Below are 72,089 nucleotides of genomic sequence, written 5' to 3'. Positions count from 1 at the left end.
CCATATAAATTGCCAATAAATGTCAATGTGTTAGTTTGAAGGGGTGCTTATGGTGCCAGAACAAAAATTTCTCTGCAGTGAGGTGACTGGATATATTCGATCAAGAAACTTCCCCCTCTCAAAAGCCTACAGGCAAACTTTCCCCAAGCTAATCAATCAATAGGATTTATTGAACATTTTGTGCAGAGCGTTGGACTAAGTACTTGGGAGAGTACAATAGAATTAGTAGACACTAGTCCTACCCTCTAGGAGCAGGGGAGACAGACAGCAAAATGAATTACATGTAGGCAGAAGTAGCAGTTTCAATATGTGTACATAAGTGATATGGGGGTGAGTGAGGGAGGGGGATTTCTTTCATTTGGAGTTGCTCAGCATCTGGAGACACCCCTTCTCTTCTTTGGAAGCCCCCAACCTAGGGAAGACCCCCACAGCTCCACCCCACTGTTCAGTAACTTTGATAAGGTTAAAAATCCACTGGAAAAGAGAAGCAGTGTGGTCTAGTGGATAGAGCACGGGCCTGGTGGTCAGAAGGACCTGGGTTCTAATCCCAGTTCTGCTACTTGCCTGCTGTGTCACCTTTGGCAGGTCACAACTTTTTTCTGCCTCAGTTACTTCATCTGTAAAATGGGGATGAAGACAGGGACCCCTGTGGGGAAGAAAGGACTCTGTCCCCCCTGATGAGCTACTGATCTACCCCAGCACTAACTACAGTGCCTGGCACAAAGTACAGGCTTAACAAATACCATAAAAAAAAGAAAAAGAAAATAATGTAGACTGTAAGTTCCTTGTGGGCTGGGAATGTGTTTACCAACTCTCCTTATATTATACTCTCTCAAGCACTTAGAGTGCATTACATACAGAAAGTGTTCAATAAATGCTATTGATTGATTGACAACAGGATAAAGGCAAGAACAAGCACCAAGGGAGTTAAGATTCCACGCCCCTCACCAACAGTTGGGGCTATTCAGAGTCCAAAATCATTCGTTCATTGAATCGTATTTATTGAGCGCTTACTGTGTGCAGAGCACTGTACTAAGCACTTGAAAAGGACAATTCGGCAACAGAGACAATCCATTCATTCATTCATTCAATAGTATTTATTGAGCGCTTACTATGTGCAGAGCACTGTACTAAGCGCTTGGGATGAACAAGTCGGCAACAGATAGAGACAGTCCCTGCCGTTTGACGGGCTTACAGTCTAATCGGGGGAGACGGACAGACAAGAACAATGGCACTAAACAGCGTCAAGGGGAAGAACATCTCGTAAAAACAATGGCAACTAAATAGAATCAAGGCGATGTACAATTCATTAACAAAATAAATAGGGTAACGAAAATATATACAGTTGAGCGGACGGGTACAGTGCTGTGGGGATGGGAAGGGAGAGGTGGAGGAGCAGAGGGAAAAGGGGAAAATGAGGCTTTAGCTGCGGAGAGGTAAAGGGGGGACGGCAGAGGGAGTAGAGGGGGAAGAGGAGCTCAGTCTGGGAAGGCCTCTTGGAGGAGGTGATTTTTAAGTAAGGTTTTGAAGAGGGAAAGAGAATCAGTTTGGCGGAGGTGAGGAGGGAGGGCGTTCCAGGACCGCGGGAGGACGTGACCCAGGGGTCGACGGCGGGATAGGCGAGACCGAGGGACGGCGAGGAGGTGGGCGGCAGAGGAGCGGAGCGTGCGGGGTGGGCGGTAGAAAGAGAGAAGGGAGGAGAGGTAGGAAGGGGCAAGGTGATGGAGAGCCTTGAAGCCTAGAGTGAGGAGTTTTTGTTTGGAGCGGAGGTCGATAGGCAACCACTGGAGTTGTTTAAGAAGGGGAGTGACATGCCCAGATCGTTTCTGCAGGAAGATGAGCCGGGCAGCGGAGTGAAGAATAGACCGGAGCGGGGCGAGAGAGGAGGAAGGGAGGTCAGAGAGAAGGCTGACACAGTAGTCTAGCCGGGATATAACGAGAGCCCGTAATAGTAAGGTAGCCGTTTGGGTGGAGAGGAAAGGGCGGATCTTGGCGATATTGTAGAGGTGAAACCGGCAGGTCTTGGTAACGGATAGGATGTGTGGGGTGAACGAGAGGGACGAGTCAAGGATGACACCGAGATTGCGGGCCTGCGGGACGGGAAGGATGGTCGTGCCATCCACGGTGATGGAGAAGTCTGGGAGCGGACCGGGCTTGGGAGGGAAGATGAGGAGCTCAGTCTTGCTCATGTTGAGTTTTAGGTGGCGGGCCGACATCCAGGTGGAGACGTCCCGGAGGCAGGAGGAGATGCGAGCCTGAAGGGAGGGGGAGAGGACAGGGGCGGAGATGTAAATCTGCGTGTCATCTGCGTAGAGATGGTAGTCAAAGCCGTGAGAGCGGATGAGTTCACCGAGGGAGTGAGTGTAAATGGAGAACAGAAGAGGGCCAAGAACTGACCCTTGAGGAACTCCAACAGTTAAAGGATGGGAGGGGGAGGAGGCTCCAGCGTAGGAGACCGAGAATGATCGGCCAGAGAGGTAAGAGGAGAACCAGGAGAGGACAGAGTCCATGAAGCCAAGGTGAGATAAGGTATGGAGGAGGAGGGGATGGTCGACAGTGTCAAAGGCAGCAGAGAGGTCAAGGAGGATCAGAATGGAGTAGGAGCCATTGGATTTGGCAAGAAGGAGGTCATGGGTGACCTTAGAGAGAGCAGTCTCGGTAGAGTGGAGGGGACGGAAGCCAGATTGGAGGGGGTCTAGGAGAGAATGGGAGTTAAGGAATTCTAGGCATCGATTGTAGACGACTCGTTCTAAGATTTTGGAAAGGAAGGGTAGTAGGGAGATAGGACGATAACTGGAGGGGGAAGTGGGGTCAAGAGCGGGTTTTTTTAGGATGGGGGAGACGTGGGCGTGTTTGAAGGCAGAGGGGAAGGAGCCCTTGCAGATTGAGTGGTTAAAAATAGAAGTTAAGGAAGGGAGGAGGGCAGGGGCGATGGTTTTAAGAAGGTGAGAGGGAATGGGGTCCGAGGCTCAGGTGGAGGGGGTGGCACTTGCGAGGAGGGAGGAGATCTCCTCTGAGGATACTGCAGGGAAGGATGGGAAAGTAGGGGAGGGGGTTGTTGGGGGGGAGGGGAGAGGCGGAGGGGTGACTTTGGGGAGCTCAGACCTGATCGTGTTGATTTTCGTGAGGAAATAGGTGGTCAGATCATTGGGGGTGAGAGATGGGGGAGGGGGAGGAACAGGGGGCCTAAGGAGAGAGTTAAAGGTCCGGAACAATCGGCGGGGGTGACGGGCATGGGTGTCGATGAGGGAGGAGAAGAAGCTTTGCCTGGCAGAGGAGAGGGCAGAGTTAAGGCAGGAAAGGATAAATTTGAAGTGTGTGAGGTCGGCTTGGTGCTTGGACTTTCGCCAGCAGCGCTCAGCAGCTCGAGCATAGGAGCGTAGGAGGCGGACGGAGGAGGTGATCCAGGGCTGTGGGTTAGTGGCGCGAGAGCGGCGGAGGGAAAGGGGGGCGAGAGAGTCGAGATGAGTAGAGAGGGTGGAGTTGAGAGCGGAGACCTGATCGTCGAGAGTGGGAAGAGAGGACAGGGCGGCAAGGTGAGGCGAGATGCTATTGGAAAGACAGATGGGATCGAGAGAGCGGAGGTCTCTGTGGGGCAGGAGCGAAGATTTGCAGGGGGAGGGAGTGTGAGAGATGAGGCAGGTGAGAAGGTTATGGTCCGAGAGAGGGATTTCAGAGTTGGTGAGTGAGGAGATAGTGCAGCGGTAGGAGATGACAAGATCGAGGGTGTGACCAAGTCGGTGAGTGGGCGCGGTATGGTGGAGGAGGAGGTCGGCAGAGTCGAGGAGGGATAGCAGGCGGGCGGCAGAGGAGTCGTCGGGTACATCCGTATGGATGTTGAAGTCTCCAAGGATCAGAGTGGGCAGAGAGAAGGAGAGAAGGAAGGTGAGAAAGGGGTCAAGGTGGTTGAAGAAGTCGGAGGTGGGACCGGGAGGGCGGTAGATGACGGCGACAAGTAACTGGAGTGGGTGGTAGAGGCGAATGATATGGGCTTCGAAGGAGGGGAAGGAGAGGGAGGGGGGAGGAGGGATAGTGCGGAAGCGGCATCGGGGCGAGAGGAGGAAGCCGACGCCTCCTCCCTTACCGGTGAGTCTGGGGGAGTGGGAGAAGGAGAGGCCTCCGCTGGAGAGAGCGGCGGCGGAGACTGTGTCTTCGGGAGAGAGCCACGTTTCCGAAAGGGCGAGGAGGAGGAGAGAGCGGTAATCCCTACCCAAGAGGAGAGAGGGTAATCCCTACCCAACAAGGAGGAGGAGGAGAGAGGGTAATCCCTACCCAACAACAGGCTCACAGTCTAGAAGTGGGAGACAGACAACAAAACAGAACAAGTGGACAGGCATCACTACCATCAAAATAGATAAATAGAACCATAGATAAATGCACATCATTAATAAAATAAATGGAGCAATAAATATGTACAGATATATACAAGTGCTGTGGGGAGGGGAAGGGAGTAGAGCAGAGGGAGGGAGGAGGAGCAATGGGGAGGGGAGGAGGAGCAGAGCGAAAGGGAGGGCTCAGTCTGGGAAGTGAGGAAGTGAGCTCTCAGTAGGGCTTTGAAGAGGGGAAGAGAGTTAGTTTGGCGGATGTGAGGAGGGAGGGCATTCCAGGTCAGAGGTAGGACAAGGGCTAGGGGTTGAACGGCGGGATAGGAGGAAACAAGGCCCAGTGAGGAGGTTAGCGGCAGAGGAGCAGGGTGTGCGGGTTGGGCTGTAGGAGGAGAGAAGGGAGGTGAGGTAGGAGGGGGCAAGGTGATGGAGAGCTTTGAATCCTAACTACTGGTAACAATGTGACTCCAAATCAATCAATGAGTGGTATTTATTAAGCACTTACTGGGAACAGAACATGGTACTAAGAGCTTGGGAACACGATCTATACTCAAGGACTTTACAATCTAGTGGAATCTTAGAGTTTTAAAACTTTCAGAAGGTCTCGGGATGCTGCTTCCTCCATGCTGTACATCATGGAGAGAGCCCGGTGGAGCTGCTTTGAGAAGAATGGTGATTACAGGGGGTTCCAGGTGTGGGGAGGAGGTCTGCCCTCTGATAATGGAAGAAGAAGCAGGATGAACTCAGGCTGCCGCTTGTCCTTAATGGGCTAAGGTGGTGGAGACCCCAGTACAATTTTTGGGCAGACTGGGAGAGCCAAAGCACGGTGCAGACCGGTTCCCTGCATTACCCTTTTCCCTCCCATGGACATGTGACTCTGAATCCCTGACTGATTCTGACATATCTGTTGCTGCATCTTTCTTCTGTACTGGAGGCAGGATGGTTGGAAGCAGGGAGAGGTAAGCAGTCTGGACCCAGGCTTCCAGCTCCAGGAAAACTGGCAGTAAATGGGCGGTCTCTGGGCAGCTGGCCCTGTGGTGGAGGGAGTCTCCTGCCCCTCCTCATCTTCATTAACGATGTCAAAAATGAATCTTAGGTCACTTGAGAAAGGGAATAGTCATCAAGGAGCCCCACGAGACTCCTTCCCCGGTTCCCCATCCGAGCAGTCATCCAACATCGAGCGGCTCTGGTTATGTGGACAGAGTTAAGTTTATTGCCTGGGTCCCACATGGACTGTTGTCCCCTGGCAGAGGGCCACTCTCCATCAAAAGATCCAAATAACAAGAGACCCAGGTCCCCAGTACCCAGACCAGAGCACACAAGAGGCCAAGTGCAAGTGGCAAAAGGCAAAAGAGGCAAAAGGCACAAGAGTTTGAAAAAGAGCCCTAGGACAAAAGGAACCTGTCCCATTCTCAGGCTCACATTTTGTATCTCCTGTAGTTCATGTAAATGCCCTCTGGAGGGCAGAGATATGTTGCTCACCTCCTCCATCCACACTGTCCACTAAGCTGGTTTAGTATGCACTGGCATGTTACATGCACTTGACATTACCATTCATGTCTACATAAAAATCATCACCTTTTCCATTGAACATGCCCAGTTGCTACAAGAGCACAAGTCAGGTATCTTAGGCTTCTGGTCAATTTCTCACTGATGCCTGCAAGTTTATTTCTCTTGTCTCCTAGTGTCCCCATATCTTAACACACAATCCTACTGATATCTGGGGGAGACATTCCTCCCTAGAAATGCACCCCCCACACACACATACACCAATTAGGTACTTGTAAACATTAACCCATTTCCTCTCCATGAGGGGATAGTTGCTTTGATGAGCCTCCTCAAAAATGAACAGTCTTTGGGTAATTTGCCAAACCGGGGATTCTCTGTCCGTAAAGTAGGATTAGTTTCATGGTACCCGATAGAATTAGTAGATATAATCCTGATCTTCAAGGCTGAGCAGGGAAGGAAGATGCTAAAGTAAATTACAACTAGGAGGAGGATCAGGAAGATCATGGCTAGTTGGTTGGGAAATCTTCCCCAAGAATGTGGTCCAATAGAAACGCAACCAAGCTTATGAAGGTAGGTGTTCTTCCCCCACTTAACTCAAAGTTATAAAAGGGTAGATAACAGAGAGTATCTATCACCGCAGTAAGAAAAATCAGACTCAGTGGTTACCACTTGAGAGAAAATCCATATAATGCTAGAGTTAGCTGGTTCATATGATTATGAAATTATTATCATCAACTAATATTAAGCAACTATTAATGTTGTGATTTAGTAGAGGGAGTTTTATAATGTAGGGTGGTTATGTTCTTGAAAAGCCCTGTGTTATGGGAAAATCATATTATAATAACCACTAGCTCAATTGGAATTTAATGTGTTAGAGAGTAGTGTTTCAAAGATACAACTATGACTGAAATGCTTCCAGGCATATTTGTATATTATGGTACACCCTTACCACACATGGTTATTTTACAGTGTTAAATACTGTAGAGTCACAAAATCACCAAGTACTATGGGGTACTGTAAGGCTGAAGCAGAGGCTGGGAAGCATAACAGATTCCAGGTAAGCTTTTACATGCCTATACTGATAATAATAATAATGGTATTTGTTAAGCGCTTACTATGTGCTAAGCACTGTTCTAAGCGCTGGAGGAGATACAAGGTTAACAGGTTGTCCCAGGTGGGGCTCACGGTCTTAATCCCCATTTTACATATAAGGTAACTGAGGAGGAGATCTGATTTTAGGGGAGATATGAAGATGGGGAGAGTGATGGTCTGTGGCTACGAAGAGAGGTGGGGAGGGTGGCATCCCAGGCCATAGGGAGGATGTGGGCAAGGCGGCGACAGCGAAATAGAGAGCATGGCAAGTAGTGAGTTCAGTAATATGCTTCCTTATTCTGCACTTCCCAAACATTTAGTACAATGCACTGCACCAAGTGGATATGCAATAAATGTTATTATTACTACTACCCTATATTGGGAGCAGAAGGTAAGGTAATAGACCATATGAGCTTAGATGTGGAGCTGAGCACTCTCCCTCTGCCTTTGACCTCTCTCCCCACACCCTGCTCAGGCCATCTGAGCATAGCTGCTGGCCTCCATGTAGCAGACAGGAGAGAGACGAGAGCTGGCCTCATTACTCATATTAATAGTAGTAATTATAGTATTTTTTAGATGCTTACTGGGTGCAGAGCACTATACTAAGCACCAGGAAAGGATACATGGTTTCTGCCCCTCGGGGGCTCACAGTCTAAAAACTGGCTAAACAAGGAGTAATAAAATGAAATATTGGACCTCAGGCCAGGTAGAGCAGAAATTGGGCTGAGGGAAAGGGAAAAGGAGCACTGTTCTCTCCCTGACCTTCCTGAATTGCCAACTACAGACACACCAAGCAGTGTGGTTTAGTGGAAAGAGCACAGGCTTGGGAGTCAGAGATCATGGGTTCTAATCCCGGCTCTGCCACTTATCAGCTGTGTGACTTTGGGCAAGTCACTTAACTTCTCTATGCCTCAGGTACCTCATCTGAAAAATGGGGATTAAGACTGAGCCCCACATGGGACAACCTGATTACCTTGTATCTACCCCAGTGCTTAGAACAGTGCTTGACACACAGTAAGCACTTAACAAATACCATCATTTTTACTATCATTATTACAATCAGACTGTTGTGGTTTCCACCTCCATAGAGGCACTGGATCACTTAAGTACTTTGATCCTCACCCCACCCCCAGTCCCACTCTATATCCCCTATCCATAATGGATTTTAAGCTCCTGCAGACTGTAAACTCCTTGTGGGAAGGGATCATGTCTACCATGTCTGTTGTATTGTCCTTTCCTAAGCACTCATACAGTGCTTTGCACACATTAAGAACTTATTAGATACCATTCAATAATCGATTCCTAGAGTAGGCTCCCCCTATACTAATAAGCCAATATAACTCATTTGTTTTGCTAAACCAACCCCTCCCCACACAGTTTTGACAAAGAGAATTAACCCCTCACAAAAGTTTTCCATTTTTGAAGTATAGATTAGCATACCACAGTGATAAAGCAAGTAATTGCAATGCAAAACAAATCAAATCTTTGGACGTTATCCCATTTTTAATTAAAAACCATTTCTACACCTGGATGTGCAATATACACTGTTTAGTTTGTTAATTATGTTGTGCACAAAGTACAACCTTGCACTCATACTGAATGATTTATTGACTCAAACAATGTAAATGTTGTGTTTTTTAAACAGTTTTGGCATTCTGGAGACAAAAGTGATAATTACTCTGCCCAAAGCATTTTAGCTTCATTTATACCCCAATCATGAAAAAAGGGAATGAATCAGTTTATTTTGTTTATAGTGATAGACCCTTTGCTAAGTTATATTCTTAATGTATTCACATATCCAGGTAATTGCTTCTGGAAAAGGAAATCTCATTCAGTATAAGCTCTCAAGATCAGAAACCATATCTCCTCCAGTAAGCACCTAATACATCCAATTCTGCTATAACACATGTTTTCATTACACAATTTGACTCAAACATGATGGAAGAATTAGGGAACTTTCTTCCGACAATACAAATCTACTTGGATAAAACACAACTCGCAAGTTGACAGAAATAGATTCAAAGCAGAAACACCTGTGTGCAGGCACATGGCATCATACCCTCTTGGTGCAGTGCATTGTACTAAATGCTTGGGAAGTGCAGAATGAGGAACTGTATTACTGTATGCACTACTCGCTGTGCCTTGATCTCCTCTATTCCGCTGTTGATGCCTTGACCACATCCTCCCTCTGGCCTGGGACCCCACCCCTCTTCATACCCACAGATCGTCACTCTCCCCACTTTCAAATCCTCCCTTTAAATCACATCTCCTCCAGGAGCCCTTCCCTGAGTAGGCCCTTATTTTTCCTACCCACCCTCCTCTCTGCATCATCTATGCACTTGGGTCTGTACCCCTTAACCACTTGATATTCACTCCACCCCCAGCCCCATAGTACTTTCATACATCTCCTTATACTCTCCCACTTCCCCTTAATTTTGATGTCTGTCTCCCCCTCTAGACTGCAAGATCCCAATAGGCGGCATATGTACCTACCACCTGCATTGTACTGTACTCTCCTAAGCACTTAATACAGTGCTCTGCACACAGTAAGCACTCAGTGAATTCTATTGATTAATAATGTGACATGTTCCCTGCCCACAAGGAGCTTACACTCTGAGAGTGATAAATATAAAAATACAGAGTGGTGAAAATAAATTATAATAATGAGATGATATTAGTATACAAATGTATACATTTTCCAAATGGGAGGAAAAATCATCTTCAATCATGAGAAAGTGCAGCTGCTGCCTCTGTATTACAGATGATGGAATGTATTAATCAGAGAAGATGAGAAATCACAGGAATTTCTCAGCCTCCCTGGCCAAGTCTTCCCTGCCATGATTACCTGAATAATTAAGAGAAAATCTCTGTCTTCATCAGTGTTATCCAAATAGAAAAAGTGAATTGGGGGGGGCACCCAGAAATATTTGGGCAGTTACTTTAAACTGCATTTCATTTTTGGCTGTGTAAACATGGCTTAATAGCCATCTGTTAGAGATGGTTTATGAGTAGGGGGACTGCACTGTCTCTAAGATTTCTTTCATGTCTCCTATAGCTGTATGAGAATACTGACTAATGAAACAGAAGAAACAGAAACTAATGGAAATGTAAGAAATTGAAACACTGACCTCTCATGATTTACCCAAGAAAGTATTGACACTCTCTTCCATTCTCTGCCATCTGGAGTGTATTTATCAGCCCCTTCTTAACCTGTTGACCGCAAAAAAAAAATCATTATAAGGTTTGAGATTCTCTGAGATAATATCCAATTTTAACCCAAGAACTCAGCTATCAGTGATAACATCTTAAAGTACTTTTGAGGGAAGAGTCAGAGATTAAGAATTAAGGAGTAAAATCCCCCTGTCTGGTAAATCTCTCTAATCCCACAAGGAGTCTGAGTCATCAGAAAACAGGCTGATGAACCCAAACCTCAGAAAAACTATATTGCTGCCCTCTGAATTTTCATATCCTGTAATCTATATATTATCAATCCAGAGGCTTTCAGGGAGATGATCTAAAGATTTCTTAAAGCTATTCCAAAAGTGTAGTATAATCCAAAGAATGTCATCATGTCAGCAGTAGGAGCTAACTAGTAATAGACAAAAAAGTTAATAACTATTGTCCCATGAATAAAACGTCTTTGTGCCCCTGGAGATATTATAAAATGAGATTGTTTCTTTGTTTACTCAAGATTGAAGTCTAATCTTAACTTGCCCACATGCCCGTGATCATTTCTACAATAGATGTGGGCATCATGAACTGAATTTACTAACCATGGTACTAACTGTTTGGGGGACACTCAGAAATAGTAGAGTAAATGGTTCCTTCCCTTGAGGAGTTTACAATCTAATGTGGAAAGCAAACAGACCTAAAGTGACATTATGCAATGATTAAAACAGCTTGAGTGATGATATAGATAATAAACACAAGCCAATGAAAAATAGACAGATAAATGTATGATGCATAGATACAAAAAATTCTGAGGAGAATCAATCCATGGTAATTATTGAGTGCTTACCGTGTGCAAAACACTGTACTAAGAGCTTGGAAGAGTACAATGCAATAAAGTTGATAAACATGATCCCTCCCCACAAGGAGCTTATAGTTTACCCGGGGAGATGTATTAAAATAAAATACAGATATGAGAAATGGCAGTGTAAGGTTATCTACCTAAGTGCTTTGTGGCTGGGACTGGGGCAAATATCAAGTGATTAGGGGCTACAAATCCGAGTCTTAGGCAACAGAGGGGAGGGTGGATAGGGGAAATGAGAGCTTAGTCAGGAAGGCCTCTTGGAGGAGATGTGATTTTAATAAGACTTTGAAGGCGGGGAGATTGGTGGCCTGTCAGACATGAAGAGGGAGGACATGGGCAAGGCATCATTGGTGGGATAGATGAGACTGAGGTCAATGAGTAGGTCGGGGTTAGAGGAGTGAAATGTGTGGGTTTGGTTGTATTAGGATATTGGCGAGGTAAGTTAGGAGGTGGCAGCTGACTGAATGCCCTAAAGCCGATGGTAAGGAATTTTTGTTTTATTAGGAGGTTTTTGAGAAGGGGGTGGATATGAACTGACTTTTTTTGAGAAAAATGATTTAGGTACCCTAGTGAAGTAAAGACTGGAGTTGGGAGAAAGAGGAGGCAGGGGGGTCAGCAAGGAGGCTGATGTAGTAAAGGCAGAATATTACAAGTCCTTGGATCAGCATGGTAGCAGTTTGGATGGAGAGGAAAGGGCAGATTCTAGAAATGTCAAGGTAAAATGAGTTGGCTGAGAGAGTGCATGTATGTGGTTCAGAAGAGATTTTGGGAGATATTACTGATGATGAGCACCTACCCATGAGTGCAAGTGTGACTGAGTAGGTTGAGGCATTAATGACTCTCTGTTTCACTTTATGTTCACATAAACAGGGCAGCAATTTCAAGAGCCCTGCTATGTTGATGGAGTCTCGATCCCTGCATTTTGGTTTGAAGCCAAATTGCACTTTGGGTAATTCAGGAGGACTGTGATCTTCAAGATTCTGTTCTAAATGATTCTTTTTAGAATATTGCCATCAATGGCAGTATCCCTATAGACTGTGAGCTGTGAGCTCATTGCAGGGAGGGAATGTGTCTACCAACTCTATTGTATTATACTCTCCCAAATGTTTAGTACGGTCCTCTGCACACAGTAAACACTCAATAAATATGATTGAATGTAAAGCAGGGTGATTTCCTGGTAATCTCCATAGTCAGCTTTCACTCCTTTCTTCTTAAATAAGATGATATATGGTGGAATGTTTGTAATCATGTGGCGTTTCATTAAGCAGCATGGCCTCATGGGTAAAGCACATGAGCCTGGGAGTCAGAAGGACCTGGGTCCTAATACTAGCTCTGCCACTTGTCTGCCATGTGACCTTGGGCAAGTCACTTATTTTCTCTGTGTCTCAGTTACCTCTTCTGTTAAATGGGGATTAAGACTGTGAGCCCCATGTGGGACATGGACTGTATCTAACCAGATTAGATTGTGACTACCCCAGTGCTTACTACAGTGCCTGACTCAAAGTAAACGCTTAACAAATACCATAAAAAAAAGTTCCATTCACTGAGGTGGAGCTCATGTGAAACATCCAAAAATGAATGCCATCAGATCCGGATGCTTTAACCCTTTTCATGCCTTTGAATACAGATCACTACTTTCTCAAAATTGTACTGAAAACCATGACTTTGTGGTTGAGAGAGTTTTCTAGGCTTTAAAGAATTGCCTCCTCTGAAAACACAGGCCATTTTGAAAACTTACAGCTTTCACTATAAACTGACCATAATGCAATATGTTCCAACAGGTGAGTAGCATATTCTTGGATCTCTACAGTTTTGATCTCTCACCACTGGTCACAGATGTTCCTTAGCTTGATCTGCATAGTTCATTTCAGATTTTTGAAGACCCATTTTGCTATAGTAATGAAAACTATGATGTAATGTAAGAAACATTTAACTGCTAATATTGAAATCTTAACTGAAGCTGCTCAACAAGGGAAAACCAATTCACGGCACACATCAAAAAAGAAAACCCAAGGAGACATTGAGTAATGATTCTCAAACTTATCCATTACTCCTTCCACCCCTGCTTCTTCCTCTGTGTAAAGCACACCAGGATAAAAGCAGTGTGCTTTGAAAATGGCTGCTGTGCAGCATATATACTATTGTATAACTGAAAGACAAGGAGATATAATTATCTATAAGACAGTATCTCATTATCCTTAGTAACCCCAATTAAAGAATTCAATCTCAACATTTTATGCAGAAATAAAATGGCCTTTTGAAATGTGTGAATTGCAACCAGAAAAAAAGATGCTTACTTGTCTTTAATTGTTAGGGAATACCAGGGCAATGGGATACTTATTACTGTGAGATTGTATAACTGGAATTTCTGACTCCAGATTTAATAACTTTCAGAATAACACATATTGAAAATGCCAATTTTGATTGTTGCTAACATCCCTCTTTCTATGTCCTTATGCTGTCTAAAGATGAGAATTGCCAGTGGGTCTTTTTCAAAAAAAACTCCCACCACTATGAGCTTCTGTAACTAGACTTCCTACGTCACTGACTGCTCCTTCTCAGGCTCATTCACTGATGCCTCTCATCACTTAATTGTGTGTAGCCCACAGGTCTCTGTCTGAGCCCTCTACTTTTCTCATGGTGCTCTCTTTCTCCTGAGGAGCTCATCCAATAGCATAGTTTCAGCTGCCACCTTTATGTGGATTTCTCCCAAATCTATCTCACTGGCCCTACCCTCTCACCTAATCAATAATCCCACATTTTCTCTTCTTCCAAGGACATCTCACATCTACCGCCCATATTTAGCCCATCTGTAATTCCTACTAGCCCTTCCGTTATAATATTTCATAGATCGGTCCCTTTCTCTTCAACCTGTTGGCTGCCATTTGGGGGCATGGGGCCCAGAGCCAGCCTGATCAATCAATTGTATTTATTGAGCAATTGCTGTGTGCAGAGCACCGTACTAAGTGTTTGGGAGAGTACAATTCAACAGAGTTGTTAGACACGTTCCTTGCCCACATTGAGCTTACAGTCTAGATGGGGAGACAGAGATTAATATAAACAAATTATGGCTATGTACATAAGTCCTGTGGGATTGTGGGAGGGGTGAATAAGGGGTGCAAATCCAAGTGCAAGGGTGACACAGAAGGGAGTGGTAGAAGCGGAAATGAGGGCTTAGTCAAGAAGGCCTCTTGAAGGAAATATGGTTTTATTAAGGCTTTGGAGGTGGGGAGAGTGATCGTCTCTTCAGTGTGAAGAGGGAGGGCATTCCAGGCCAGAGGCAGGATATGGGCAAGAAGTCTGTGGCACAATAACTGACATAGAGGTATATTAGAGGAGTGAAATGTTCAGGCCAGACTGTAGTAGGAAATTAGGGGGATAAGGTAAGAGGGGCAAACTGAGTGTTAAAGCTGATGGTAAGAAATTTCTGTTTGATGAGGAGGTGAATGAATGGGCAGCTACTGGAGGTTCTTGAGGAGTGGGAAAAGATGGTCTGAATGGTTTTGTAGAAAAATGATATGGCAGGAGAGAGAAATATGGGCTGTAAGTGGGAGAGACAGGAGGCAGGGACGTCAGGAAGGAGGCCAATGCAGTAATCAAGGCGGGATAGAATAAATTGGATTAACATGGTAACAGTTGGGATGGAGAGGAAAGTGTGGATTGTAGCACTGTTGTGATGGTTGAACCAAAAGGATTTGGTGACAGATTGAATATGTAGGTTGAATGAGAGAGATAATTGAAGATAATGCCAAAGTTATGGACTTGTGAGACAGGGAGGATGGTGATGCTGTCTACAGTGATGGGAAAGACAGAGGGAGGACCGGGTGTTGGAGAAGCAGGTGCTGTTGACCCATGAGGATGGAGGTTGAAAAGCTTAAAGGAGGGTAGGGGGAGTAGGAATTGTGGAGGGTATGAAGGAAGAAACAGGAGACATACAAGGGACCAGTGTGCAAAACCTTTTGGCCTGTCTTAGAAATGCACTATCTGCTGCCAGCTTTCTCAGTTGTTCCAGAGGGAACATGGCTATCCTTATCGCCAAATACCTTCTCACAGATTCTCGGGCCTGGTTTCTGAGCCAAGGGTCATCCATCTTTCTCAAAAGGAGACTCTATCATCATACACTCTCATTTCCCAGCTGTAAGACTCCTTCTCATCTTCATGACTCTAGCCACTCTTTTCCTACTCTTTACCCACAAATCCTTCTGCCCAGAACACCTTCTCCCTTTAAACCTTCCAGACCATAGCTTTCCCCATTTTCAACATCCTCCTAGATAAAAATCCACTTCCTCCAGGAGGCCTGCTGCAACTTAGCTCTGCCTTCTCAGATATATCCATTTAACAAGCTGTCCTTAGCACTTGGGCTTATGCATTTCAGCACTTAAGTGTATCCTCAACTTAGAATAACATATTTATTTAGCCTTTCATACTTTTTTCTATCAACAGGTGTAGTATTTATGATTGGCTTCAATCTGCCAGCCTCCCCTGCCCCATTACAACCTCGCCTCCATTAGAGTGTACAATCCTTGAAGGAGGGGACATTATCATTTTACTCAATTGCATTTCCCCAGTGCTTTGTACAGTGCTCTGCACACTGCATACTGTAATCACTCAGTAAATGCTGTTGATATATCTTTTCAAAATGCCTATTTCTCCCCTCCTCAAAATCTCCAGTGACTCCCCATTGCTTCTCAAACTAAAGCAAAAGTCCCTAATCATCAGTTTCAAGACTATCACTTGACTCCTTGTTATTTATGTGCTCTCTTCTACTACACCCCAGCTCATGTTCTTCACTCCTAACTGTCCCTTACTCTTAATTCTCCTGCCTCCAATTCATCGCTCATGCCTTCCCATCACCTGGTATTCCCTTCCCCCTTCAAAGTACTTCCCCTCCCCTTCAAAAGCCTCCTATAAAGTTACCTATCAATCAGTCTACTACACAGAGCACCATATTCTTCTGACCCATTCCTGAATAAATCTCTATAATAATAATAATAATAATGTTGGTATTTGTTAAGCACTTACTATGTGCAGAGCACTGTTCTAAGCACTGGGGTAGATACAGGGTAATCAGGTTGTCCCACATGAGGCTCACAGTCTTAATCCCCTCTATACCTTCTTGATCATGCCATCTCATCAATTCAGGTATATTATTTGTTCAGAGTTCATTTATTTATTTCAACACTCTTAACCGTGATGTGTTAGGCAATTTATATCTTCCTTCTCTATCATTAGAAGCAAGTTCCTTGAGGAAAGGGATTAAACCTCTTTACTTCATATCCCACAGTCCACCACTCTACCCACCTTCAAAGCCCTTCTAAAATCACATCTCCCCCTAGAATCCTTCCGTGATTAAGACCCCACCTCTCATCTGCCTTCCCCTCTGCATAGGCTTTGCACTTGGCTGTGTACTCCTTAAATGCTTTGATACTCACCCCAGTCCCACAACACTTATGTTCATATCCTTATACTCTACTATGTCCCCTATCTGTAATTTATCTACCAACTCTGTGGTACTGTACTTTCCCAAGTGCTTTAGTCCAGTGATATGCACACAGCAAGTGCTCAGTAAGTACCACTGATTGATTTTACTTCTTGTTATGCTACCGGAGCAGAGTACATTACTTTGCAGACAGTGGGCACTAAGTAAATGCAGTTGCTATTGATACTGATCAGTGATAACTGAAAAATTGAGGTTGATGACCAGGTAATGCTATGCAAAATTAGTGTACACAGAAAGATGGCCAACATAGTAAAACAAACAAATAGGAAAACAAGGACACATGCCTGAGCAAAGATAGAGAACAACTGCTTTTGGACTGAGTGAAAAGAGAGGAGGACACTCTTGGATAATTAAGAAACATCAGGGTCTGGTTTTTGCAGGGAAATTAATGTTTGTTTTTGTTTCCAAAAATCAATTACTGTCAAGAACGGGGGCCCTGAACAGCATCCCAGCATACTTACCACCCAAAAAACGAGCCAGCAGACTAGGAGATCTAAAGTAACCAGCACTATGCAGATGATTCCCAAATCTCCATCTCCAGCCTGACTTTTCTCAGATTCTGCAGATTTGTATTTCCTCCTGTCTTCAGGGAAATTTTACTTGGATGTCCGGCTGATACCTCAAACTTAACATGTCCAAAACAGACCTCCTCATCTTTCCACCCAAACTCTGTCATGCCTCCCCTTGACTTTCCCATCTCTGTAGACAGCATCACCAACCTCTCTGTCTCACAAGACCATAATCTTGGCATTGTCCTTGAATCATTTCTCTCATTCAACCCACATATTCAATCTGTCACCAAATCCTGCAGTTCTACCTTCACAACATCTCCAAAATCCATCCTTTGCTCTCCATCCAAACTGCAACCACATTGGTTCAAACACTTATCCTATCCCCCTTGACTACTGCATCAGCTGACTTGCTGACCTCCCTGCCTCTTGTCTCTCCCCATTCCGGTCGATACTTCACTCTGCTGCTCAGGTCATTTTTCTAAAGAAAATTCAGTCCATGTTTCCCCATTCCTCAAGAACAAATTCCAGTTGCTGCCCATCCACATCTACATGAAATAGCAACTCCTTACAATTGGCTTTAAAGCACTCAATCACCTCACCCCTTGCTATGTTCTTCTCTTGTCTTATGCCATTGAGTCGTCTCCTACCCATAGCGACACCATGGACACATCTCTCCCAGAACACCCCTCCTCCATCAGCAATCATTCTGGTAGTGGATCCATAGAGTTTTCTTGGTAAAAATACGGAAGTGGTTTACCATTGCCTCCTTCTGCACAGTCAACTTGAGTCTCCACCCTCGACTCTCTCCCATGCCACTGCTGGCCAACACAGGTGAACTTTGACTTATAGCAGATTTCCTTCCACTCTCTAGCCACTGTCCAAGCTAGGAATGGAATAGACAAGCCTCTGCTTGACTCTCCATCCCATAGTCAAGACTGGTAGTGTACTGGAAACTCTCCAGGTGCAACTCTGAGAGGGGGCCTTCCTATGTTACTTAACTGATTTCCTACTACAATGCAGGACACTCACTTTGCTCCTCTAACACCATCCTACTCATTGCTCCTTGATCTTGACTATCTTGCCACTGACCTCTTGCCCATGTCCTGCCTCTGGCCTGAAACTCCCTCCCCTTTCGTATCTGACAGATCGAAACTCTCATCTCCTTCAAAGCCTTATTATATCTCCTCCATACAATCACATCTCCTCCAAGAGGCCTTCCCCAACTAAGGCCTCATTTCCCCTATCTCCTCTCCCTTCTGCATCACCCTTGCACTTGGATTTGTACCCTTTATTCATCCCACCGTCAGCCACACAGCACTTATGTATATATCTGAAATTTATATTTATATTAATGTCTAGCTCCCCCTCTAGACTGTGAGTTCCTTGTGGCCAGGGAACATGTCTTCCAGCTCTGTTGTATTGTACCCTTCCAAATGCTTAGTTCAGTGTTCTGCAAAGAGTAAGCACTCAATAAATATGATTATTACTTTGTTATAGGTGTACATAGTAAACTTCTACACCAGCATTCTGGCTGGTGGCCCCCAACCACCAGGCCATTTTTTTCTCCATGCAACATCTCATGCTCCTCTCTGGTTCTGCCCCAGGGTGGATTTTCTCACTTCTCATGTTGGTTTAGACTGTGATCCCCCTGAGGGCTAAGGACAGTGCCTAATTCCTACCTGCATATTCTTTGCCAGTGCTTAAAACAGTGCTCTGCACACAGTAAGTGCTTAATACTATGATTACTACTGCCAGTATTACATGCGCCCTGGGCATTTCAGGCTTGTGGATCACATGTGGAGGAGGCTGGTATGATTTCATTTGCCTCATGAATTCTGAGTGTCTTCTTAAAGGTTTCCTTTGGGTCGTTTGAACTTTGTAAATGGAAAGCCCTTCTTATCCCTCAGTCCATGGAAGGTAAGGGTTCCCTTATCCAGCTTTTTTCCTCTATGTGTTTGTTGTATTTTGTAGTCATTATCCTTCTAGTTCCTGTATTCCTGTCTTCCTGTTTGCAGAAGATAATCTTCCTTTGCAGTGTTTTAGGGCCATCTCCTCAGTATTGTAATTGAGGAGCAACCTGGCTTAATGGAGAGAGCACAGGGCTGGGAGTCAGATGATCTGGTTTCTCATCCGCTCTCACGGCTTTGACTACCATCTCTACGCAGATGACATGCAGATCTACATCTCCGCCCCTGTCCTCTCCCCCTCCCTTCGGGCTCGCATCTCCTCCTGCCTCCGGGACGTCTCCACCTGGATGTCGGCCCGCCACCTAAAACTCAACATGAGCAAGACTGAGCTCCTCATCTTCCCTCCCAAACCCGGTCCTCTCCCAGACTTCTATATCACCGTGGATGGCACGACCATCCTTCCCGTCTCTCAGGCCCGCAATCTCGGTGTCATCCTTGACTCGTCCCTCTCGTTCACCCCACACATCCTATCCGTTACCAAGACCTGCCGGTTTCACCTCTACAATATCGCCAAGATCCGCCCTTTCCTCTCCACCCAAACGGCTACCTTACTGTTACGGGCTCTCATTATATCCCGGCTAGACTACTGTGTCAGCCTTCTCTCTGACCTCCCTTCCTCCTCTCTCGCCCCGCTCCGGTCTATTCTTCACTCCGCTGCCCGGCTCATCTTCCTGCAGAAACGATCTGGGCATGTCACTCCCCTTCTTAAACAACTCCAGTGGTTGCCTATCGACCTCCGCTCCAAACAAAAACTCCTCACTCTAGGCTTCAAGGCTCTCCATCACCTTGCCCCTTCCTACCTCTCCTCCCTTCTCTCTTTCTACCGCCCACCCCGCACGCTCCGCTCCTCTGCCGCCCACCTCCTCACCGTCCCTCGGTCTCGCCTATCCCGCCGTCGACCCCTGGGTCACGTCCTCCCGCGGTCCTGGAACGCCCTCCATCCTCACCTCCGCCAAACTGATTCTCTTTCCCTCTTCAAAACCTTACTTAAAAATCACCTCCTCCAAGAGGCCTTCCCAGACTGAGCTCCTCTTCCCCCTCTACTCCCTCTGCCATCCCCCCTTTACCTCTCCGCAGCTAAAGCCTCATTTTCCCCTTTTCCCTCTGCTCCTCCACCTCTCCCTTCCCATCCCCACAGCACTGTACCCGTCCGCTCAACTGTATATATTTTCGTTACCCTATTTATTTTGTTAATGAATTGTACATCGCCTTGATTCTATTTAGTTGCCATTGTTTTTATGAGATGTTCTTCCCCTTGACGCTGTTTAGTGCCATTGTTCTTGTCTGTCCATCTCCCCCGATTAGACTGTAAGCCCGTCAAACGGCAGGGACTGTCTCTATCTGTTGCCGACTTGTTCATCCCAAGCGCTTAGTACAGTGCTCTGCACATAGTAAGCGCTCAATAAATACTAAATACTACTACTACTACTCATCCCAGCTCTGCCATTTGCCTGCTGGGTAACCAATGACAAGTCACTTTTCTGTACCTCAGTTACCTCATCTGTAAAATGTGGATTAAATACCTATTTTCCATCCCGCTTTGACTGTGAGCCCCATGTGGGACAGGGCCTGCATCCTCTTTGATGGTCTTGCATCTACCCCCAGCACTTAGCACAGTGTTTGCCATGTAGTGCTTAACAAGTGCAACAATGATATTTATTTGGCTTTGGGTCATGATATATTGGCCCCTCACACCCCAGTAGTTTTGCCTAAGCAGATACTTCTCCAATTTGTTTTTCACCATCCCTATTAACAGAAACACCAGATCTCCATACCAGTATGCTCTTAGAGGAAAACAAATCCTATGAATTGCTGTTGAAAAGTACTTTCAAGACCTTTCAGAAAAAAGTCAGGAGCTTATAAGAAAGAAATACAACAAAGATATAGGAAATATACTATCAGGTTTCATCAATCCTAACTTTTGAGACCACAAGCATGAAGAAGAATAGCACCCTAGAAAATACATGATTATCTATGGAAAGCAAGCTGAATCCACTACTAACCCTTTATTCTTTCCTAATCCATTCCAAAAGTATTAGGTATGGTGGTTTCTGTAAGATTTCAGAACTTCATTCATTCAGTCATATTTATTGAGCACTTACTATGTGTGGAGCACTGTACTAAGCGCTTGGGAAGTACAAATCAGCAACAAATAGAGACAATCCCTGTCCATAATGGACTCACAGTCTAGAAGGGGGGAGACAGACATCAAAACAATTAAACAGGCATCGGTAGCATCATTATAAATAGAATTATAGATATATGTACATCATTAATAAAAGTAAATAGAATTATGATTATAAATATGTATATATACACAAGTGTTGTGGGGCAGGGAGGGAGGTAGAACAAAATGAGTGAGTGGGGGCAATGGTGGGGGCAGAGGAAAAGAAGGGATTAGTCTGCGAAGGCCTCCTGGAGGGGGTGAGCTCTCAGGGCTTTGAAGAGGGGAAGAGAACTAGTTTGGCAGATTTGAGGAGGGAGGGCATTCCAGGCCAGAGGTAGGATGTGAGCTAGAGGTTGATGGTGGGACAGGTGAGAACGAGGCACAGTGAGAATAATTCACAAATGACTGACATAATCTATCAATGGTATTTATTGAGGGCTTACTGTGGGCAGAGCACTGTACTAAACACTTATTAATGTCTTTGAAAAAAATATCCTTTTACACTGCCAAAATTTCTTAGAAAACTGGAATTCAAGGGTTCAGCTGAGAGGCTCAGATTACTAAGAGAACTGCATTGTCATCTACATATGCTTCCATTAGCATATGCACATGCTTTCTCCTACTTTTCTTGTGCACATGTCTGTGTGTAGGAGGGATGAATGTTTCTTCATTCGCCATGGAACAGATGCTTTGCACAAATGCTCCTCATCAGTATTTTCCCACAATAGCCAAGTTTAATTTGATACTTTATTTTACATTTGGATTTTAAATGACTGAAAAACATCTTAGATGTTAAAACTTAATTTTTGCTATTCGTAGAGTGATTCATTTTGCTTTTGATATTGGCAAGCAATGTCTTTAGCAGGAAATTATCATCATCATCAACAACAATATTTAGTCAGCCCTTACTCTACAGAACATTTTATTAAGCAATGTGACAAATCACAGAAACAGAATAAGACATGATCCCTGACCATCAGAAGTTAACATTTTCCACTTTTCTCTTCATTAAATGCTATCTATCGAGGTGACCTGTCTGTCCTTCATTTCTCATTCAGTCCACATATTCAGTCTGTCATCAAATCCTGTAGGTTCTTCCTTCACAGAATCTCTAGATACTGCCCTTTCTTCTCCATCTAAATTGTGACCATTCTGATCCAAGCATTTGTTTCCTGACTTCATTAGCCTCCTTACTGACCTCTGTGACTCCAGCCTCTTCCCTCTCTAGTCCATATTTCACTCTGCTGCCCAGATCACCTTTCTAAAAAATCATTCGTTCATATCTTCTCATTCCTCAAAAACTTCCAGTCGTTGCCCATCCTCTTCACATCAAAGAGAAACTCCTTACCATTAGCTGTAAGACAGGTTCCTCCTGCTTAATTTCGCTTATCTCCCACTAACAACTCAGCCTGCACACTTTGCTACTGTAAGACCAACCTACTCACTGTACCTCCATCTCATCTCTCTCGGTGTCGACTCCTCTCTCACCTCCTTCCTCCGGCCTGGAACTCCCTCCCCCTTCACATCCTACAGATTTTAAAGCCCTGCTAAGATCATATCACCTCCAGGACACCTTCCCTGACTTGCCTGCCACTTCTCCACCTTATCCTCCCTCCCTTCGGTTTAACCTATGCCCTTGAGTTCATAGCCGCTAAGCATTTTGATGCTCACCTCATCCACACAGTAATTGCATATACATATCCTTATATGCTGGTGCTTCCCCTATCTGTAATTTATTTTAATGTCTGTCTCCCGCACTAGACTGTAAGGTCCTTGAGGGCGAGGATAGTGTAAACCAACTCTATTGTACTCTCCCAAGTGCTTAGTACAGTGTTCCTCACAAAGTAAGTATTCAATAAATACCACTGATTGATTATTTCATCCAATCCTTCTCACCCCAACAAATACACTGTTTCTGTAATGCCATCGTGAATATCAAAACAAACTAATCAGAATACTAAACATTTCTGAAAATTTCTTTGGGTATAAATCAACAGATATAGTTTGAAGAGAAGGAAAATATTGGAAGAATTTATTCTAATTTCTTACCAAGTGGATTTATAATTTAAAACCTTAAAAAAAATGTTATTTCTCTGGCAGCTTGGCCTAGTGAAAAGAGGATGGGCCTGTGAGTAGAGGACCTGCATTCTAATCCTGGCCCTGTCACTTGCCTAATGTGTGAACCTTTGGCAAATCACTTAACTTCTCTGAGCCTCACTTTTCTCATCAGTAAAATGGGGATTAAATACCTATTCTCCATCCCACTTAGTCCCTGTTCCATGAGGGGCTCAAAGTCTTTGACCGGTTGTCTTGTGTCTACCCCAGGGCTTAGTACAACACTTGGCACATAGTAAGCTATTAACAGATATAATTATTATTACTACCACTATTCTGCATTTCTTTAAGAAAATAGGAAAAACATTTTTCCAGACTTGGCTGCATGTCCTTAGGTTTCTGCACCCTTAGATGGGGAGAACACCGGCCTTTAGGGATCTTAGATTATGTATACATATGGAAGTTATCCCAGTAACTCAGCCTCATAAAGTACACTTTGTCTTCAACAATAGTAATACTTCTATTACTAACATTATTAATTTGAACATCATATTACTTTGCACAAACCATGCTTAATAGTACTGGTGTTTATGAGTTGTATAGTGAGATCTCTTCTGGACAGGTAGGAAATACAGTTTGGGGTGGTATTTCTTTATTGCCATTTTGGGGTCCAAAAACATGGATTCTCTGACACGCCACTCTATGTTGCTTCTATATTTTTGACTGTATGATGTGAACAGAAATCAAGGGTAAGATGCAAATAGTACACATGACAATTTGGGTAAATTTCATTTCGAAGTGAGTCTGCCTCAACATGTTTTTTGCTACCAACTTGGGGATATTTTTGAAGAAAAGCCTTACATGTCTGCTTTTATTTGATTCCTGAGAAACATTGGCTGAAAAATTACCTTTTCTCACAGAGGAAAATTTAGAAGCATACTACATACAGGTCTGTAGTGTGATTCAAGAAAGCCTTAGAGAGATTCATAGATGCTAGGTCCATAATGGGTTATGATACATATAAGGGTAGGAACATTAGAAGGTGCCTCCATTAACTATGAGGATGGATGTCAACTTTCACTCTAAATATCTCTTGGTGCTGCTGGTGGTGACAGTGTTACTGTGCTGGATGGTCCCAGGTCAGACCTAACGTGACATTTATTATGTCCTCCTGTCAGCTGCACAGCCAGACAGTGATCGTGAGCAGCAACTAGCTAGGGACTTACATTTTGTTTGACACAAGATGAGCCCAACTGGTCAATAGGTGAGGCTGGCCAAAGAGAAGCTCTCCTCCCCTAAAACCTTCCCATATATGAAAAGAATTGAACCCATGCAACTTTGGCCAGTGATCAAATTTTAACTAGTAACCTCATGATCCCTGAATTCAATTTGTGTCAAACTGTAAACTTCCAAAGAATCCATACCATGCAACTCCTGCTAATTTGGCTAAATGTGAAAGAGGTAAGATTTTTATCTGTGTTTTATTAGTACATTACATTGTTCTCTGTGGGTGCACAATAAATGCTATCATTACTACTATTGAAAGAACAGGATGGGCAGAGCAGGAAGACTGTTCCTGCTATGAGGAAAAAGAAAGATAATAACTGTGTACCTGTGGAATTATTTTTGGAACTTTCAAGATTGAATATTGCATGCAGGAAAATGTAAATAATATATTTTCATATTTCGATGGACATTCATTTTGTCTCAGTAACGTGATTATCACTAGGCTCAGCTGTTCGTTATTTTCAAGTGCCTTCTTCAGCTGCAGAAGAGAGTGAGATTTCTCCCCACTCTCTCCTAATGTTCTCCACTCCCATCAGACTACAAGTGGAAAATCACTGAAGAACAACTGAGGACCTCGTAGGCCATCCACTGCATAGCTCCCATATAGATCTTACACAGAGGCACTCATGTTATGAAGTGAAGGGTGCTGCCTCTGTATTGCTGACACAGTTAATGGGAGCAAGTCTGCTGCTCCTCTCCTGGCTCAGTTGACTGAAAAATGTTGCATTCCATGAGTCAATAACTGCCCAAAGACCAGGATGCAACACAGAGATTTGGGTTCAACGTGTCTTTCATAGCAACTGGCCCAGAGCTTCTGCATCTGCTTAAAGAGACTAAAGGATGTTGCTGTCTTTAGAGCAGTGGAACATTCGGAGACTTCTTTTAAATCAACATATTTGATGCTCTTGATTCTACAGTGGCTTAGTAGAAAGAGCATGGGGTTGGGAGTCAGAGGCCGTGGGTTCTAATGCCGCCTCTGCCACTAGTCCCCCTCCCATCCTTTAACTGTTGGAGTTCCTCAAGTGTCAGTTCTTGTCCCTCTTCTGTTCTCCATTTACACTCACTCCCTTGGTGAACTCATTCGTTCTCACGGCATTGACTACCATCTCTACGCAGATGACACGCAGATCTACATCTCCACCCCTGTCCTCTCCCCCTCCCTTCAGGCTCGCATCTCCTCCTACCTCCAGGATGTCTCCACCTGGATGTCGGCCCGCCACCTAAAACTCAACATGAGCAAGACTGAGCTCCTCATCTTCCCTCCCAAACCCGGTCCTCTCCCAGACTTCCCTATCACCGTGGATGGCACGACCATCCTTCCCGTCTCTCGGGCCCGCAATCTCGGTGTCATCCTTGAATCGTCTCTCTCGTTCACCCCACACATCCTATCTGTTACCGAGACCTGCCGGTTTCACCTTTACAATATCGCCAAGATCCACCCTTTCCTCTCCACCCAAATGGCTACTTTACTGCTACGGGCTCTCGTTATATCCCGGCTAGACTACTGTGTCAGCCTTCTCTCTGATCTCCCTTCCTCCTCTCTCGCCTCGCTCCAGTCTATTCTTCACTCTGCTGCCCGGCTCATCTTCCTGCAGAAACGATCTGGGCATGTCACTCCCCTTCTTAAACAACTCCAGTGGTTGCCTATCAACCTCCTCTCCAAACAAAAACTCCTCACTCTAGGCTTCAAGGCTCTACATCACCTTGCCCCTTCCTACCTCTCCTCCCTTCTCTCTTTCTACCGCCCACCCTGCACGCTCCGCTCCTCTGCCGCCCACCTCCTCACCGTCCCTCGGTCTCACCTATCCCGCCGTCGACCCCTGGGCCACGTCCTCCCGTGGTCCTGGAATGCCCTCCCTCCTCACCTCCGCCAAACTGATTTTCTTCCCCTCTTCAAAACCCTAATTAAAACTCACCTCCTCCAAGAGGCCTTCCCAGACTGAGCTCCCCTTCTCCCTCTACTCCCCCTACCACCCCCCCTTCACCTCTCCGCAGCTTAACCCTCTTTTCCCCCCATCCCCCTCTGCTCCTCCCCCTCTCCCTTCCCATCCCCTCAGCACTATACTCGTCTGCTCAACTGTATATATTTTCATTACCCTATTTATTTTGTTAATGAAATGTACATTGCCTTGATTCTATTTATTTGCCATTGTTTTTACAAGATGTTCTTCCCCTTGACTCTATTTATTGCCATTGTTCTTGTCTGTCTCCCCCGATTAGACTGTAAGCCTGTCAAACGGCAGGGACTGTCTCTATCTGTTGCCGACTTGTTCATTCCAAGCGCTTAGTACAGTGCTCTGCACATAGTAAACACTCAATAAATACTATTCAATGAATGAATGAATGAATGGTCAGCTGTGTGACTTTAGGCAAGTCACAACTTCTCTGTGCCTCAGTTACCTCATCTGTAAAATGGGGATGAAGCCTGTGAGCCCCACATGGGACAACTTGATTACATTGTATCTACCCCAGTGCTTAGAACAGAGTTTGGCACATAGCACTTAACAAATGCCATCATTATCTTCCAGACTGTGAGCCGGTTGGGTGGGGATTGTCTCTGTTGCCGAATTTTACTTTCCAAGTGCTTAGTACAGTGCTCTGCACATAGTAAGTGCTTAATTAATACGATTGAATGAATTAATTAACTGATTATATGAGATGAATGTGGATGGATGCTGTCCATTGGAGTGTATATATAAAGCAAATCGATTTCTGTATGGTTCTTAATCTTTTGTGATTTAGGTCATTGGTAAAGTAGCACTAAATCAAATATACAATTTAGTATCTGTTTTGCACATATTGATCTTACAGAAGTAAAATTATTATGTTTTATATTTTTCTTTAGACTAAAATTCATTTATTTTTCAGTACATTATGCAAAGTGAAGTATATTCATCTAAAACATGGGCTTGTATGTGATTACCCAACCAAATAAAATTAATACTGGCAGGCAAGAAATAATGACTTAGAGATAATAGCAGTACTGAATCATATGACTTATGCAAATTTCTTATCATTGGTAACAATTTGATTCCTGTTCTGATTCTTTTCATTTCCAGCACTGCATTATAATGAAAGGAATTAATGTGTCATAGGTCTAATCTTCCATTTTTAGGCATACAGCTCTAACTCCAAATCTGACTGATTGCTTATACACATCCATCAGGAAAATGTATTGTACAATCCAGTATCCTACACAAGCACACTCTGCATGTGGAAAACAAGTATGTGTTTGAACAAAAATCCTCCAAACTGTCTTTTGTACTGGTGCAAATCTTCCCAGCCTATTTTGAATCAAAGGGAGCAAAATTGGCAACTAGGTGTTTTTGTTGTAGTTCATACAGATTGCCTGAAAATTAGTTGATGTACAGATAGAGTCTTTTGGCTAATTGATTGGGCCCTGCTCCTGGTCTTCTAATTGGCCCAGAAGAATGCCGTATGGATTGCAACTGTCCCAGCATACTTGTGCTTCTGTTTGATCCCCTCCCCACAACTCTTCTGTCAATTTGTCTGCTAGGGACCCACGATACACTCCCCCCCACACACACACACATACACTATAGGATAGTAGTGAGGAGAATAAGGGACTTGAAGTTTTCGGAAATTATTTCAGTCCATCAGGAAGGATTTTGTTGTGGGGCATCCTGGGGTGGGCTCTAACTTTGGACTGCTAGGATGTGTCCCCAAAGACATTACCTTAAATGGTACTTTTCTTTCTCAGCAAATGCTCATTTAGGCTAAAAAAAATGGATAGTCCCAACAAGAAATTTTGGGTGCAACTATGACCAAAATTAAATCAAATTGAATCAGCGTCCTTCTTTGAGCTTCATCAGTTTTTCTCTGTCTTTGGGTACACTGAAAACTTAGTTCCCTAAAATGTTTGTTATTCTCCTACATCTCAGCTTCATACATTCTACAGGAAGACCGTGTCTAAGGGCTCGCTTCTCGACTTTTCCTAAAATTTGAAAGTACATGCTAAATTGGGCTAGAATGTTCATATTGGATTTGAGATCTGTAAAATCATTAATCTTAGCATCACATCACATTTATTAAGTACCTAAGTGTATATGGTAATGTGCTTGTGTAATGAAATAAAATAGACCTGTCACTGACTTCCAAGATATAAAATCCTAAAGCAGACAGTTTCAGTGGAGACAAGCTACAGGGGTCAGATTCACTGGAAGCAAAGTATGGCAATATGACTTCCAGGGGTCATGGCCAGAAAAAAGGTCATGTGGGTGTGATAAACTATGCTGTGTATTACAGTTAGTCTTTAGTGAAACCTGTGGTTATCAAGCCATCCAGTTAGAGATCCAGTTGAATTCTTTCAAGAGAATTGTGGAGAAAGAAAGAAGTAACTAAATTTCCCAGGGAGCAAAAGAGTTGTCACACTACATTTCGTGTCAGTAAGGGGCTGGTCTGGACAGAGGCAAGCTGAGGCATGCCCTGAAGCTTTTTCCATTTTGACTTTTTGGAGAGCATGCTGCTCCAGAAATATGGCTCCTAACCTGGCCTAAGGGCATTTGGTAAGTTTCCCTTTTTGCTTAATCAGTACTTGTGGGGAAAATAAGCCAAAGACATAACTGTTAGATTTTGGGGTTTGAATATTAGTTTTCCTTTCCATTAATTTTTCCAAGTAAAGCTAAAAACCAAAATTACTCCTGGTTCTGGAAGCTGAGTGTCTCCATTACTTAGTCCTAGAGTGTGAGATTAATCAAGGTAATAAGGGGTTGGTCTTGGTGTTTTTTTCTGGTTTAGTCCTCAGTTTGAGATTTCAATCTGGATTTCCTCTTGCATTCTTTTCAGTTGTATCTTTCCTCCTCTCTACTCCTTCTCCTCTCTACCGCCTCTCTTCGTCTTCTCTGATTCTGTTCTGCACGACCATCACCATGGCTGAGAGGTTCTCTCCCTCTACCCAGGCTAGTAGTGGGGTCCTAATAGGTAATTTCTTAGGCTTTTCATTCATTCAGTGCCATTTATGGAGGGACTAGTGGGTGCCAAATACTGTCCTAAGCACTAGGGAAAATACAATAAAGGATAAGGAAGATTTGGTCCCTGGTCTTCAGAGAGTTACCGATCTATAATAATAATAATGTGGGTATTTGTTAAGCACTTACTATGTACCAAGTACTGTTCTAAGCGCTGGGGTAGATACAAGGTCATCAGGTTGTCCCAAGTAGGGCTCACAGTCTTCATCCCCATTTTACAGATGAGGTCACTGAGGCACAGAGAAGTTAAGTTCCTTGCCCATGGTCACAGAGCTGACAAGCAGCTGAGCTGGGATTAAAACCCATGACCTCTGACTTCCAAGCCCAGGCTCTTTCCACTAAGCCACGCTGCTTCTCTAATCCAATTATCTAACCTAATATAGGACATCAAGATAAGCTGAACTCAAGGGCAGAAACCAAACATCTTACTTCCATTGTATGTTCCCAAACACCTAGTGCAGACCTCTACACATGGTATGTCCTTATTAAATACTGATGATAATGATGAGATTGAATAGTGGGGGAAAAGATTATCCAGGCTGCAGGGCCATTTAATGATTTTTAATAATGTTGGTATCTGTTAAGCACTTACTATGTGCAGGGCACTGTTCTAAGCGCTGGGGTAGATACAGGGTAATCAGGTTGTCCCACGTGAGGCTCACAGTTAATCCCCATTTTACAGATGAGGTCACTGAGGCACAGAGAATTGAAGTGACTTGCCCACAGTCATACAGCTGACAAGTGGCAGAGCCGGTAGTTGAACTCATGACCTCTGACTCCGAAGCCCAGGCTATTTCCACTGAGTCATACTGATTTTTGTCACTTGAGGTCACACCCATCAATAGCCATCAAGAAAATGATAGAGTGTTTATTGTCTAAAACCCCTTTCTGGCATTCCTCATAGATGTACAACACTGAAACATGCAACTCCACATTATAATAATAATGATGGTATTAAGTGCTTATTCTGTGCCAAGCACTGTTCTAAGCGCTGGGGTAGATACAAGGTAATCAGGTTGTCCCATGTGGGGTTTGCAGTCTTAATCCCCATTTTACAGATGAGGAAACTGAGGCACAGAGAAGTTAAGTGGCTTGCCCAAGGTCACATAGCAGACAAGTGAAGAGCAGGATTAGAACCCACGTCCTCCACTGGATATGTTTACTTTTCCTGGACATAGTGGTGAAGCAGAAAGAATCAATTGGTGGTCTGGTTGGGACCCACTGGGCTGTATTTGCCAGGGACTGTGTCTGTTGATTGTTGTATTTCATTCTCTCAAGCACTTAGTACTGTGCTCTGCACATGGTAAGTGCTTAATAAATATGATTGACTGACTGTAATGTGCCAACCCGTAATGTAGAAGCAGCATGGCCTAGTGGATAGAGCATGGGCCTAAGAGTCTGAAAGTCATGGGTTCTATTTCTGGCTCTGCCATTTGTGTGCTGTGTGACCTTGGGAAAGTCACTTCACTTCTCTGTGCCTCAGTTTCCTCAACTGTAAAATGAGGACTTAGACTGTGAGCCCCATGTGGGACAGGGACTGTGTCCAACCCGATTTGCTTGTACCCACCCCAGTGCTCAGTGCAATGCCTGGCACATAGTAAGCACTTAACAAATACCAGAATAATTATTATTGTTGTTATTAAAAGAACATGTAGACAAACAGATAAGAAAGAACTCAGCAACATGAGTCAGGTTTACAAACAAATATTTCAGTGGCTAGAAGTTAGTTAAAGTAAGCATTGTCTTCCTTATGCTGCTTCCTGATTTGTTGCCTGGCCAAGAGTCAAAACAACTAGCTGAACAAAGTTTGGATACTATTTCAGTCCCTAAGCAGTAAACTACCTCCACACTGTTTTGATCCACTAAGAATTCCTGGCAGCATATTCATCAACAGAAAACGTGTTTTTAATCTTCATTGAATCCAAAAGAAGACTTTGATGCTTATTAGTTGAGGATAATGTTTATCATCATCATCATCATCAATGCTATTTGTTGAGTGCTTAATGTGTGCAGAACACTCTACTAAGTGTACAGTACAACAAAATTGGTAGACATATTCCGTTCCCACAGTGAGCTTGCAGTCCAGAAGGGGAGACAATTATGAATGCTTATATGTCTCAAATAATAGCTATATTTTTTATGAGAGAAGACAGGCAAATGAAATAGAATGGGCTGCAAAGTGCCCTATGAATGGCTTCTCATTGAAATCGCTAAATGTTGGAGGTTGAATCTTCTTATCGTGAAAGGTTTTTCAAAATTAGAGCCATTGTCTGCCTGAGCTAACTGAGGTGAGAGTTTAGTAGTAATTATTTGGTAAATATGATCAATATGGAGAACCGTTCGGAAAATGTAGGCAAAAAAGTCCTTTCATTATTAATAGGTGGGATTTTTGCATGATTAATCTGGGTAATTGCTTCAATTAAAACTTTCCATCCTTGTGTAGATACAGCCTGAGTCTGTTGCTCCTTGTGAATAGAATACCCAAACCAGTCTAAAAACATTACACACCACCTGCTTGAAACCTCTATCAAGACTCACTTCCTCCAAGAAAACTTTTCAGAGTACTTAGTTATGATATTAACTTATTAAGTGCCAAACACTAAACTAAATCTGGGGTAGATACAAATAAGGTCAGACACAATCCTTCACTGAGCACTTTCTAGGCACAAGCACTTCTAGTTCAAGCACTTGAGAGAGTACAAAAGCAGACATTATCCCTGCTCTCAGGGATTTTATAATCTGATGTTGTTGTTGTTGATTTATACTGTCGAGTTGTGGACACATCTCTCCCAGAACACCCCACCTCCATCTGCAATCGTTCTGGTAGTGTCTCCATAAAGTTTTCTTGGTAAAAATACAGAAGTGCTTTACCATCACCTCCTTCCTTGCAGTAAAAGAATCTCTGCCCTCGACTGTCTCCCATGCTGCTGCTGCCCAGAACAGGTGAGTTTTGATTTGTAGCAGATTGCCTTCCACCCACTAGCCACTGGCCAAACTAGGAATGGAATGGGCATGTTTCTGCATGACTCTCCCTCCCATAGTTGGGACTGGTAAAGTACTGGAAATTCTCCAGGTGCGACCCTGAGAGGGGATTTTATAATCTACTGATCAGGAATCATGTTTGCTTACTCTTTTGTATTCTTCCAAGTGCTGGTTCAGTGCTCTGCTCCTAGAAGATGCTCAATAAATTCTTTTAATTGATTGAGCTGGGTCTAATACACAGTGCTGAACACTTGGGAAGAACAAAAGGAACAAAAGGAACATGTTTATTGACCTTAAGGAGTTCACACTCTAATGAAGGAGCCAGATGGAAAAAATATTTGCAACTATTGTTTCATTCAATCCTATTTATTAAGCGCTTACTATGTGCAGAACACTGTACTAAGCACTTGGGAAAAATCAAGTTGTAAAGGTAGGTTTCTGGCACGCAGTGTCCTGTGGTACTAAAGGAGGCTGGTCTAGGCATAGGGTGGCAGCAACAGACCCTGGGGATTCCACCATAAGAGAGTTCTGTCTGAGTCATGTGAGTCACAGTCCCTGTCTGTTCTCTGCATGAGTTAAGAGTGGGATTTCTGGCATTTGGTGACATGCACTGCTGGGGTAGGCTGTTTCAGGCATGGGGCAGTAGTGGCAGAATCGTGTTGTACCCTGTGGGAAATAATTAAGTCAGTAATGGTACTGAACATTCCTACCTAAAGCAGTGCCATATTTTTTTTTCTGTCTTGGATGTTGAACCTCTAAAAGAAAAAAAAGAGCAGTAAATGCCACTCAGAAACCATGTAATGATTCAGAAGCTTGTGATCCTGCATGGAATTCAAGCTCTATGTTTTTCCTGTTCCTCTAGTTGCCTTCTCTTTAGCCATTTCACTGTTCATTAGCTACTCAAATGGTAAGAAGAGAAAAAATAAAAGGTGATAAAACTTAAATCAGTCAATTAAGATAGTTGTTGCAATCTGGTTAAAGACAGATAGAGGGAAGATTTATCTAGGCTTTCCCTGTCCCTCATCATCATGGATAATCAAGAATTAACCTAACTTTCTCTTGACCTTTTGGTTCTGAAATGCCTTGTCTTCAATCTGTGCAAGTGGATCATGTAGTGGCTATATATATATATATGTTAGACATTTTTGGAAATGATTTTTAACTGGAAATCTTTCTTTTTGATCCACTTGTCCATCAGATATGCATCCCTATTGAGCAGTGAATCCCCAGACCATCCCAGAGTCTGTCCTGGGACTCCTAATGCCAGCACATGCACATGGATTCATTTATTCAATTCATTCATTCAAACATATTTATTGAGGGCTTACTGTGTGCAGACCACCGTACTAAGCACTTGGAAAGTACAATACAGCAATAGAGAGAGACAATCCCTGCCCACAATGGGCTTACAGTCTAGGAGGCGAGGAGACAGACATCAAAACAAGTAAACAGGCATCAATATAAATAAATAGAATTATAGATATATACATAAGTGCTGTGGGGCTGGGGTGGGGGAGAGGAGGGAGAGCAAAGGGAGCGAGTTGAGGTGACGGATGACAGAGTGGATGACAGACTGCATTGCAGGATTTCCAATTCCCAGTCTCCACAATATGGACCCCGCACTCCATCTAACTTTATAAGGGATTCACATTGGAGGGAAACATTCCCCCATTGATTGGACTCAGTCCCAGAACAATAGGAGATGATCCTTCCTGATGAAAGTTTTGGGTTAAGTCAGGGATGATACCAATTCAGGTCAGGATGAGCCTCACTGAACACGGTGGGTGGGGGCAGTCTTAGGTCAGACATATTCCTAAATTGGTTGGGGATGCATCTGGGGTGGTTGAGGAAAGGTGTTTGTCCACAGTGGTCCATGGTTCATTCATTCAATCATATTTATTGAGCGCTTACTGTACTAAGTGCTTGGAAAGACAATTCAGGAACAAGTAAAGACTATCCCTCTACACAAGGCGCTCACAGTCTAGAAGGGGGGAGACAGGCATCAAAACAAATAGGCATCGATAGCACCAATACAAATAAATAGAATTATAGATATATACACATCAATAATATAAATAGAATTATAAATATGTACATATATACATAAGTGCTGTGTGGGGGGGTGGTAGAGCAAAGGGAGCGAGTCAGAGCGATGGGGAGGGGAGGGGTAGCAGAGGAAAAGGGGGGCTTAGCCTGGGAAGGCCTCCTGGAGGAGGTGAGCCTTCAGTAGGGCTTTGAAGAGGGGAAGTGTTTTTGGCAGATTTAAGGAGAGAGGGCATTCCAGGCTAGAAGTAGGATGTGGGTCAGGGGTTGATAGCGGGACAGGTGAGAATGAGGCACAGTGAGAAGGTTAGCAGCAGGGTAGTGGATTGTGTGGACTGGGATGTAGATGGAGAGAAGGAAGGTTAGGTAAGAAGGGGCAAGGTGAGGGAGACCTTTGATGCCAATAGTGAGGAGTTTTTGCTTGATGCAAAGGTTTATAGGCAACCACTGGAGATTTTTGAGGGGGCAGGGGGTGACATGCCCAGAACAGTTCTGTAGAAAGATAATCTGGGCAGCAGAGTGAAATATAGACTGAAGCAGGGAGAAACAGGAGGTTGGGAGATCAGAAAGGATGCTGATGCAGTAATCCAGCCGGGATAGGATGAGTGATTGTACAAACTGATGGCACTAGTTTGGATGGAGAGGAAAGGGTGGATGTTGGGGATGTTGTGAAGGTGAGACCAGCAGGTTTTGGTGATGGATTGGATATGTGGAGTGAATAAGAGAGTGGAGTCAAGGATGACACCATGGTTGCAGGCTTGTGAGACCAGAAGGATGGTAGTGCTGTCCACAGTGATGGGAAAGACAGGGAGAAGACAGGGTTTGGGAGGGAAGATAAAGAGCTCAGTCTTGGTCAAGTTGAGTTTTAGGTGCCAGGAGGATATCCAGGTGGAGATGTTCTGAAGGCAGGAGGAGATGTGAGTCTGGAGGGAGGGAGAGAGAACAGGGGAGGAGATGTAGATTTGGATGTCTGCCGTGTAGAGGTGATAGTTGAAGCCGTGGGAGCGAATGAGTTCACCAAAGGAGTGAGAATAGATGGTTGTATAAAGAGTGGCCCAGCTAGGAAAAGTCTTTATTGACTCGGGGTCTGTCTCCAATGAACAACTGATCAGCCTAAGCAGGTCTCCACAGAAAAAAAAGTTCATTTCTATTATTAGAGATTGTTAATCAATGATATTTATTGAGCACTCACTGTGTACAGAGTATTGTATTTAGTGCTTGGGAGAGTATAATAGAATATGTAGACACAATCCCTACCCACAAAGAGCTTAAAGTCCAGAGGGGGATATAGACATTAAGTCAATTTTAGGTGGATACGTACAAACATGCTGTGAGGGTGGAGTGAAAATTGAAGTGTTAAAGGGGTACAGGACCAAGTCCTTAGGCAACACGAATAGGATGACAAATGGGGAAAGTGAGGGTTTAGGGAAGGCCTCAATCAATCTATCAATCAGTGGTACTTATCACTTATAGTGTGCAAAGCACTGTACTAAGCATTTAGGAAAGTACAGTACAACAGATTTTGTAGACATGTTGCTACTCACAAGGAGCTTTCAGTCTAGAAGAAGAATTTACAGTCTAGAGGAGCTTGCAGTCTAGAGGAGGAGCTTACAATCTTGACCTTACTCTCTTTTGGAGGAGATATGATTTTAGTAAGACTTTGAAGATGGAGAGTGTGGTGGTCTGTCACTTATGAAAGGGGAGGGAATTCCAGGCCATAGGGAGGACATGGGTAAGGGATTGGAAACAAGACTGATGAGACCCAGGTATAGTGAGTAGGTTGGCATTAGAGGAGCAAGTGTGAGGTCTGCATTGTAGTCAGCCAGGTAAGATAAGAAGGAGAGAGCTAATTGACTGCTTTAAAGTTGTCGGTTTGTTTCTGTTTGATGTAGAGATGGACTGGCAATTATTGGAGGCTTTTGAGGTAGGGGGAAGATGTGGACTGAACAGTTTTATAAAAAAGAATGACCCGGGCAACAGAGTGAAGTATAGGTTGGAGAGGGGAGACACAGGAGGCGGTGAGTTCAGCAAAGAAGCTAATGCAGTAGTCAAAGTGGGGCAGGATAAGTGCTTAAATCACCATGGTAGCAGTTTGAATGGAGAGGCTGGAGTGTATTTTAGCAATTTTGTGGTGGTAGAACCAATAAGATTTTGTAACGGATAGAATGCGGTGGTTGAATGAAAGAGGTGAGTCAAGGATAATGTCAAGGTTATAGGCTTAGGAGGCAGGAAGGATAATGATGTTATATACAACGTTGGAAAAAACAGGGGAGGACAGGTTTTGGATGGGAAGATGAGTTATGTTTTGGACTTAAGAGTGAGGTGTTAGTGGGACATCCAAGAAGAGATGTCCTAAAGGCAGGAGGAAACGTGAGACTGCAGAAGAGCTAAATTGGGATTGGAGAGGTAGGTTCTGGAATCATCAATATAGAAATGGTAGTTGAAGTCATGGGAGTGAATAAGTTCTCTAAGAGGGTGGGTGTAGATGGAGAATAGATGGGGACCTAGAATTGAGCCTCGAGGGATTCCCACAGTGAGGAGGTGAGAGGCAAGAGGAGGACCCTGTGAAAGAGCCCAAGAAGCAGCAGCTAGAGAGATAGGAAGAGAACCAGAAGAGGATAGTGTAGCCAAGGTTAGATAGTGTTTCCAGGAGAAGGGAGTGAACTCAGAAAATCAGAGACGTTTTCCAATAACTGCCTTATGAAAGTGTTTTATGGAGAGGATGTTAATTAATTGTTTTCCATTCCAACTGAGAACACAAAAGGAGAGGACATTGCTTGAAATTAAAGTAGGAGAAATTTCAGTTGGATGTAAAAATTAACTTCGTGACTATCAGGTGGTTAAAACACAGAACTAACTCCCAAGAGGTTGTACTCTCTTCATCCCACAAATCTATGAGAAAGAATTTAGCATCCATCTGTACTGGGTTATTTGGTCTTTCATTTCCATGGAGGCAGGGAGCTGGGCCAAAAGACCTTTTGAAATCCCTTCCAGCTCTAGAGTTTCCATTTTATTAGTGACATTGCATGGGGGAGAAAAGATAAATATAGCCCATCTCCCCCTCCAATATCAAGAGGCAGGCTGATGTCCCTGTGGGGGAGCTGGCAGGGAGGGGCCAATCCGGTGCTGCCAACATCTCTTACAGAGCAGTTATCAATCAGACAGACCCTCACGACATTCAGTAGGCAAATATAAAAAAAAAGCAGTTTGACCTCAAACAAAAGACTTTCTCTGAATCAATGAAATGACCGCAAATGCAGAACCAGTTGCAAATGCCCCTTTCCTTTGAAAAAGAAGCTGTGAGCCTGAAGAACCATATGGATTGAGGATTTTTTTTTTTTCAAATGAGCATTAATTTTGCCCCTTGCAGACATAGAGGTTTATTTGCATTATGGTGGTTTTTACAATGTCTAACACAAAGAGGTAAGTTAAGATTTCTAACCCATTTTGACAGTAAACTGCTGCAGAATAAAGGTGTTATCAATATGCTTAATGTTTTTAGAGGTACCTTAGTCATTTTCATATCTTTTATTTGGGAGAAAAGTTAAGCTTATAATAGGTAATTATGACATTTGGCCATTAGGTAATAATAATAATCTATTATTAATGAGATAATGATATTTCATGTTATTAAATGAAATAGGCCTCAAAGAATTGACTCATGCAATTACCCTTTATTTGGAGTGAATTTGCAGAAAATGGTGAATCACTTGAGACGTAGTTATTCCTGAGGTGCAATTCAGAATTGCAAGTTAGTTTAGAAGAAACATTCTGGCATTTCAGGGATGAATATGCTCCAAATTTATGTGAGTGGTTTACATGCATACATTTCTGATACACATGTGTACTTAATGGTCATCATTGTATTTGTGCAATAAATGCTATGTGCCAAGTACAATACTAAGCATTGGGGTAGGTACAAGACAATCATATCTGACACAGTCCCTGTCCCACATTCATTCAATAGTATTTATTGAGCACATGGGGTTTGCAGTGTAAGTGGGAGGAAAGCAGGTATTGAATCCTCTCCTGGTTCTCCTCCTATCTCTCTGGCTGCTCCTTTTCAGTCTCTTTCACAGTGTCCTCTGCCTCTCACCCTCTACTTGTGGGAGTCCCTAAAGGCTCAGTTCTGGATCCCTTCTATTCTCTATCTATACCCACACTCTCGGAAAATGCATTCATGCTCATGGCTTCAACTACCATCTCTAGGCAGATGATTACCAGATCTACATCTCCAGCCCTGATCTCTCTTCTTCTCTGCAGTCTCGTATTTCTTCCTGCCTTTAAAATATCCCTTCGTGGATGTACCACTGACAACTCCAACTTAACCTCTCATCGTATTCTGACTGGATTACTGCATCGGCATCCTTTCTGATCTCCCAACCTCCTGTCTCTCCTCACTTCAGTCTATACTTCACTCTGCTGCCTGGATTATCTTTCTACAGAAGTACTCTGGGAATGTCACCCCACTCCTCAAAAATCTCCAGTGGTTGCCTACCAACCTTCATGTCAAGCAAAAATTCCTCACTATTGGCTTCAAAGTTCTCCATTACCTCGCCCCCTCTTTCCTCACCTTCCTTCTCTCCTTCTACAGCCCAGCACACACACTCTGCTGCTCTGGTGCTAACCTCCTCTCTGTGCTTCTTTCTCACCTGTCCCACCGTCAACCCCTGGCCCACGTCCTAGCTCTGGCCTGGAGTGCCCTCCCTCCTCACATCTGCCAAACTAGCACACTTCCCCCCTTCAAAGCCCCACTGAAAGCTCATCTCCACCAGGAGGCCTTCCCAGACCGAGCCCCCCTTTTCCTTGCTCCTCCTCCCTTTCCCATTGCCCCGACTCCTTCCCTCTGCTCTACCCCCCAGCCCCACAGCACTTGTGTATATATTTACATATTTATTATTCTATTTATTTTATTAATGATGTGTATATATCTATAATTCTATTTATTCATATTGATATTATTGTTGCCTGTCTACTTGTTTTGTTGTCTGTCTCCCACCTTCTAGACTGTGAGCCCCTTGTTGGGTAGGAATTGTCTCTATTTGTTGCTGAATTGTACTTTTTGAGCACTTAGTACAGTGCTCTGCACACAGTAAGCACTCAGTAAATATTATTGAATGAATGAATGAATGAACCTGTTAAAATAAGACTTGTCATCTTCCCACCCAAACCCTGCCCTCCCCAAGACTTTCACATTAGCATAGACAACACCACTACCCTCCCTGTCTCACAAGCCCATGACTTTGGCATCATCATCTCTCTCATTCAACCCACATATTCAATCTGTTACCAAATCTTGCTGGTTCTACCTTCACAACATCTCTAGAACCCTCCTTTTCCTCTCTATCCAAACAGCTACTGCACCGAGACAAGCACTTATCATTTCCCTCCTTGACTCCTGCATTCATGCTGACTTCCCTGGATCCTCTTTCTCCACTCTTCAATCCAAACTTCACTCTGCTGCACAGATAATTTTTTTATATAAAACATTCAGTCCACATTTCCCCTCTCCTCAAGAACCTCCATTGGTTACCCATCGACCTCTGCATCAAACAGAAACTCCTACCCGTTGCCTTTAAAGGACTAAATCAGCTCTCTCCCTCCTACCTTATCTTGCCGATTTCCTACTACAACCCAACATGCACACTTCACTCCTCTAGCAAACAACCTACTTACCATACATCGATCTCATCTATTTCACTGTTGACCCACATCCTCCTTCTGGTCTGAAACTCCTTCTTCTTACATATCAGACCAGCCATCACTTTTCCCACTCTCAAAGCTTTATTAAACTCACATCTCCTCCAAGAAAACTTCCCCGACTCAGCCCGCATTTCCCCTATTCCCTCTCCCTTCTACATCACCTACGCACTTGGATCCATACCTTTTAAGCACTTGATATTCATCCCAGCCTCAGCCTCACAGCACTTACGTACATATGTTATCTGTTTTAATGTCTGCCTTCCTGTGTAGACTGTAAGCTCCTTGTTGGCAGAGAATGCTTCACTCAACTCTGTTGTACTGTACTCTCCTAGGCACTTAGTATAGTGCTCGGCATACAGTAAAAGCTCAATAAAAACCACTGATTTATTATTAATAGTAAAAATTGTGGTATTTGTTAAGCACTTACTATGTGCCAAGCACTATTCTAAGCACTGGGGTAGATACAAGGTAATCAGGTTGGAAACAGTTCCTGTCCCACATGGGGCTCACAGTCTTAATCCTCATTTTACAGATGAGGAAACTGAGGACCAGAGAAATTAAGTGACTTGTCCAACATCACACAGTAGATATGTGACAGAGCCGGATTTTGAACCCACAACCTCTGACTCCTAGTTGCGAGTTCTTTCCACTAGGCCACGCTGCTTGATTTTACAGGTGGGAGAATTAGGCACAGAGAATTCAGGTAACTTGCCCAAGTTTATAAAGCTGGTAAATGGCAGAACTGAGACTAGAATCTGGTTTCCTGACTCCCAGACCTATGCATTTTCTACTAGGATATTGAGTTGGATTTGTTTGTCCATAGGTCCTGAGTCACAGTAAGGATAGAAAACTCCCTTTGTCTCCTTCATGATTCTTTGAGATGCTCTCTACCAATATGGCTATGAAAGCTTTCGCACACCAATTCTTTCCAGGATGTGACTTCTTTAAATAATAATAATAATAATAATAATGGTATTTGTTAAGCACTTAACAGTGCCAGGCACTGTACTAAGCACTGGGATGCTTATAAGCAAATTGGGTTGGACACAGTCCCTGTCCCATGTGAGGCTCACAGTCTCAATCCCCATTTTACAGATGAGGTAACTGAGGCCCAGAGAAATGAAGTGACTTGCTAAGGTCACATAGACAAGTGGTGGAACCGGGATTAGAACCTGTGACCTTCTGACTCCCAGGCCCGTTCTCTATCCACTGCGCCATGCTACTTCTCAAGACTTTAAAGTCTTTAGTGACCTCTGGGGCCAATCTCCATGAGGCCAGGGCTTTTTCTCTGCCCATAGTCTCCTCAGTCTCATTATTGCAGCTCACATAGCTTTCTTTTCTCCCATCTCCTCCTCAGCATTCTTGTCACTGATACTGTCCTCACTTGGTTTGAGTTTCAATAGCAAAACCAGAAAAAAAAATGATGTAAATGGAGAGGCGGCAATAGGTGATTTGGTGCAGTCATTCCATGTAGAATAGCTTTCAGGATTCTGATACAGTTTGGGAAATGTCAGGAAATTATTTCACAGTTATTTTGAACTCCACTAAAAATGCTGGAAAAACAAAATATCTGTTAGCAAACCAACCATTAATCATTCTATAAAGAATAAATGTGAATCGAGTTTGATTTTACTAGTTTTGGCCCTTGGTGTAGAAACATAGGTAAAAACCTCAAGCTTTTATTTTTATTTCCTATTCTCTTTATTAGGAGTTAATGTAAATCATGACAATTCAGTATTGCAGCATAAATCCCTTGGGGCTCTAAAAGATACAAAGTTAAAGAGCATAATCTTCCTAGGTTTTGCCTGGTTTCAATGACTATTAGTCAAAGACCCTCTTTTGAACAAGTCTATTAAGTCTGACTTTTGCTTAACAGCATTTTGCAAAAGCCATTGGTGACTTAGCTTTATTTTCTTAGATTAATCGATACTGTTTAGTGCCTGTGAGTTCTACTTTCATTTGCAAATTTAAAGCTTTTTTTAATATTTTCAATTTTAAGGTTTTTAATGGGAAGGAGCATAGATAGCCTAGTTGAAAGAATCTGGGCCTGGGAGTCCGAGGACCTGGGTTCTAATTCTGGCCCTGCTACTTGTCTGCTGTGTGACCTTGGACCAGTCACTTAACTTCCCTGTGCCTCAATTTCCTCATCTCTAAAATGGGAATTAAAACCTACTCCCTCCTACTTACATTGGGAGCCTCATGTAGGAGAGGGACTGCTTCCAACACGATTATCTTTTATAATAATAATAATAATGTTGGTATTTGTTAAGCGCTTACTATGTGCCGAGCACTGTTCTAAGCGCTGGGGTAGACATAGGGGAATCAGGTTGTCCCACGTGGGGCTCACAGTCTTAATCCCCATTTTACAGATGAGGGAACTGAGGCACGGAGAAGTTAAGTGACTTGCCCATTTTTATCTACCCCAGTGCTGAGTACAGTGTACAGAAACATAGTATGTGCTTAACAAATACCATTATCCTTATTATTATTATTAGATTTTTCAATACTGGCTCTCTGTAATGCTGTACAATATCAAAGTTTTTAAAAGTCTTTGGCAAACGCTGATTGATCCCCTGCAGTTCTCCAGCCATAACAATTACTCCACTAATTCACAATATTTCTATATTTTCCATCCTAAAAGTGTAGCATCTAATTGTATTTGCATATCATTACTGCTGTGAATATCTATAAGTTATCATTAATGTCATCAACTATAATGATTTATACAGTACATTTTGTGCCCATTTAGTACTAATAACTAATGGGTATTAGAAGAGAAGCCTAGTCAAAATCCTTATTATAATCATCATTGAGTAGCAGCAGGTCCTTATGGAAAGAACCCGGGCCTGGATATCAGAGGTCTTGGGTTCTAATACCAGCTCTACAACTTGTCTGCTGTGTGACCTTGGGCAAGTCACTTCACTTCCTCTGTGACTGAGTTAGTTCATCTGTAAAATGGGGATTAAGACTTTGAGCCCCATTTGGGAAACTGATTGTGTCCAACCTCATTAGCTTGAATCTACCCCAGCACTTATATATTTATTCAATCATATTTATTGAGCACTTACTGTGTGCAGAGCATTGTACCATATATAGAGAGAGAGAAAGAGAGAGAGGGAGAGAGAAAGTGAGAGTGAGTGTTTTCTTTGTGCTTAAAATAAAATACAGTCCCTGTCCTTGAAGAGCTTACAATTTAAGGGGAGACAGGCAAACATAGATCATATGTCTGCAATGTGAACTAGTAAAAATATAGATTCAACTGACAGAAATCAAGCTAAATAAAAAGTGAATAAGTAAATGTGAAGAAAGACCAGCAGAATTTGGAGACCCACTGACTGTGGAATCTGAAAGGTGGAGGAGTCAGTGACACTAAGTTTGTGAGTGTTTGGGACAGGGAGGGGGCGTTTATTGACAGAAATGGAAGTTATGAGGTTTAAGAGAGAAGATCAGTATATATTTGTCACGAGCCCCCAGTTCATACCAACCAGGACCTTCCTGGACCAGGGGAGCCTTGGTGACACGTAGTAGAGTTCAAACCACACCTGTGATCACCAAGGTTACTGTGGAAAGTTTTTTACTTAGTTTTACCAACATGCAAGGGAGTGACACATATACACTCTCACTCACTCCACCAAGGGTTCGATACCACTCTGCTGGTCAAGGGACCCCATTCTGCCAATGCTTCTTCTTTCTGCTTCCAAGTGCTGTTGCTTTCTGCTTCTGAGTGCTGCTCTCCTGCTCTCAGTGTGCTTCCTTTTTGCTTCTCCTCTGCATGCTTCTGCTCCAGGTGTTTCCCTGTGTGCCTTCTGTGTGCCTCAGCGTGGCTCTATGCTGCTTCTCTGCATACCCTTCGCATACCTCTGTGCAATACAAAATGAGCACCTTTTATCTGTCTTAGGCATCACAGCTGTGGCTGTACGTGACAGTCATTGATTGGTCTAGGCCCATTACCGGGTAGAGCAGGGAGAGAAGGCCATGCCTCCCTCCATGCTCCGCCCTCACAGGCTCACACTCACCTGTCCTCAAGTAGAACCCATCAGTGCCTTTGCCAGGCTTTTTCTTGTTGTTGTTCATGGCATCACAAACAGTCATGAAAAAGGCAGTTTGCTGTGGGCTTACCACAATATTGTACTCTCCCAAGTATTTAGTACAGTGCTCTGCACACAGTAAGCACTCAATAATTATGATTGAGAAGAGTGGTCTCCTTTTGCTCTATGAGTTGAAGACACCAGCAGGTAATCCATGTGGCAATGTCTTGCAGGAAGGAGGAAATACAAAATTGTAAAGGTGGTGAGCGGTCATCATGCATGAGACAAATTTGGGAGTCATTTTTACAGAGCTGGTAACTGGAGCCAATCAATCAGTCAATGATATTTATTGAGCATTTAATGTATAGGGAGTACTAGGCTAAGCTCTAGGTAGAAGAGGATAGAGTAGGTTTGACATGATACTTCCCTTCAAGGAATTTACAATCTAGTGGAAGCAATGAATCATTTATTAAATATCTACTTGGTGAAAAGCACTAATTTCTTGGGATGGGTAAAACAGTTGCAAGATGCAAGTTCTTTGCCCTCAAGGAGCTTAAACTCAAATTAATTTGTCACACTTCCTTCCCTCGCCCATCCTTCCTTCCCTTGCCCATCTCCATTTATCCTTTTGGTATTTGCTGCTTTATCAGTCCTGTTTCCTGGCCCTGGTCTCACTCCCAGCCCTGCTCCAGCTCGCCTTACTCTGCGTACCACTGGCATTTGGCCCTGAAGGACTCTGTTATATGGATTTTGGGAGTTGTTAGGGTTCTATTTATACTTCTTGATGATTTTGAGTCACAAATAAGTTGCAACCTTTGGGGGATTCACATGATCCTTGACCAGGCCTCATATTAACCTGAATCTCCAGGGCTCTTGTCAGTCTGAAAATAGTCTCTCAGGATTATAAAGCATCCTTTTGTTCCCCTTCAAAAATAACGCTGGAAATGGTTGGGATTCAGATTAGCTATTGTCTTTCAACTCTGTTGGATTGTACTCTACCAAGGGCTTAGTACAGTGCTCTGTAAACAGTAAGCTCTCAATAAATACCATTAATTGATTGATCTTATGCAGCCTGAAGAGTAATCAATTCACAAGGGACTCTTCGTTTCGGCTTCCAATAGTCTGCTGATTATACTGCTATACCCCAGTTAGTGCTCTTAACTTGTTCCATTTAGAGTTAAGCAAAAGTGCGCTAAACTTGCTGTGCCCTACTTTCACCCGTCTCTCCCCGCTGACCCCTTGCTCAAGGGGTCCCACCAAGAAATTCATTCCCTTCACATCTAACAGACCACCCCTCTTCTGATCTTCAAGTCCTACTAAAATCACATCGCCAGGATGACTTAGACAATTTTGGGCAGGGATTTCGTTTTGTTGTCCATCTCCCCCTTTTAGGCTGTGAGCCTGTTGTTGGGCAGAGATTGTCTCTATCTGTTGCCAAATTGTACATTCCAAGCACTAGTACAGTGTTCTGCACACAGTAAGCGCTCAGTAAATATGATTGAATGAATGGTCTCTGCTGCTGAATTGTGTTCAGCACAACACTTCCCAAGTGTTTAGTACAGTGCTCTGCACACAGTAAGCGCTCAGTAAATAAAATTGAATGAATGACATCCCTGAATAATCTCTCATCTCCCCGCCCTATTTCCCTCTGTGTATCAATCAAGCAGCGTGGCTCAGTGGAAAGAGCATGGGCTTGGGAGTCAGAGGTCATTGGTTCGAATCCTGGCTCTACCACTTGTCAGCTGTGTGACTGTGGGCAAGTCACTTAACTTCTCTGTGCCTCAGTTACCTCATCTGTAAAATGGGGATTAAGACTTTGAGCCTCACGTGGGACAACCTGATTACCCTGTATCTACCCCAGCATTTAGAACAGTGCTCTGCACATAGTAAGCGCTTAACAAATACCAACATTATTATTATTTTTACTGAGTGCTTTCTGAGTGCAGAGCACTGTACTAAGTGGTTAATTAATTAATGTTGGTATTTGTTAAGCGCTTACTATGTGCCGAGCACTGTTCTAAGCGCTGGAGAGTACAATACAACACAGTTGGTAAACATGTTCCCTGCCCATGAGGTGGTCATTACCCCATAACCACTTAGGAACTCAGCCCATCCCCTCTTCCCATAGCCCCTAACCTGGTCCCAGCCCCAAATTTAATTGGTTTGGTCTCCTGATAATGGTATTAGTTTAGTCTCCTGTGGAAAGTCATATCTTTACACCCTGGTTCCATCTCTTACCTGTACTTTATTTTAATGTCTGCCTCCCTCATGAGATTGTAAGCTGGGATCATGTTTACTTACTCTATTGTACTTCCCAAGTATTTGGTACAGTGCTCTGTGTAGAATAAATGCTCACTATAAAGCATTGATTAATTTATAACAAATATTGGGGAAACACTGTAAAATGCATACATAATAATTGTGGTATGTGTTGAGCATTTATTGTCAAGCACTATATTAATTGCTGGGATAGATATAATAAGATTGGACACAGTCACTTTCCACATGAGGCTCAAAGTGTAAAGAGAGGAGAGAAACAGGTATTTAATCTGAATTTTCCAGATGAAGAAACAGAAACAAAGAGAAATTAAGTGACTAGCCCAAGGTCATACAGCAGATAAGTGGCAGAGCTAGAATTAGGACCTAGGTTCCACCAACTCCCAGACCTCTGCTCTTTCCCCTAGGCCATGATGCCAAGATCCAAATAATTGAGCAAATCAACATAAGTATATTGAAATACCACATAAAGGTACAAAATAGATTTATTCATTCAATCGTATTTATTGAGCGCTACTGTGTGCAGAGCACTGTACTAAGCACTTGGAAACTACAATTCAGCAGCAGAGACAATCCCTACCCAACAATAGACTCATGATCAAATGGCAATGTAAATGCCATCAGTATCAGTTAATTAAGATTGGATTGGATTTTTTTTGTCACCATATAGTCCTAAATTTTGAAAGTGTTATCTTTTCTCATTCTTTTCAACAAAAGGGTAATTATGTACTCTCAAATATTCCATTATCTATGTTAAATACTAGCCATTTCTTATTACTCACAAACATCCATAGCACTTCTGCACAAATCACATTAAATATCTTGCTATTTAAGCACTAACTTGAATACAGGTCTACTTTTCCTTCTGCATTTCAGTGACTGTTTTCTTGTGAGACTGTAAACTCCTTGAGAACAGGGACTTTTTCTAAAACTCTATTGTAGTCTTCCAAGTGCTTAGTGCAGCACTCTATACACAAAAGACACTCAATGAATATAATTAATTGATGGAGTGATTATGTAATGCTAAACTGATATGGACTTCAGTCACCTTATGGAGTTTTTGAAATCCTTCAAAAGAAGAGGAAGGGAGGTACTTAAGCCAAAGTGGAGCCAATGTGGAGCATTATCTTAAAATGAGATTACTTACAGTACTACTGCATTACAGTTCAATAGGACTATTGCAAAACAGGCACTAAGAGATGAGCATTATAACAGTGAATACCCAGAAAGCAAAACATTCAGGACTTTGGGTATTCATATAAATTGTATAACTAAAAACCAGCATGATTATTAGGTAAAAGAACAAGCGATATGATTTAATCATTGTTCTAAACTGCATCAGCACTAAGTTAAATCCTGGTACTTAACACAATCTTTTCTTTCCCTAAACTTGATCCTACATTAGATTTCTGGTTTTATAATTCCTAAGAAGTTTACTCAGCCCATCCACATCCCATGTAAGCACCATGTATCAGACTCCATTTGGCTGTGCCAGCTTCTCTGCCAAAGTCCAGACAATCAAATATTCAATCATTAGTATTTAATCTCGGATCCACTGCTTGTCAGCTATGTGACTTTGGGCAGGTCACTTAACTTCTCTGTGCCTCAGTTACCTCATCTGTAAAATGGGGATTAAGACTGGGAGCCCCACGTGGGACAATCTGATCACCTTGTATCCCCCCAGAGCTTAGAACAGTGCTTGGCACATAGTAAGCACTTAAATACCACCATTATTATTATTATTAAGCCCTTACTGAGTGGAGAGCACTGTACTAAATGCTTAAGACAATACAATAGAAACTAAAAGATAATGACCCCTGGCCTTAGGGAGTTTATCATCTGATGTTTCCATAAATCATGCCTAGCCAGAAGAGGAAAATCCCCAGAGTTTACTATTTGCAGTAAGCACTCAATAAATACCGTTGATTGATTGATTTGCCTTCTATTTAACCTTTTCTCTGGTTCCCCAAACCTAATTGGTTTGTTCTCCTGATAATGGTATTTGTTTAGTCTCTATAATGTCTTCCAAGTGGAGAAGCCCCATAGGCATCTGTGCCCTTCTTTCTCAATTTCCCTTTTGAAACAAGTAAAAGTATGTAGCATGCAAGATTCTGAAATTAGCATACCTTTTGTTTGTGCCTCATCTCCAATTCCAGGGTAAACATCTAAAGTCATTTTAGAAATAAAATCTAACAGCACATGAATTCAAGAGGTGCTATTTACACAAAACATAGAGTCTAAGAAAAATGGTTATCCATAAGCAGAGAGAAGCAGAGTGGCCTAGTGAAAAGAGCATGGGCCTGGAAATCAGGAAGTTAGGAGCCCTGGGTTCTAATCCCAGCTCTGCCGCTTCCCTGCTGTGTGACCTTGGGTATATCACTTAACTTTTAATGCCTTGGTTCCTTCATCTATAAAATGGAAATTAAATACCTGCTCCCCCTCTCAGACTGCAAACCCCCTTGTGGGACAAGGATTGGGTCTGATCTGTTAATCACGTAGCTACCCCAGTGCTTTGAACACTAACACTAACAACATTCATTCAATCGTATTTATTGAGCGCTTACTGTGTGCAGAACACTGTGCTAAGAGCTTGGAATGTACAATTCGGCAACAACACTAACACTAAGTACTAAGCCAGCACTTGGCACATACTGCGTGCTTAACCTTAACATACCTTGATTATTATTACCATTAGTTTTCGTAAGAAAAGTCCAGATGTGATCAACAGAGATGCACAAAGACACCCCCTGTTGGTTTTTGCTCTGGGAAAGGGCTTTAAGGGAGCAGACCCATTGTTGTTAGAAACCATCTCAAAGCAATCAGTTTGTTAAGCACTCTGTCAACAGTACAGCTCTCTTTCAAGTGCTGTTCACAGTATTTGGTGTTATGGCCCCACAATCAGAATAATCAGCATTTGTTTGATATTCCAATACATATAAAAACAAAATCATAGCATAAGGATTTGGGGGAACCAAAACACCAACTATTTCCTCCTCTATTTTCAGGTTTGCGATTTTATAATAATAAGACTTCTTTTGTGGACTTCCTGTAATACAAATAGAACAAATCAGATAGCTTGAAACTAAAATGTAGAATTCCTCAAAGAGCAGCATATACACGGTTGAAATCTGTTTTGTTTTTTTTTTCTCTCCCCAGCTAAATTTGGTAAATCAGTGGGGTTATATATATATATTTTCAAAATGCTCTGGTACCTTGAGGGGTGTTTTTTGTTCATTTTGGGACCACTCAGCATTAAAGAACTTACAAGGAAAGAAAACTCAACAGCAGAATTTTATGGCCTCAAGACAGAAGTAATGACCAGTTTGCCAAGCCTTCAGGACATTATCAGTCTGAGTATTTTCAAAGAAACAAACTCACCAGGTTATCTTTCCTGGGAACCTATCCTTTCTTTACCTGCCCACTCTCCTCTATCAACAGGTAGGGAGCAAGAGAGTTCATAAACCAATCCAGAAACCTTTGGACTGAGGAAGAGTGGGAAGTGTTAGCTCCAGGGTGGAAGAATGGTTGGAAGTTGGAAGTAACACTAGAAAAGGAGAACGTAAATAGAAGGAATGAGAGAGGAAGGAAGCCTACTATACCAAAAAATAGGTCCTGGAATGAAACAAATATCTCCTTTAAATGAAGTTTTGTAAAAAGAATAGCCATTCCTAGAAGTGGAGGCAAAGCAGGAATAGCCATGTAGACCTATGTTCCCATGCAGAAATGGCCAACATTTTTTAAACTGGAATTCTTAGTGCTGAAGATAAGGAAAAAGATAATCTGGATAACCAGTGGGAGAAAGGAAAAGAAAAGAGAAGCATTAATTCAACTCTGATAGGGGAAACAATTTGGATTGGAGATCCATCATAAAATATTCTAGGGGTTTTAGACGACCATGAGATGAGCATGAATCACAATGTGCAATCTTCCAAAATAATCTTCCAAAATCTGAAGTGCCACTTGTCTGCTGTGTGACCTTGGGCAAGTCACTTCACTTCTCTGTCCCTCAGTTACCTCATCTGTAAAATGGGGATTGAGACTGTGAGTCCCATGTGGGACAACCTGATGACCTTGTATCTACCCCAGTGCTTAGAACACTTCAACCTATACCTCACTCTGCTGCCCGGATTATCTTTCTACAGAAACGTTCTAGGCATATCACCCCCACTCCTCAAAAATCTCCAGTGGTTGCCTATCAACCTCCATATCAAGCAAAAACTCCTCTCTATTGGCTTCAAAGCTCTCCATCACCTTGCCCCCTCCTACCTCACCTCCCTTCTCTCTCCTTCTAAGGCCCAGCCTGCACACTCTCCTCCTCTGGCGCTAACCTTCTCACTGAGCCTCGTTCTTGCTTGTCCTGTGTCCTACCTCTGGCATGCAATGCCCTCCCTCCTCAAACCTGCCAATTGCACTTCCTCCATTCAAAGCCCTACTGAAGGATCACCTCCTCCAAGAGGCTTTCCCAGACTAAACTCCCCTTTTTGTCAGCTCCCCCTCCCCTCTCCACCCCCCCCCCAACTCGCTCCCTTTTCTCTACCCCCTGCCAGACAGCACTTGTGCATATATGTGCATATCTATAATTCTATTTATTTACATTAATGCCTGTTTACTTGTTTTGATGTGTATATATCTATAATTCTATTTATTTATATTGATGCTATTGATGCCTGTTTACTTGTTTTGCTATCCGTCTCCCCCCTTCTAGAATGTGAGCCCGTTGTGGCAGGGATTGTCTCTATTGCTGAACTGCACTTTCCAAGCACTTACTGCAATGCTCTGCACACAGTAAGTGCTCAATAAATATGATTGAATGAGTGAATGAACAGTCCTTGGCAAGAGAAGCAGCGTGGCGCAGTGGAAAGAGCATGGGCTTTGGAGTCAGGGCTCATGAGTTCGAATCCCAGCTCTGCCACTTAGCTGTGTGACTGTGGACAAGTCACTTAACTTCTCTGTGCATCAGTTCCCTCATCTGTAAAATGGGGATTAAGACTGTGAGCCCCACATGGGACAACCTGATTCCCCTGTGTTTACCCCAGCGCTTAGAACAGTGTTCTGCACATAGTAAGCGCTTAACAAATACCAACATTATTATTATTATTATAGTAAGCACTTAATGAATACCATAATAATACTAATATAAGATGGAAAAACTATCAGAAAAGTAATTGAGTAAACTCATTACTGGAATTCAAATGACATATGAGGTTGTCATGTAAGAATTCTTCATTTACGGATATGAGAATGGCTGAATTGACCTACATTCAACAAAAGTCTGTTCTGCACTGTGTCTATGTATAGACTGTCATTTTCTTGTCTGATGTAAATACTTCCAGCAAACATCACTGATTTTTAATCTGCCTCTCAGGTTCCTGATTTTTTCCTGAGTTCTTTTCAGGTATAGCAACTTTACTCCTAATTGCTATAGATCAGACTGCTCTATCTGCTTCTGTTGTCTCTTGGCAGTTAACTGCTATTTCACATTGCTTGAAATTTTGCTTCATTCTCTCTTTTAAATTATTGGTTCTGCCCAGCCTGTTTGTAGTTACTTGACTATCCTGCAATCATCAATTCTCCTAATGTGTTTTGCCCATTTTCTTAATTCTAGTAAAATAATTATATTTCAGTTCTGGATTATTGGTAATTTTGTCTTGCTATGTGATGTTGAATCTGGCTCACAGCTGTTGAGACTGCATGAAAAATCAGATGTTCAGGTCCAGGTCGCCCAGCCAGATAGAAGGTTGGATTCCACCACAGCTTTGTAGACTTTTAATTTGGTATGAAACTCAAATTGATCTTAACCTCTTTTCACCAACTGCCCTAGGACAAGATGGCTATTGTGATTCAGTTTTCCCCTCCTCTGCCTCTTCATGTATTAATGACTAGGTAGGAAATACAGAGGAATTTTTTGAATAAAGTTTTGAAAAATGTATAAAATAATAGATAACATTTACTGATCACCTACTGTGAGCAAGACACTGTACTAAGTGCTTGGGAAAATACAATAATGTTAGTAGACACCATCCCTGCCCTCAAAGAGCTTGGAATCTGAAAAATGTATCCTACTGCATAGGGGATTGCCATATGTTGCTATATGGGGAAGGGGGATTGCTACAAAGGAGCTGTTTAAGTATCTAAGTGTAAAAGAACATTTAGTAGACATTATCCCTGCTCTGAAAGAACTTGCAGTCTGAAAAATGTATCCCATTGCATAGGGGATTGCCGTATGTTACTTTAGGGGGAAGGGGGATTTCTACAAAGGAGCTGTTTAAGTATCTAAGTATACAAGAAAATAAAAGGAACAATTTACAGATGTAATATAATTTTGGGATTAAAGAACATCATTTGTGGGGAGAAATTTGACTCATTTCCATTCTCTTAATCATATTTCTTCTATATTACTTTGCCTCATCAGTATTAGACCCCTGCATTATTCATTTACTGAATTGTCTTGCTGGCACATTGCACACAGCATGCATTCCACAGCCCATCCTGTTAAATCTGAGTTTTTGACAGGGAAGAATGTTATGATGCAATATTGGTGAGTATAGCAATTATCTAGTAATCTGTGGTTGTTTCCCAAATCCTTGGGACGTGAATACCTACCATATTTAACAGGAACTTGTGTATATGGAAAATATATTCCTCCTCTCTGTATTTTCTGCTGTCTATAAGAGATTCACTTCAACATGAATTTGTATAATCTCACAACCCAGCTTGTGACACGTGAACAAACAAATGAATTCCATCCTGTTTCTGTAAGGTAATCACACTGAAATTTTCCACAAGTAATAATTGTAGGATGTCTTTGTGACACTACAACATAATTGAGACAGTGGGACTGGTGAATAATAGGATTTGACTGTTAATGTTTTTGGTAAAGCGACAATCTTTTCAGATTTTGAAATCCGGCAGAGTCGTTACTGACCTTATTTCTTGGATGTAGCCCACTTTTAGTTAGAATCAATTTTAAACTAAGTGAAATTGAATGCAGATCTGGACAAATAAAAACAAATGTCCCAAAAAGCACCATTCTGAATAACCCTCTATTAATTGCTTGGTTAGGGGATAGTGGGGCTAATAAAATCCTGAGACATTGGTCTCAAGGAGCTTTCATTTAAAAATGGAAAATACTGATGTAGACACATTGAAAAAAAAAAACAACAGTGAGGGAAAGGGGGAAAGGGAGGGAAAGAAGGGAGAGAAAAGAAAGAGAAAGAGAAGGAAAAAGAGGCAGGAAGGATTCTCAAGGACCCCAAGACCTATATTCAATTCATCAGTTAATCAACAGAGCCACTGCACTGGAGAAGCAGCATGGCTGGAGAAGCAGTGTGACTCAGTGGAAAGAGCAAGGGCTTAGGAGTCTGAGGTCATGGGTTCTAATCCCGGCTCCGCCACCTGTCAGCTGTGTGACTTTAGGCAAGTCACTTCACTTCTCGGTGCCCCAGTTACCTCATCTGTAAAATGGGGATTAAGACTGTGAGCCCCAAGTGGAACAACCTGATTACCCTGTATCTACCCCAGTGCTTAGAACAGTGATCGGCACATAGTAAGCGCTTAACAAATAACATTATTATTATTATTAAGTAGTTATTGCTACTGACAACATCTCCTACACCCTACCTTCTTTGAATTTACTATATTCCTTCAATCCGCTCCCATTTCTGTCCTTCCTTCCCAACACTATCTCCATCCACCTCCATCCAACCCTGCCCTGCACCCCCACCCCATCCCTGTCCTTTCCCAGAGCCACCTCTTATCCCCTAGCACTGGACTGTGCTGGCATGCATGCCCTCTCCCACTCCCCCTCCACTAGCTCAGCCAAGTGAGGCCTGTAGTACTTGATAGGTTCCTGACCCAGTCACTGATCCTCTTCGCTATCACTAAAACCTGGCTGTCCCCAGGTGACACTGTCTACCCTGTCATTCTCTCCTAGAGGGGGCCTTATCTTATCCCACTCCTCAAGATTCACTGGCAAAGGGGGAAGAGTTGGTCCCCTTTTTCTCCCCAGTGCCACTTTCACCCCATCTCATCACTCCTATTCCTCTATTTCCCATCCTTTGAAGCAGCATGGCCTAGTGGATAGAGCATGGCCTGGGAGTCAGAAGGACCTGGGTTCTAAACCCAGCTCTGCCACCTGTCTGCTCTGTGACCTTGGGCAAGCCACTTAACTTCTCTGTGCCTCAGTTACTTCATCTGTAAAATGGATATTAAGACTGTGAGCCCCACGTGGGACATGGACTCTGTCTAATCTGATTATCTTGTAATAATAATAATTATAATAATAATAATAGTGTTTGTTAAGCACTTACTATGTGTCAAGCACTGTTCTAAGTAATGGGATAGATACAAGCTAATCAGCTTGGACACAGTCTCTATCCCACTTGGGGCTCACAGTCTTCATCCCAATTTTACAGATGTGGTAACTGCGGCCCACAGAAGTGAAGTGACTTGCCCAAGGTCACACAGCAAACAAGTGGAGGAGGCAGGATTAGAACCCATGTCCTTCTGACTCCCAGGCCCATGCTCTATCCACTAGGCCATGTTGCTTCTCTTGTATCTACCGCAATGCTTAGTACAGTGCCTGGCACATGGTAAGTGCTTAACAAATACCATTTAAAAAAGGCCATATCATCTGCCTCTACTACCCTCTCCAGTTACTAGTCATGGTCATCTACTGCTCCACAGGCCTCACCTCCAACTTTCTGAACCATTATGATCCTTTTCTCACATTCTTTATCTCTTTCTCTATCTCAATATCGATCCTTGGGCATATCAGTATCCACTTGGATGCACTCGAAAACCCTTCCGACTCCCGCGTCCTCTCACTCCTCAACTCTAATGATCTGTCTACCCCACCTCACTCACTCACCGATTTGGACACATGCTCACTCTCATCATGTCTAGTCACTGCACAATCTCTACCCTCACCAACTTGGAAATTCCTCTCATCACAACCTCCTTACCTGCCTTCTCTTTCACACAGCTGCTCCCCTCAAATCTGTCCTGTTTCCCTACAGAGACTTGCAATCTTTTGACCCCTACAATTTTCTGAAGTCATCATGCCCCATTTGGTCTCCTTTTCAACATACAAATTTGCACCTTCAACACTGCCCTCTACACTGAACTCATTTCCCCCTATCCCTTGTCACTTCACCCATTTTGTACTACTAGCATACAACCCTGGATCACCTCCACAGTATGCTTCCACTGTTCCTATTCATGAGCTGCAGAAGGCTGCTGGTGGAAATCCAAACACTAAGCCAACTTTGCCCCTTAGAACCTCATCATCACCTGCTTTATTCTGCCCTCTCCTCTGCCCAGCAACAATACTTCTCTACCATTCTTGACTCCCAGTCAGTCAAATTTATTGAGCACTTACTGTGTGCAGAAGACTGTACAAAGCACTTGGGAGAGTACAGTTTAACACGGTCCCTGCCCACAACAAGCTTACCTTCTAGAGAACTCCCATGTCCATTGTCCATGCCAAATGTTTCAGACATTTAAATCCCTCCTTAAACATCCCCCTTGCCCACTGCATCTTTTGCCCTTAATGACTGAGCCACATACTTTATTGATACAATTGAAACTATCAAGAGTGAAATCCCTATAATCTCCCCTGATTGAAAAAGAGCATCCCTCCTCCTCCTGACCTCTCTTTGACCTGCCCATCTTTCCCAGGAGTAACTCAAGAGGAGCTTTCCCCCTCCTCTCAAAATCTATCCTCTCCACCTGCATTTATGACCTCATCTCTTCACACCTTATCAAAACATTTGCCCCTTTCGGGGTCTTCCCTCCCTGACAAGCACCTGCAACTGTTCACTTTCCAATGGCTTCTTTCCCAACACTTTCAAATGTGCTGATGTATCCCCTTTCCTAAAAAAAATCCCTCCTCTGACACCTATGGTCCTTCCAATTATCACCTCATCTCCCTCCTACCATTCTTCTCCAAACTATTTGAGTGAGTTCTATAAAACCACTGCCTCCACTTCCTCTCCTCCAATTATCTCATTAACCCCTACCAATCTGGCTTCCAACCCTCTTCACTCTAAGGAAACCACCCTCTCTAAAATCACCAATGATGTTCTTTTTGCTAAATGTAATGACCTCTGTTACATATTCAATCTGTTTCCAAATCCTGTTGGGTGTAGCTTCACAACAGCTTTAGAATCTGTCCTTTCCTTTCCTTCCAAATTGCTACTATCCTGATTCAAGCACTTAACATATCCCACCTTGACTACTAATTCACCTTCCTTGCTGACTTCCCTGCCAACTGTCTCTAACCACTCCATCCTGTCCTTCACTCTGCTGCCTGGATCATTTTTCTAAAAAATCATTCAGTTCACCTCTCCCCTCTCTTCAAGAACCTCCAGTGGTTGCCAATCAACTTTTGCATCAAATAGAAACTCCTTATCATCAACTTTAAAGCATTCAATCAATCTGTCTGCTCTTACTGTACCTCAGTCATATCCTGCTGCAAATGAGTCTGCAAACTTTGCTCCTCTAGCACCAACCTATTCATTATACCTCAATCTCATCTGTCTCAAGGCTGACCTCTTGCTCACCTCCTGCCTCTGGCCTGGAACTCCCTCCGTCCTCATTTTCCATACTACCTCCTCCTTCTGAGTAGCCTATGAACTTGGATCTTTACCCTTAAACACTTGATATTCATCCCACCCTCAGCCCCACAGCACTTATGTACATATCTGTAATTTATTTTAATGTCTGCCTCCCACTCTAGACTGTAATCTCCTTCTGGGTAGGGAACGTGCCTACCAAATCAGTGTTGCACTGTACTCTCCCAAGTGCTTAGTATAGTGCTCTGCACCCAATAAGTGATCAATAAATATCATTGATTGAAGAAAGAAAAAGCAAGGGAGGGGAAAAGAAGGAGGTTTCTTTGCAGGCTTGGGATTTCCTATCCACTTCTTCATATTACCCAACAAAAATAAGGAACATCTCAGAAATTTTGCGATTCCTTTTGCTTTGTCATATTTGTCCAATTTTTGTCCCTTCTCTCTTCCCGTGCATTCAAATGAATTTTATAACATTATGTTCTATTATTCACCTCTGGAACTGCCCAAAGTCTTTCAAGTGATAGTTTATGGTCTTTGGGTAGCCAGTCTTTGAGATGGATTGGCCAAATGCCATCCTGACATGGGGCCACATGATGGGTCCATCAACCTTGTCTTAATAATAATAATTGATCAATCATATTTACTGAGTGCTTACTCTGTACAGAACACTCTACTAAGCACTTGTTTTCTGTGTGCAACAGCCTTACAGTCTAAAGATCCAGGTTCTAATTCCCACTCTGGCAATTGCTGATTCATTTATTTATTAAAATTCATTCAATAGTATTTACTGAGTGCTTACTATGTTTAGAGCACTGTACTAAGCTCTTGGAATGTACAGTTTGGCAACAGAGACAATCCCTGCCCAATAACGGGTTCCCAGTCTAAATGGGGGAGACAGAGCAAAACAGCACAAAACAAAACAAGCAGACTAGTGCAAACATCAAGGCTCGTTATGTGACTCTGAGCAAATCACTTAACTCCTCTGTTCCTCAGTTTCCTCAAATGTAAAATGGACATTAAATACTAGTCCTTCCTACTTAGATTGTGAGCCCCACGTGGGATGAGGACTATGTCGAACCTGATTAACTTGTATGTACACCGGCGTTTGGAACAGTGCTTGATACATAGTAAATGCTTAACAAATATCATTGTGGTGAGCCTACAACAAGCTGCCTTCTTAGTGACTGTGGTCCCGCAAACAACAAGGAGGAAGAGACTTGCTAAGACACTGATGGGTTCTACCTGAGATGCCTGTGGAGGCGGAGCATGGAGGGAGGCGGGGCTTTCTCTCCCTGCTCTACCTGGTAACAGGCCTGGACCAATCAATGACTGCTATGTAGAGTCACAGCCGAGACACCTAAGACTCGCAGAGGGCATGCAGAGAGGCACACAGAAGCATGCAGAGGGAAGCACCTGATGCAGAAGCAGCTCAGAGAAGCAAGCTTTGAAGAAGTGGGCAGCAGCAGAAGGCAACAGCATTTGGAAGCAGAAAGAAGTGCTGGCAGAACACACGAGCGTGCACACACACACACACACACACACGAAAAGCTTTCCAGAAAGAGCCTTTCTGTTAACCAGGGAAACTTGAAATGGAAAACAATGAACATAAATAAACTTTAAAATAACCATTTAATGTATTGGATTAACTTTTAATGATTTCTACAGGAATCTTACCCAAAGAAAAAAAAGTTAATGCATTATGAATCAACTAACAGGATTTAAGTTCCCCACCACTTTTTTTTCCACAAATTCAGCCTCGCTCCTTTGATTTTCTCAATCATTGCCAATACTTTGCAGCCCCTTTTATTGAGTAAACAATTAAAGTCTGAAATTTCAGATTTATTTTCATGCAGGTGAAACACGGTGAGTAACTCGGCTAAGTAGCCAGGTTACCAATAATATTCCCTGTCTACTAAGCTGGTTGAAATATCTCTCAGAAATTAAATCGCCATCATGGGTCTGTTTTATCTTCATCCAGCATCCTCCCATTATTGCAGTTTCTAGTAATAACAAATTCTTTGCTGTAATGAAGATGGTTATCAAAGCCATTTCAGGCACGGAACTCCAAATCAGGTCCTTTTCACAAATAGTATTCATATCACAGAGGAAATTTTCTGGAGAGATAATTTCCACAATATATACTTTTCTTTCGTTTACCAAGATGCTGTTGCCAATGATGTAATCCTATCTATGAATGTGGACAGGTTGGAAAAGACTGATGCATATCCAAAAGCCCATTCTACCTTAAGTGCATGTAAAAATGATTCCTAGTTCCACATGCAGAGAGACTCCCTATTGGCACCTCAAATCTTGCTTCCCATCAGAATAATTGGTTGCTAGTGTGAGCTCCCTTGTAGTTCACCCTTCAGCAGTTTGGGTATCCCTGATTCTCACATGTCTCAGCCAGAGAAGCTATTTTGCCATTAGTATGGGCTTAATGCTGGTGGTCTGATTAAATTCCAAGTCTTGTTGTTGGTTACCTTGTTCAGATATTTCCTGCTGAGTGTGGTTCAAAGCGATACTGCTCATCTACTCAAGGCGTGTGTGCAGTAGAACCGGTTCTCACATCATATGGAAGGATGGACTACACTACATCTTTACCTTGAACTTGGTATGAAGCTTGGTGTCTTATTTTTGTCAAATCCTATCTGTCCATCACTATCGAGTCATGCTGGTCTTTTTTCATTCTGTTTTTTCATTCATTCAGTCATATTTATTGAGCGCTTACTATGTACAGAGCACTGTACTAAGTACTTGGAAAGTACAATTTGGTAACAGATAGAGACAATCCCTACCCCTATCCCTCTGTGCAATATCTAGGCAACAGAATTTGGTGACAGCTTTACTTTCTCTGTTACCATTGAAAATCTTTGGTTATGTGTAGTGCTTCCTGGTGTTACCTCATGCACAAAGTCAGTTTTCTTCAGACTTATTGTTAGTCCATAGAGTTGTGCTAAATCTGCAAAGCAGGCAGTAGTCATTTGCATGTTTTCTGGTGCATTTGTTTCAAGAGCGCAGTGATTATCATACAACAGCTCCTGGGTGTTTACCTCAAAGACTATGGATGATGCTCATATCCTATAGAGTTGGAAGGGTTTTCTGGTGGTTTGGAAAGATAGATTGACTTCATCATCCAGATCCTTTGTTCCATTCTCAAGCATAGCTAAGTAGAATAGGTTGAAGACTTGACTGATCACAAAGTCTTAATATACTACCATGGTTATAAGGAAATGGTCAGACCAAGCATTTCAATTTAATTGGCCAATCTTGACGTAATATTGGCCCATATTGAGATGAATCTCCTTCATCTCTCTGTCTCCTTCCCCTCAATGCCCCACACTAGGAAGAAGGAGATAGCTGGTTGCCTCCTGAGGAAAAGGTTATTCCTAATTTATGCAAGAGATAAAATACCTCTTTCATCTCTGCCCCATCCCTTCTTTGCCAGTAGTATTGAATTTGCACTCAGTTACAGAACATATGAGCTGTTCCCGGTGTACTGACCAGGTCCAGGGTGACTTCTCTGATTTTGGAGGGTACACTGTTGCCCCTTCCTGAACAGAAGGGGAAGAATCCAGCTCACTGGATACATAGTGTAAGTATACAATGAGATTGTGTTTCCTGTTTTTGAAATCACCTTTTTCAGAACTGCAGAAGAAAAGGGGTTGTCACCATACATAAATCATTAGTGTGCACTGGTTTATCATCATGCTCTAGTTTTTGAAATATGTGCTCTCTGCAATCTAATGTATCTGAACTTCACCATCCTTTAAACATGGGAACATTTCGCTAAGGGGACAGGTAAATATTTATAAAGCTTATGAAACACTTTGTATAGAATGCGTACTGTTTGATAACATCGATTGTTTTTTTCTAATGTATGTCTTAAAGCTCTGAAGTTTGTTTTTAGATGTGTGACTAGATTGTTTGCTTTCTTTATTCTTGGAATAACTGGAACAGCTTTTTTTCTTTGGGCTTCCCTCCACTTTTCAAATCTTTGCATTATTAGACAATTTCTAGTTCACTGTCTAAATAAAAAGAGATATGAAAGCTAAGCTCTGATTCCTGTGCTGGAGATGTAATTTCCTTGCCTAAGGGAGGCAGAAAAGCATGACAGTACTGCTGACATTTTTGTTATTTTTTGCTTCAGAAACCTCAGATATTGTGAACTGAACCTGTTTTAGCATGACCTCTTATTTGTTGATATTGGAAAGTTGACAGCCTCTCATCTTATTTTTCACATTCAACATTTACTTATTTGTATTAGGAATTAAAGTGAGAAATTTGTCATTGTCTTCAGGATCAAATGTTTCTTTGAGTCTCCAGAAATATGAAAAGGCCTCCAAGCCTTTTATATCTGATTTAGTTGGTAAATTGATGTATGATAATATAAAATTCAGCATAAATTATTGCCAGTTAGTCATATCTATTGAGCACTTACTGTGTGCAGAGCACTGTACTAAGGATTTGGGAGAGTACAGTATAACAGAGTAGGGACACATATTCCCTGCCCACTCAATGGGGCAAGGGCCAGTGTGTTCAGAAGTACAAGAAAATAGCTAAAGGAAGGAAGGCTCCTGTGTCATCCACTCTCATCAATGACTCACAAAGACTAATACCCCTTTCTGGGCTTTGTTCAAAGAGGCCCCTCCATCCTCTAGTCGTCCCACTCTGCCCTACCACATTCTCCACTTTAGCCTGCCTGGAAAGGGGAGCAGAAGACTCCCAGTTGCAGGGGATGACTATTGATACAGACTCATTGCAAGGTGAGAATGGCAGTGGTCCTCCAGGGAAGTGGAGACCAGGACTCTACTTGGATGTTGCCTCTTTGTCCCCTCCTGTTCACCTTTGATGGTACCTGTCTCAGGCACTGTTAGTACATGCTATACATGGAGTCTCTGTCTTTCTGTTTCTCTCTCTCTCTCTCTTTCTCTAAGAGCACTGGATTTCCTTCCATACTTTAACAAAAATTTCCTTCTCCCCATCCCCTCCCTCAGAAGACCCATGTTCCAAGTTGAAGCTAGTTTTTTTGATTACTCTAAGGTTAGGCCTGCAATAACCAAATGAAACAGATAACTGAAGCCATTACCTAGATAAGGCAAGGAAAAAAAAAGCAAAACCTTTCATCTGAACTGTTATTTGGTCTGAATTACCCAGCTAATTGTTTCAGTTATCTACAATACTTTGCTGGGCAGATGCATGCATTCTGCCAATCATTTGACTTCATTATAGTATTCCACAGGCTACCTTTTTCTGTAGATCCTTTGAATCTTCCATTCTCCTGATGTTGCTAGCTAGGCAACATAACTGTGCTTTGGGATGTGCCCTGATTTCATATGCTGCAGCTCTGGTAACTAATTCAGTGTTTTATAATTTGCCACTTATCATGTTTCTTTTAAAAAAAGTGAGGCACAGTATCTCTGAACTCTGAATAAAGAGAGAGATCAAAAATGGTTAATCACGTAATAACAATCAAAGCTTGAACAGCCAGAATCTTGGTTGGTTTCTACAGTGAGTTATGTATTTTCACTCTTTCTCCATAGTTATTATTTTTTCACAGTAGGGGAAGAAAATTCTTCCCTGCTGAGACTCCCATTTTAGATGCTGCAGAATTCATTGCTGTATGAATTGTAGCAGGTATCATGCAATGAAGAAATGAGGTAAGCAGTGACAAAATCAATACTGCAGAATTGTTCCTACTTGGCCAGTGAAACATTTTTCTCATTTAGTTAATATGATAACAATTTCCCTTTCTAAAATCAATTAAATGCAATGGGATTATAGATTGTACTTTTACTTTTGAAAACAATTAATCCAACTCTATTAGCCATGCTCTGTGGCGGTTGCATACAGATCTGAACTTTTTATCGATTCTGGGAATTAAGGCTTTCTTAATTGAAAATGACATTTGTTTACATTCCTTCATGTTTCATTTATTTCTTCTACATTTTTCCTTTCTCATCAGAATATCTCTAAGTGAAGGTAAATTTTTCCAAGGAAATTTACAAGGAAAAACTGTCAAAGGAATTCAACCATGTCTCAGATATCCATGAGCTTTTTAAAATCAAAAGGTCAGTTTTCCATTTAGTATAAAGTTACAAGAAAATAAGACAAATGATTGTATGGAACCATTCTGGATTTTTTTAAGTGACTAAATTAAAAATATTTTTAATATCAAGGTAGCCTTGGATTCTCACAAAGTTCTGGAATAAGGTAATCTGACCTTGCTCTTTTGGTATGTATACTTAAATATTGGTTCTGTTATTAGAACAGTAATTTCTGCTAGAACACATGGTTTCATTTTGTAATTCGGATATAGCACAATGGAAGTATTAGAAATGTTTTTCCCACAATGTGAGCCTGTTTGCAGCATAAAACAAAACACAAGTTGGTGAATGTAGATTCAGTACAGGAAAAAGTTTTGCTCATGTGCATGACACTGGTGAAGTGTGATGCTGTTACACTTTCCAGCTTCTGTCTCAGCCTTACTACAGTAGTAATACTAATATATATATCTATAGAGAGAGAGTGAGAGAGAGAGCGCCCCCTTGGGAACTACAAAACAAAGGGGTGACTCTGCCAGTCACATGTTAATGGGGGAGACAGATAATTCTCCTTCCTCCATCATCTTCCTCACACTGTTTCCCCAGACTGGAACTCTCTCCCTGTGTAAATCCTCAAGACACCAGCCCTTCCCCTGGAAGCCCTTCACCTTCCTAAAAAAATCCCACCTCCTCCAATAAGCCTTCCCTGATTGACTCCTAACTCACACGTCTTTCAGCTTGGCAGCCACCTCTAGCATATATATGTATATACATATATGTATATATTTAAGCACTAAGTGTCGAGCAGTGTTCTGAGCACTGAGGTAGATACAAGATCATCAGGTTGGACACAGTCCTTATACCACATGGGGCTCGCAATCTAAATTGGAGGGAGGAGGATTTAATCCCCATTTTAAAGATGAGGTAACTGAGGAACAGAGAAGTTAAGTGACTTGCTCAAGGTCACACAGCAAATAATTTTCAGAGCCAGGATTTAAAACCCAGGTCCTCCCACTCCCTGGCCTTTGCTTTTTCCACTAGGCCATGCTCTTCCTCAGCACTTGTCATACGTGTACAATTAATAGGTTGTCAATAATATGTCACTTCACTTCTCTGAGTCTCAGTTACCTCATCTTTAAAATGGGGATTAAGACTGTGAGCACCATATGGAGCAACCTGTTTACCTTGTATCTACCCCCATGCTTAGAACAGTGTTTGGCACATAGTAAGCACTTAACAAACACCATTATTATTATTATCATTATTATTATCAATATTCTATTTGTAAATATTTTATGTCAATCTCCCTTCCTGTCATTGTGAGCAAGAAATGTGCCTTGGGCTTCTCTTGTGCTTTTCCAAAGGTACAGGATATGGATGCGAATTGATTGGATTATGATTGATTGGATTATGGGTGTGCTTGTGTGCCCCTGTTTGATTGCCCTCCACCCAACAGAAGAAGTTGATTTATGACCCTCTAATTAGCTGTGTCCTCTGGTTCTTGAAGACATTCATTCATTCAGTATTATTTATTGAGCGCTTATTATGTGCAGAGCACAGTACTAAGTGCTTGGAATGTACAATTCAGCAACAGATAGAGATAAACTGATTGATTGGAACATCCGCTACTCACACAAATTTTTTCTCTCCCATTGCTGATTGTCATTAGATCTGGAGGGAAGAGATTTCAGGGCAGTGATTTTTATTTCCTAAGGAACACCTCTGAAAGCCTCCCAGTGCTGCATCCTGGCTCCTAGGTGGGTGGTGCCAGTCCCCTTGAGCTTCATGCACCCCTGTGAGGCTCACAACTCTCTTTTCCAACTCTTCATGGTGGGGGAGGGAAGGGATGTGTTTGCTGCCATAACCCCCAGCCCCCACAGTCCCTGGAGATTGCTGGAGGGGCTGGAGTGGGGATCTCTCTTCCCAGGATCTGTCCTCTTCCCTTGAAGGGATTGTCTGTCTTTATTGCTGTATTGTACTTTCCAAGTGCTTAACACAGTGCCCTGCATGCAGTAAGAGCTCAGTAAATACAAATGAATGAATGAGTGACTAACACAGTTTAAACCACTTAGAAAATGGAAGAGGTGGCAAGATGAGTAAACTGCTTACCCAGTCTGTGAAGGTCTTCACCTGATAAACGGGTCGTAGCTCAAAATGGCATGAATTCTTTGTGGAACCTTCCCCTAGTACTTAATACAGTGGTGGACTCAGTTAATACCAGCATTACCACCATCCGATCCTCTTCCAGCTCTGTCTTCCCCAGAAGCAGTGTCACAGAACTCTGTGCCACAGTGGTCTCTGAAAAGCAGGGCACCTAAGAGAGATGTATTTGGGTTTCCTGCCAGGGACAGTGACTCCTCCTTGCACCTGTTTCCTCCATTGCTTGCCTGTCTGTTCTAGTGACGGTAACACAAAGATTATCCCCCTTCCCCCTTCTGGACTGTGAACCCGTTGTTGGGTAGGGATTGTCTCTATTTGTTTCCCTATTGTACTTTCCAAGCTCTTAGTTCAGTGCTTTGCACACAGTAAGCGCTCAATAAATACAATCGAATGAATGAATGAAAAGTGAATTAAATACTAGACATGCCCAGGATTCTGGCAAGGACCCCAGATGTGTCTCAAATCCTTTTCTCCAGGATGTGGCAGTAACTCCAGGATGGGAGAGGCAAAGGGAACACTGAGTTGAAGATTAGACTGAGCCTAATGGCTTGGTAAAATAAGCACGGATGGTAAACAACAGCTTGGGGCCCTGGGGAAAATATCTTCACTGTAAAGCAAACCCATTTCTGCATGTTCTATGGAACAACAGATAATTTATGTATAAGATTCAATTATTTATAAGTGAACCTGTCATATGCTCTGTCCTGCTGTTACTAATGGTCTTCTGCGTGACTTCCTGAGCAATTCTAGAACATTCACTCCCTTAAAAAGTATACTCTCCCCAGATCTTCCTCTTATTATAAATATTAGTATAGTCTTTAAATGTTTTAAATTATTTTTATTATAAAGATATCAATCAATTGTTTTTATTGAGTGCTTACTGTGTGCAGAGCACTGTACTAAGCACTTGGGAGCATACACTATAGCAGAGTTGGTAGATGCATTCCGGGCCCACAGTGAGCTTACAGTGTAGAGGGGGAGACAGACATTAATATGAATAAATTATGGGTAGGTTCATAAGTGCTGTGGGTCTGAGGATGGGTTGAATAAAGGGTGTGAATCCAAATGCAAGGGTCAAGTAGAAAGAAGAGGGGATAGAGCAAATGAGGGCTTAGTAAGGAAAGGCCTCTAAAGATATAAAGATATCAATTGCTTGCTATGCCCCATGAGGGACGGAGCCTGTCTCTGATCTGCATATAGTAGTATAGTGCTGGGCACAGGTAAATTCTTAACTAGTACCCTAACTATGATGTGCCAAAGCACTGTGCTAAATACTGGGGTAGACACAGATAATTCAGTTAGACACAGTTCCACTGTCTCATGGCACATTGGAAATTGATGCCCAGAGAGGTTAGGTTGACTTGCCCAAGGTAACACAGGAGGTAAGTGGTGAAGTTGGGACTAGAACTCAGGCCTCCTGACTCCCAGTCCCATGCTCTTTCCATTAGGCCATGCTGACACATTTTTCAGACTGTTTTCGCTCTCTAGTTGACCATTTTAAAGGCTCCATTGACTGTCACTTTAGTTTCCTCTGCATAAGGAATAAGCAAGAAGGTCAGGGCCATCATGTGATTGGGAATGTAAGAAGACCAGAAGCCAAATGGAGAGGTAGAAGTGAATAAGAACTTTCGCTAGAGAAGTCTTAAAGAAATCTCACCCCCAAACTATGCAACTTGTTTGGACATTCCCAATTCTGGGTTGAGATGAAGAAAGGCTGGCTTCTCTCTCAGCTCTAAAACTCCTGGAAGAATGATATTTGGTTTTCTAGAAGTTCTGCTCAACTGAAATTAAGCTAAATAAGGTTGCATTGCAAGTATTTTCTATATCAATAAAAATAGATTGGCAAGAGGTGCTTTGTCATGCGAATTTTGCAAGGCATAATTTACCTGCTTCAAAGACAATAGTCCCTCCAAAGAATATTCGGCTTTGTATGAGGTTTATGGCAAGCGAATGCTCAAGATAAAAATAGAAGAGTATCCTGGGAAGGAAGTACTTTGAGAATCCTTGGATTAGAGACCCAAATACTTTTGTTTAACTGAACAGAAAGCCTAATCTATGTTCTATCTACCTATAATCTATCTTCTACATGAAGCTACACTGAACCTAATTTGTTCCCGTACCCTTTTCCCTTCCTACTAATAACGGTTGTGCTCAAGAGGAACATTCATTTTTGGGTTTCTACTGTCTTACAGTGGAGAACAAAGAACAATTTATTACCAAGGCAAGACTGGAACTGCATTGGCCATGTTTTCAAAAAGAATTAACCAGAGCAGGGAGGCAAGAGAATGTACTTTTTTAACATGGAAATCCATTCTGCTGTCATCCAGAACATTTCATGAAAACCTTTGCTTCAGGCCAGTGTTTTCTATCTTATGAGAGAAGGGTTTTTGGATGACTCTTCACGGTTGGCTTTCAGTGGTCAAGGTCATACTGTGTCTTATATTGTAGTTGGCCTTTCAACAAGAGCAAAATAGCACGGTCTAGTAGATAAGGCCTGGCTTAATCTCTGTCACATACCTGATGAGTGACCTTGGGTATCACTTAACTTTTCTGTACCTCAGTTCCCCTCATGTGCAAAATGGAGATTCAATACCTGTTATCCCTCCTATTTAGACTGTGAGCCCCATGTGGGACCTGTTAATCTTGTAACTACCCCAACACTTAGTACAGTGCTTGGCTCCTAGTAAGTGCTTAAAGATATTGTTGTTATTATTTCATTATTACAGATTGTGAAAAAATATTTAGAGTCAAATAATTCAGAACAGTTTAGACATCTATCTAATAGTAAGAATTGTGGCACTTGTTAAGTGCTTACTATGTGCCAGGCACTGTCCTAAGCACTGGGGTGGATACAAGCAAATCAGGTTGGACACAGTTCCTGATCCACATGGGGCTCATCGCCTTAATCCCCATTTTACAGATGAGGTTACTGAGGAACAGAAGAGTTAAGCAACTTGCCCAAGGTCACACAGCAGTTAAGTGGCAGGGTCAGAATTAGAACCCAGATCCTTTTCACTCATTCATTCATTCAATAGTATTTATTGAGCTCTTACTATGTGCAGAGCAATGTACTAAGCACTTGGAATGTACAAGTCGGCAACAGATAGAGACAGTCCCTGCCCTTTGACAGACTTACAGTCTAATTGGGGGAGACAGGCAGAGAAGAACAATGGCAATAAATAGAGTCAAGGGGAAGAACATTTCATAAAAACAATGGCAACTAAATAAAATCAGGGTGATGTACATCTCATTAAACAAAATAAAATAAATAGGGTGATAAAGATATATACAGTTGAGCAGACGAGTACAGTGCTGAGGGGGTGGGACGGGAGGGGGAGGAGGAGAGGGAAAGGGGGGAGAAGAGGGTTTAGCTGAGGAGAGGTGAGGGGGGTAGAGGGAGCAAAGGGAAAAAGGGGGGAGCTCAGTCTGGGAAGGTCTCTTGGAGGAGGTGAGTTTTAAGTAGGGATTTGAAGAGGGGAAGATAATTAGATTGTCTGAGGTGAGGAGGGAGGGCATTCCAGGACCACGGGAGGACGTGGCCCAGGTGTCGACGGCGGGATAGGCGAGACCGAGAGACGGTGAGTAGGTGGGCAGCAGAGGAGCGGAGCATGTGGGGTGGACAGTAGAAAGAGAGAAGGAAGGAGAGGTAGGAAGGGGCAAGGTGATGGAGAGCCTTGAAGCCTAGAGTGAGGAGTTTTTGTTTGGAGCGGAGGTTGATAGGCAGCCACTGGAGGTGTTTAAGAAGGGGAGTGACATGCCCAGATCGTTTCTGCAGGAAGATGAGCCGGGCAGCGGAGTGAAGAATAGACTGGAGCGGGGAGAGAGAGGAGGAAGGGAGATCAGAGAGAAGACTGACACAGTAGTCTAGCTGGGATATAACAAGAGCCCGTAGCAGTAAGGTAGCCGTTTGGGTGGAGAGGAAAGGGCGGATCTTGGCAATATTGTAAAGGTGAGACCAGCAGGTCTCGGTAACGGATCGGATGTGTGGGGTGAACGAGAGAGACGAGTCAAAGATGACACTGAGGTTGCGGGCCTGAGAGACGGGAAGGATGGTCGTACCATCCACGGTGATAGGGAAATCTGGGAGAGGACCGGGCTTAGGAGGGAAGATGAGGAGCTCAGTCTTGCTCATGTTGAGTTTTAGGTGGCGGGCAGACATCCAGGTGGAGACATCCTGGAGGCAGGAGGAGATGTGAGCCTGAAGGGAGGGGGAGAGGACGGGGGCGGAGATGTTGATCTGCGTGTCATCTGCGTAGAGATGGTAGTCAAAGCAGTGAGAGCGAATGTGGCTCAGTGGAAAGAGCACAGGCTTTGGAGTCAGGGCTCATGAGTTCGAATCCCAGCTCTGCCACTTGTCAGCTGTGTGACTGTGGGTGAGTCACTTAACTTCTCTGTGCCTCAGTTCCCTCATCTGTAAAATGGGGATTAAGATTGTGAGCCCCACGTGGGACAACCTGATTCCCCTGTGTCTACCCCAGCGCTTAAAACAGTGCTCTGCACATAGTAAGCGCTTAACAAATACCAACATTAAGGGAGTAAGTGTAAATGGAGAACAGAAGAGGGCCAAGAACTGACCTCTGAGGAACTCCAACAGTTAAAGGATGGGAGGGGGAGGAGGTGCCTGCGAAGGAGGCCACGAATGACCGGCCAGAGAGATAAGAGAAGAACCAGGAGAGGACGGAGTCCGTGAAGCCAAGGTGAGATAAGGCATGGAGGAGGAGGGGGTGGTCGACAGTGTCAAAGGCAGCTGAGAGGTCAAGGAGGATTAGAATGGAGTAGGAGCCATTGGATTTGGCAAGAAGGAGGTCATGGGTGACCTTAGAGAGAGCAGTCTTGGTAGAGTGGAGGGGACGGAAGCCAGATTGGAGGGGGTCCAGGAGAGAATGGGAGTTAAGGAATTCTGAGCAGCGAGTGTAGACGACTCGTTCTAGGATCTTGCAAAGGAAGGGTAGTACGGAGATAGGGTGATAACTGGAAGGGGAAGTGGGGTAAAGAGAGAGGGTTTTTTTAGGATGGGGGAGACATGGGCATGTTTGAAGGCAGAGGGGAAGAAGCCATTGGAGAGTGAGTGGTTAAAGATAGAAGTTAAGGAGGGGAGGAGGGCAGGGGCGATGGTTTTTACAAGGTGAGCGGGAATGGGGTCCGAGGTGCAGGTGGAGGGGGTGGCACTTGCGAGGAGGGAGGAGATCTCCTCTGAGGATACTGCAGGGAAGGATGGGAAAGTAGGGGAGAGGGTTGGTGGGGGGGAGGGGAGAGGGGGAGGGGTGACTTTGGGGAGCTCAGACCTGATTGTGTTAATTTTTGTGATGACGTAGGTGGCCAGATCATTGGGGGTGAGAGATGGGGGAGGGGGAGGAACAGGGGGCCTAAGGAGAGAGTTAAAGGTCCGGAACAATTGGCGGGGGTGACAGGCATGGGTGTCGATGAGGGAGGAGAAGAAGTTTTGCCTGGCGGAGGAGAGGGCAGAGTTACCATCCACTAGGCCACACTGCTTCTCTGAGAGACTCAGCTTTAGGCAGTGAGGAGGATAGAGTTGACTGGTTTAACCTCCTGTTCTGGGACTAGGAATTCATTTCTTAAGCCTTGAAAATTCGAAGATTGCTTTTCCCTTTAATTTTCAGTCACGATTATGTTCTCTGAAGCTATAATATAGAATTGGATCAAGAAGGCCAGCACACACACTCCCTTTGGGAGACTGTCTGGCAGTAGGGTGATTTCAGAATTCAGACTAAAAGTCTACAGATCTGTAGTGCTGCCCAACCTTCACCAGACACTGCAGACCTTTACTCTCCACAGACACTGCACCTAGCTCACGGAGCAATTCCAGCCATTTCTCTCATGGGAGATACTCAACATCCAATAACAATGCAAGACCACAAAAATGTCTGGCAGCACAGCTAGTCTTCTACGCTTGCCACAATTCAGCTACCCAAGACAGGACAATGGAAGTGAATGTATGACAGTAGGATACCCAAAATATTTCTGCCTGGTCAGTTGAAACTGAGAAAACAAAATCAAGGATTACAGAGCAAACATTTTAAAGAAGTCTAAGACAGACCGGCAACTCTTCTGAAAATTGGGATTTTATTGTGTCTGATAGACCAGCTTGGCACACTGTAATAAAGGAAGGAGAAGTTCTGTTTGAGGAAAGGCTTTGAGAGGATTGAGAGGCAGAGGCAAGAGTCAAATATCATCAGGTACTGCAAACAACACATATGGCATCCCAACCTAGAGCAGTTGTCGTGTGTGCATCTTGTAGTCTTGACTACGGGTCCCCACATTGGCCTTTTCAGACATCCAAGTGGCTTAAAGGTGAGCTTCATCCTCATTATCATCGATGGAGTCCTTATCAAGCATGAGAGACTACATGCGTGCCCACACACAGTATTATGTTGCCAAAAAATAGATGTATTAAGACACTTTTTTTTCAGGTCTCAAAGTCTATTTTTTTGGAATCATTTCATAAATGATCAATCAATTCAATTCATTCATTCATTCAATAGTATTTATTGAGCGCTTACTATGTGCAGAGCACTGTACTAAGCGCTTGGGATGAACAAGTCGGCAACAGATAGAGACAGTCCCTGCCGTTTGACGGGCTTACAGTCTAATCGGGGGAGACGGACAGACAAGAACAATGGTACTAAACAGCGTCAAGGGGAAGAACATCTCGTAAAAACAATGGCAACTAAATAGAATCAAGGCGATGTACAATTCATTAACAAAATAAATAGGGTAACGAAAATATATACAGTTGAGCGGACGGGTACAGTGCTGTGGGGATGGGAAGGGAGAGGTGGAGGAGCAGAGGGAAAAGGGGAAAATGAGGCTTTAGCTGCGGAGAGG

At 43.0% G+C, this 72,089-nt stretch overlaps 2 non-coding genes across 2 annotated transcripts; both read right to left on the bottom strand.

Moving 5' to 3' along the window:
* Positions 1 to 17,812: 17,812 nt before the first annotated feature.
* Positions 17,813 to 17,950, bottom strand: LOC114806759. The gene has a single exon (XR_003754821.1). It is a non-coding gene; the product is annotated as a small nucleolar RNA SNORA7 (small nucleolar RNA).
* A 14,438-nt stretch (positions 17,951 to 32,388) lies between these two features.
* Positions 32,389 to 32,526, bottom strand: LOC114807243. The gene has a single exon (XR_003755295.1). It is a non-coding gene; the product is annotated as a small nucleolar RNA SNORA7 (small nucleolar RNA).
* Positions 32,527 to 72,089: the final 39,563 nt, after the last annotated feature.

Source organism: Ornithorhynchus anatinus, chromosome X1 (genome assembly GCF_004115215.2).
Source record: "Ornithorhynchus anatinus isolate Pmale09 chromosome X1, mOrnAna1.pri.v4, whole genome shotgun sequence".
In the NCBI taxonomy this organism is placed as follows: Eukaryota; Metazoa; Chordata; class Mammalia; order Monotremata; family Ornithorhynchidae; genus Ornithorhynchus; species Ornithorhynchus anatinus.
This window is presented reverse-complemented; position numbering and strand designations above follow the sequence as displayed.